The sequence below is a fragment of the Lactuca virosa genome, chromosome 5 (genome assembly GCF_052849685.1).
Source record: "Lactuca virosa cultivar CGN04683 chromosome 5, Lactuca_virosa_CGN04683_v6, whole genome shotgun sequence".
In the NCBI taxonomy this organism is placed as follows: domain Eukaryota; kingdom Viridiplantae; phylum Streptophyta; class Magnoliopsida; order Asterales; family Asteraceae; genus Lactuca; species Lactuca virosa.
Genome location: NC_136430.1, coordinates 426,996,710 through 427,068,798, shown reverse-complemented (window position 1 = coordinate 427,068,798; position 72,089 = coordinate 426,996,710). Strand labels below are relative to the sequence as shown.

The window sequence follows — 72,089 nt, the reverse complement described above, 5'->3', positions numbered from 1 at the left end:
GGCTCAGGTGCTGCTGCTACAACATGTGCTTGCTCGATTACAGGTGGTTGATTTCTTTTTTCGTTAGCGTTTCCAACTCCGCTTCTTGTTCTCGCCATTCTTGATCTATACACCGAATAAGGTGAATTTAGATCCTTAATTACCATAGAAAATCAAATCATCCTTATCACTCCGAAACGTTTACATGCTAGTTCTAATACCGTCGTCATACGCTTAGAATCCTAAACACATAAGGTTTCCAGATCCGATTGGCAACAAACCATAGATCCGAAACTATAATATCATATATGGAAAACATATAACATTTAGCACCTAAAATCATTTTAGGCAACTATCCTAAAATAAACTAGTGCTCGTGTCTAAAGTATAACAGACACTTATCTCACATTCTTCACTTAGCATTCTAAGTTTAAGTCTAGAAATCCTACAAATTCCTAGTTCGCTTAAACTAATGCTCTAATACCAACTGTGACATCCCCAAAATCACGGCCAGAAAAGACCGATTTAATTTATGCTTTTAAATAAAATCAGAGTAATCCTTTGATTAAAAGAGTTGCGGAATTTGTTCCCAAAACAAAATATGATAAGAATTTATCAAAGCATTTCATAAAGAAATGTATTTTCATTATATAACAAAAACCTCGGGATGTCATGTTCCGATACAGACCAAAAGCATAAACGATACAAAATAGACCTTACAACAGTTACATATAACTACTGGTTTATAATCCAAAAATATCTTGACAATGTCATCCAACTTATGCTCTCGTGCCACTACCTGTAATACAAAGAAAAACTGAGTAGGTCAGGCTTAGGAGCCTGATGAGCATATAGGGTTTTCAACCCATAATAAATAATTATATTTAGTTCATCAACCAACAATAACCCGATTACCCATTCCCGTTATCCTCACTTTATGTCCCTAAAACAACTATCACAAGGGACCTAGTCTAAGGATTTTCATCGGGGTGGACATAACCGCGAAGGGGTTTCCTCCACAATAAATGTCCTAAAGGCAACCATGAGGGGGATGGAGTACACCGGTGAACACATCGTTCACAAACACCTACAGGTTATGAGCCTGCTAGCGTTCCACTGGACTGTCTAGAAAGAGTCCGTGGTCGTCATCCATACTCCGCTAGATGACTAGATCAACAACAACATCGAGGCCTCTCATCATTTTATTTCATCACACACCAACTGTCTATCCATGTTCTACCCAACATATTAGTATATAAAATATATACATTTATATACAGCTTAAAACCCGTACAAAACATCCATTCAACGACTAGTTCAAATAAACAAATAATATATAGACACATAGCACGTATTTCATAAAGAATACTTCATATCTATGTGTTAGAAGAAAACGAATATACACTCACTTGATAAGACAATGATCGGACAGCACCTCGTCTCTTAAAACAATTGTTTCCGATAAAACCGGGATGCTTTTCTTGAAAACCGGGCTTCTCGTGGGCAGAGTTTCGGCTCAGAAACTTTACTTCTCGGGATCTTCGGGGCTTCGGGACTTGCTTCGGGTCTCGGGAATAATACCGGGGCTTCGGGGGTATTTCTTGCACGCAAAACGAGGAAATATGGGAGAGAGAGAAGAATTTGAGCACTAAAACTCGGCAGCCCACAACATCTATTTATAGGGGCTGATCCCTGCGATTACGCTGGGCGTAACTTCAGAGTACGCTGGGCGTACTCCCTTTACAAGCAGTACGCTGGGCGTACTCTTCGGATAAGCTTTGGTATGCGTGCCTCAAACTTCAAAAATTCATAACTTTCGCATACGAGCTCCGTTTTCGACGTTCTTTATATCCACGCGTAGGTGAGACTATGTTCTACAACTTTCGTTTAGACTCCGTCGGTTAATTTTGACTTTATTTTTATTATATTATTTTTAGTAAGCCGGGACAGGAAAACTCCGTTATAAAATCATAACTTCTTCATCCGACGTCCGTTTTCGTCTGTCTTTTTACCGTTGGACTACTAATGACGAGATCTTCAATTCTCGTTTCGATTGTTTCGGCCAAATATCACTCGATCTCAATTTCGAGATTTGGGTTGTATACCGCTACGTCGAAACTTAGAAAAATCATAACTTCCTCATACGAAGTCAGATTTGGACGTTCTTTTTATGCACGCTCTCGGTTTAACGTATTCCATGACTTTTGTTTAGATCACTAAGGCTAGATATCGCTCTATCTTAAATTCGTATTTTACGTCATATAGTGTCGTGCCGGTTCTGTCGCGAAACTTCGACAGGTCATAACTTCTTCGTTATAACTCGGATTTCGGCAAACTTTATATATTCGGAAACCTTGCCACGACCACTACAACTTCATGTATCGATATCGGGTTTATCTAACATTTTATTTTTAACGCTTAAATTATCCTTAATTCAATTAAGTCACAACAATTAGGCATAAATCACATAATACTCAAATAATACATTCTTATTATTTCAAAATGAGTTACAAAGGTTAACCTAGACTATTATATCAACATTAATGCCTAGCCTAGAAACACGGGCGTTACAGCTCCTCCCCTTCGAAAGTCGACTCTCAAACCGACACCGTTTTCACCTTCTCTGATACCAAATGTTGGTTCAGGCCCCACAAAATATACACACACTCAAAACTCACGACGTGCACTAAAGGTGCTTTTCTTGGGTATATTTAATTAAACCAAAGATGTGCCTTATATAGGCTTACATACACAAGAATAAACGAAAAGAAAACAAACGACATCATGACTAAATCAAACTTACTGCTATCTAACAATGCTAAAAATAAGGAAAATCCCAAAAGACTAGCTGCCCTATATCCCCACTATTTTACTTTCGATAAATGACAAAAGGAAATAATAACTTAGTCAAGGAGAAGCCACACACGCCTACACTTTCTTATTCAATCTTGTGCATAAAGAAAACACAGGATCCAAATGACCCACTCTAACTACCGACGCGCAAACCCGTTCACCCGTGAAGAAACCGATTAATCCAAGAAAGGAATCACAAATCAAGTAACTTTATCACCCTATTCCTGCAAGATTCCTTAGCCTATCACTAACTAGCATGCAATTATACCAGCTCATAGTATAGATATATCTGCTCTGCACTACTCATATTATAAATTTTGGTATTTTGGGAAACTACCGCCCGAGCGCTGGTTGATTGTACACACTGCTTTTTTGGGTTTTCCTCCAGTAAAAATCTTCATTCCTTGTTTAGTTTTTAAAAATTTTCAGATCTTTAGTTTGAGTTTGGAATCACCCAGAGGTTCATCCAAATCCCTCAAACCAGGGCTTTGATACCGAGTTGTAAAACCTCAAATTTTAGACCAAAATTTTCATTTTTAAATTACTAAAATCAAAGTTTCACAACCAAGTTATCAAATACATAATTATCCCAAAAAAACCAATATCATAATTATCAGAGTTCATAAACATGTCCCAGTAGTAAATCTCCCAACACGTGTGTACAATCAGACCTTCGCCTTCCCGCGGTCCTGTGAAGTACCTGCCACATATAAATCAACAAATGTAAGCATAAATTTTAGTGAGTTCCCCAAGATACCACATACAACATAGCATAACATAAAAGAAACAACTATGTGTTATTCACAACCCTGAGGACTATCAGCAGTCCCAGTGGGCTAACAGCACGCCCTGTGGGATATCAGCAACCCTGGTTGGCTATCAACAGCCTCAGTCACATATAAATAACATAACATAACCATAACAGCTAGACCCAACTGGTCATCATAAATACAACTATCCTACCACACATGTAAGAATAAAGTGAGGAGACTCACCTGATACTGATGCCACGAAAACCTAGCACCCGAACTGTCGGATCTAGACTCCGCCTAGTCAACAAAATAATTAATCTTAATTAATAATTAAGGTCCAAAAACTCACTCGCGAGTCCAAATCTCACGACTAACCCTTCTATGGGCAAAAGGACCATTTTTCCCTTCTCATGGTCCAAAAACCCTAAATCTTGACCGATGGTCAAAGTCAACAAAAGTCAACGCTCAACGAGTACACTGAGCATACCACAACCTACGCGGGGCGTACAACTCGAATCAGTGAAATGATGAGGTTGGGACCGGCTATGCGGGGCGTAGCCAGGAGCATGCCCAACGTAGCCCGTCCGTTCCTATTTCTACCAACTTGTATCTTAAACCCTTAAGGCAATTACTCCCAAACATAGATCTAGCCATTCTAAGACGTCTAAAATCATAAAGTTATTAACTTTAAGCCTTTGCATGGCTAGAAAAGTCCCAAAGCAACATTCATAAACTCCCAACACATTCTAAGCTATTTTGTTCATGCATGAACCAAAAGAAGTGATAAAGCTGCCATTTTTATGAATCCACAAGTCCCATAATACATGAAAGGACAACTACAAACCCCTGGAGTGCCCCAAACTCATAAAGGTCCAATCGTTGGGGACAAACCTCTTAAAACTTCAAACATGGAGATCTAATGAAAGACTTGTCAAGATACAAACTTTATAGCTGAAAATGTTGCACAAGGAGGGGATCTTTCTGGATCTACAAGCTTGCTAACACCCACTTCTTCTTCTCAAGCTTCCTTCTTCAACTAAATGCACCAAAAACACCTAAATGAACTCAAACTCGGGATTAGGGTTTAGGGAAGGTTTGGAGGCTGATAAGGGTGACCAAAAGAGGACTTAATGTTCTTTATGTAGGGAGCAACCCATGAAATTAGGGTTTGGAGTCTGGGCTAGTACGCTCAACGTACCACACGTACACCCAACGTACTAGCTGGCCATCTGCGATCATGCAAACTGCATGAGTACGCTGCGCGCGCGTACTCATATGTATGCCCTGCGTACGACCTAATCCGAGAGCCTTTTTCTTCAAGGGACCAAATGTGTCATTTTTTATAAAAAATTCAAGAGATAATAAATATACCTGATTTTCGGGATGTTACAGTTTATACCTAACTTACGGATGCCACATGAGAGCTTCAAATACGTACTAGTATTGTCGGGGTATCACAACAGTGTGTTGTGTGGGGAATTTTGTATGTCATTTTCAAAAATGTTGACTTATGACCATACAAAGTTCCATGGTTGATTGCTATGTGCCATAGTGTCGACGTTACACACAAATATTATGAAGAATGTGTAACATATAAACATCTTAGGTTTTTGAATTGATGTTTATTTGAATACATGTTTTACGCTGAATGTTTAGTTTTAAAATGATGTTCTATGAAATCTAAAACAAATTAATTAAAACGTAAAGATTACTACATATACGTACGAGGGCATTTCAGTTCGAAATCATACAAAGTGGTCATGTTGAGAATCGCCTTAAAAACTGGTTGAAAGTAAATATGTAGGTATTTAATATGATTATTTTGGTGATTATTTAGAGAAAATAAAATTACGAACATAATTAGTTATACATGTTAAATAGAATCCAAATATTACTTTCTTTAAACATTATAATATGCAACCTAAAACATTAATAGAAACTATGGATAAATAAAATTATCGATAAATTTAAGTTTTTTTTAGTAAAAAATAGAATTAAACAAATTTATTTGTTTTATAAATAGATAAAGAAATGATTTAATATGTTGATTATATAATAAGCTGTAACTAGTAATATTATCTTTGTGTTTTGAATGATAAATTTTGTGTGTATAAAGAAAAAGTTAATTAGAAACTACTAATATTATCCCTTTTTGCTTGAAATTACGATCAAATGTGTCTAAAATTTTGTCAAAATGCTAAATTCTTTTGTTGTATGTTAATTGAAAGAAAAAAGTTATTGAAAATTTGTAAAAAAATAAGGTTTGGAAAAAATTTGAAAAAAAATAATTGGACCAAAATTGTAAAACAAAGAAAATTGCATGATGTATAATATACATTGCGGAAAATATAACATGTGCAACAAACAAGACATAATTGTAATTTACGATATATGGTGGGTTACATTTAGTTATATCATGAAAGTGCATACCTTAAGGTGCACTTTTAGTTTTTATTTTTTATTTTTTATTTATAAAAAAATATGTTAAAAAAAATAAAACTTTTTTAACATATTTTTACAACTACACGTGCATAAAAATGAATATGTAAAAAATAGAAGTTGATTTTTGAAAAAATATATTTGTAAATACAGGGAAAATCTTAAAATACATGCATCAAAGAGAAGATCTAAATCTTTGTAAAAATAACTTAAAAAAAAACTACTTTTATAAAAACGATTTGATAAAAAAATATTAAAAAATATTTTTTGTAAAATACAAGAAACGAATTAAGAAATATAACTTATAATAATAAAGGACTTTTAGAAACGTACATACAACACAAATCATTTTTTTAGTAAAATAACTTATATTATAAAAATGATTTAACAGTTGTAACAAAATAACTAAAAAAGCTAAGTTTTAAGAAATATATATAAAAAGAAAGTTGTAAAAAATATTTGGAAATTTTTCTAAAAGAAGTTTGGACCAAATTAGATAAAAAAAAGGGTTAAAATGTAAAATGAGAGAGTAAGGTACCAATTTTGCAATAAATGATAAATTTACAGTTTAAAATGGTGAAAGTCAAAAGTTAGGGGTTATGTGGCTTAAGATAAATGGAAAAGTTTTGTTTGTTAGTATCGTAATTTAGGAAGGTGTTGCTTTTGGAAAGGTTTTATAAAAAGAACCGTTGGAATTCGGAAGTCGAAAAGGTTGGGTCGGTGTATTGGCGCTTAATATATACCTTCTTCACTCATTCGGCTGTTCTCCAAACACCACCGGAGACATGTTTCTTTGAAGAAGAAGAAGAAGAAGAAGAAGAGGGTTTTATTTGGAGGCACCACGTTCTCCTCTTCTTCTAGCGACACCACCGCTTCCTCTTTCTTTCATTTTCCCGCGTTCAAGAATCCTCTGCGTTTCCCTCTTCGTCTCTTAGGTAACGTTCATGATTCTTTTTTTGTATTATTGATTTGTTTTTGTTTTTGTTACATATTTTCAATAAGCTAAGATTCTTCAGGTCTCTTTTCTTCATTACTGGATTCATCGGTCAGTTTGGTTCAAGGTCATCATCGATCAAGAAAAAGAGCACGGATCTTTTTTCGCTCTGGGTTTCTTTCTCCTTTCGCCTCCATCTATTGTTTTCTTTGTTGGTTTTTTGAATTTTTGTCGTCAATCTGAATCCAAAGCATGAAAGCATCCATCAAACGAAGATGATTGGTCAAGGAAGTGGCGATGTTGGTAAATTAAGTAGTTTTGAAATTCAAAAAAGTATGGTTTAATTGTAGATTGTTTTTCTGTGCAGGTTAGGTGTTTGATGAAATGTCTGAATTAAGTTAAAGAGTTGTTTTACTTTGTTTTGAGGGTAAAAATGTTACTAGATTAAATTATGTAGAGATAAGTAAATAATCACAAGCCAAATTAAAATACTAAATAACTTATTGGGTTATTAGAGATTCACTTAGGGAAAGATAATGTATTTGTTCGTATTTTTAACTCAGAAGTGTACTGTGGTTCTAACTAAAAGTTGTGCATAAAGTTGTATGTTTCTGTTTAATTAAGTTATGTTTCCTTTTCAATTATTTTAACATACACTCGGATGCATTTGCATATTTGAAACAGTTTTTTGATTGTCTTTGCTACAAAAATATTTGGACTTATGTTTGTAATTTTCCTACTGCAGTATTTTAGAGTTTGAAATTTGGTTTTTGGGGTCATAAGGAAGATTAGCTTGAATCTTAATCAAATGATCATTTGATTTATTTGCTATATGAATCGGTGCTTTTTAGGGAAGTAACAATCATCACTGTTTTTGTCCACCAAAACCAGATGATGTTACAATATGTTATACAAGCGGACACCAAAGGTTTCTAGTTGAATTTTTTCTTACTATAAGTGGAACTTATTCCTTTTCTTACATAGTTAGGTGACTATACTTTGCCATGGAAACCTGATTGTAAATGTTTTTTCTAGTGGAAGTCTTGAAATTAAGTATATGCCGATTGTTTCAACATTATTTTGTTGTAGTATTGCCCATGCTTATTTCAGTTATATGTATCTATCTTATCTTCCTTTGGCACACATATAGATCATATTGGCGTACTATGGTGGCTCAACTGGATTTTATTAAAGAGTAAGAAACAAAAATGTTATGTTTTTTTCCGAATTAAGTTCATGATGATGATTTTTTTTATTGTACTTAATCACATCATGGCAAAACTGCTGTTTCTTTATGACTTGATTATTCTGTAGTGTTTCAGGATTATGTAACAGAGTACGCCTAGTAATTCGATACAAAAGTTTCTTTTTATTTTGTTGATTCTTTCATTTTTTATTTTTTAAAAAATGTGCTTTTATTTAGCGAAATAGGACATCAGGGAAATGCCACATGGTGTGGTCTTTTGTGGGTTGAAATATTAAAAACAAGTGGTCAATATAAAAAGGATGTCAGTTTTTACCTTTGTGATTAAAAAGATTATATATATGAGAATATTGTTTAAAAAAATCATTTTTTTGCAGGAACCTCTTCATTCAGCTGTGATATGCTTGAACAAGCATCTTATTGTTACCTTTGTATAACTGATGAGGTAATAGTCATCTTAAAAAAGTTTGGATTTCATCTCGTTTTTTCTGGTGGCACTTTTTGTTACTTGATCATATATTAATATCTTAATAGATAATTTTCATAATTAAATATCAATGATTTTGTAACACTAATTAAATGATTTATCTATCTTTTTTTAAGTATTATTTATATTTTGGTCCCTGAGTGTAGCTGATTATTTTAATTTTGATTCTTTTTTGCGGTTTATAACTTTTTTGAATGACAATAATTTTGGGACCAAATTTGCAAAAAATAGCCAATTTACTTGGAACAGGGACCAGAAATGTTACAAGAACCTCAAATAAAGACCCAAATTCATAAATTAGCTATACAATCAGGGACCAAATGTATATTTTACTCTGCTCTCTAAGTTTTTGTGCTCTATATTCTTCTGACAAGTTGTGCCTTTTTGTATAAGATAAAACATGCCATTCATGCATACAGAAATACTCTTTTCTGTTTTGAAAAGGAACAACACGGAGTCATATTTGGGATCATGTCCATTTTCATATTGGCCAGTAAGTTAGTTCAAAATGAAGTAGTTATTAAAGTTTGATATAATATGCCAAATTGGATGAAATTACTTTTTTACCCTCCTCAGACACAAGTGTTACAGAATATCACTGATTCTGTATCACTATATGAATGATTTATCAATTTTTTTAGAGTAATATTACATTTTTGGTCCATGACTGTAGCAGTTTTTTTTTTTTTTTTTTTTTTTTCAATTTTGGTACTTACAATATGCAAGTTTTTCAATATAAAACCTTCACATAAATCGTCTTTTTCTTTATGCTGCAAATGTATCAAACTGCAGTCAATGCCAATCAGGTCCGGATGATGTGTATCACTCTTCTGTACAAGTCAGATTTTGTGTGCCAAACAGACATTGCATATTGTAAGTTTCACCCATTTGCCACGGTTAATATTTCAAAAGGGTAAATTTTTTATTAGTTGCTAATCAAATGGTTAATATTTCAATGGGAGAGGGGACCACAGACAACCAAGAGAGCACTACAAAGTTAGTGGGACAGCAGGGGCATTTTGGGAATTAAGGCAGATCCTCTGTCATTTTAGGTTATTTATTATGGGAGGGCGTTTGTTAGAAAGGCAGGCAGAATATTTTAGAAAATTGTGAGACCATAGCATCTCGAATCGCTATATATATATATATATATATATATATATATATATATATATATATATATATATATCCTGTTCTTGATTTGTTCTTGATTTGTTATGAACTCACTTAATTGATAACTTCTTTTGTTTTGATAGTGGTATGATGATTAATCCTTTGGTTCATTTCTTATCGGTTGCATTGATAAGATTCTTTTCTTACCTTAAGTGGAACTTATTCCTTTTCCTACATGGTTAGGGGACTGTACCTTCCCATGGAAACCTGACTGCAAATGTTGCTCGTAGAAGTCTTGAAATTAAGTTGTATCCATCGGATGTATAAGTAAATGCCAATTGTTATCACACATATATGAAAGGTCCAACCAGATGATATTGGTGAACACTGGTGGCTTAGTTGGATTTTATCAAGGAGTAAGAAACTCAAAGTTCATGTTGTGTCTGAATTAAGTTCATGATAATGATTTCCTTAATCACATCATGACAAAACTGTTGTTTCTTTTTGACTTAATGGGCAATGTATTCTCATTCATGTAGAACAACTTGAAATTGTTGGATGAGATGATGGTGGAGTTGAGACCTATTATGTTCTGAAGTGCTCCACGATTATGTATGTAACAGAGTATATGATATGATGGGTATGATAAATTTATGTATTTTTCAATTTGTATGGCTTATTGATGCTCAATTAGGTTTGTGGTTGTTGCAGTGTTATGAATGCAGTGATGTCATCTGTGGTTATGGTCATTTCTGTTACGCTTTGCCATGTTTCAAAGGTTTTGTTCAGATTCTTCTATGTTTTGTAAATTTTGGATTTTGATTTTTCAAATTTTTGTCATATTGAAAATATTTGGCTTCCTAGATATGAAAGTTTTATTTGAAGTTCGCTACTACTCACTTCACTTTGAAATAATCACAGACCAAATTAAAATATTGAACAACTTATTGAGCTATTAGAGATTTGATCAGCGAAAGATAAATTAGTGTTTGTGTTTTTAACTCAATCAGAAATAGAAGTGTAGTTTGGTTCTAACTAAAAGTTGCATATAAAGTTGTGTGTTTCTGTTTAATTAAGTTAGGTTTCCTTTCCGAATAATATACACTCGGATGAATTTGGCATGTTGATTGTTAACCAACTACTATATAATTTGGGTATTTGAAACAGTTTTTGATTGTCACTGCTACAAAAACATTTCGACTTATGTTTGTAATTTTCTTGCTGCAGGATTTTAGAGAATGAAATTTAATTTTTGGGGGCATACGGAAGGTAAGCTTGAATCATTATCAAATGAGGATACTTTGGAGAGGTGTTTGCGATTTTTTGTGGGACTGTTTATGTCATCGCCTCTTTTCCTATTTCTGAGATTCCAAGGTTAAAGAACACAAGCTCTTTATTAGGTCAAAATAACGTATGCTGTTTTTTTTGTATATGTGTTATGTTCTCTCTGTTTCTGAATTTTGTTTGTTTTTTTTTTTTTTTTTTAACCCAAATGGGGGCATCACACGAGTGAAACTAAACCCACATGAATGTTTAGAGCTTCTTGACCTAAATGGGGACTTTCTCCCTCACTCCTGCTGTAATTCATTTAAAAAAAGTCTGTCTTTATTGTTTAATTTTTTAATTGAAATCGGTCTTTTGAATAGTAGATTATAAAGAAGAGGTCCATCTAACAGATGCATGGTTTGTAGACAAGAAATTACAGTTCAAATTGTGAATGTTGTATGCATCAGATGTTTGATAACCAAATGCAAAGGTATAAATTTATCTGTTTAGATGCTCACAACATTCATCACATGTTACAATGCTTTCCTATTAAGTAACTTGTTTACTAGCCAAGTTAATGTTAGTAGGTTTTTCTGAGAAATGTTTTTTTTTTTTTTTGAAGTAGGTGACAAAGGAGCTTTTCACCTATAGAAACTATACCCATCTGTAAATTTTCCACCTAGTTATGCACTTATGCTGCATAAAAGTTACACAGTTGTAAGAGTAAAATTTTATTATTTTAACAGTATTTATTTACTTTTCCATGCAGCTTATCAACCTGATTTTGTATCAACATGGTTCCAGTTTTCCAATAAAGAACATGAGCTTGTATGCAGCCAGCATATGTGTATGTGTATCCTTTTCAGACCATGAAGCCTTTGATCATCCTGTTAGTTACATACATGTAAAGTGCATTGTTTCTCATTCTCCCATTTAAATTACATGGCTTTGATTATAATGAACGTGCAGGCCTTTTTGTTGTTTCTTCAACTGACATGGATCTTAGGTGTCAACATGTTTGTGGATCTTTTTTTTTTTGGTCCACAATAACCCAGATGGATCATCAGTGAGGTTTTTTCACTCCTTAATTATCAATTTTTGTTATGATGTAAAAAGTATTGAATATAAATATTTGAATTTCATAATTGCATGCGATACAGAGTAACTTAAAATATTGGGAGAAATGAAAAACACGCTTCATTTATGGATTTCATCTTCAGGTTATTTATCAACAGTATGTAGTGTAAACGTATAATAATCCTTCCTCTCGTCTCTTTTGATTTTGGCATGCATTAGAATTTAGATTGAGACTGATGTCAATGGGACACAAGTTGCAATTTTATGAGAAAGAATATAAAATCCTTTCCATATTTCCTCATGAGTTTTTATATTGTAATTGAATGCTATTTAGATGCTAAGATATAAAGCATTATTATTAAAGCATTATACTTTCATAATAAAACCTTTTAAGACATTGTAATTTTATTATTTTTCCTATCAAGTCACTATACTTGAAAAAACTAAGCATGTTTGTTTTTGGTTGCCCATTATAGCTTTATAAATTTCATATTATTTTTCCTATCAAGTCACTATACTTGAAAAAAAACTAAACATGTTTGTTTTTGGTTGCCCATTATAGCTTTATAAATTTCATATTAACCTGTTAAGACTTTTTACTTTTACTTTTTTCCTATTACGGTATTTCACTTTGAAAATCTAACCTATCAAGACATTTTACCTTTAAAATATTAAACTTGTTTGAACTTGGTTCAAATTTTTTGTCAACTATTTTTCCTTTAAGTTATTGTATTTTCTAAATCCAACATTGTATTGTACTTTCAAATGTTTTTCTAGTTAAGACATTTCATTTTGGTTAACATTTATAGCATTTTATATTCAAAATATATGAACGTTGTACTTTTGACTTTTTTTTTTCTTATTAAGACAATGCACTATGAAAATTTAACATACTTAGACATTGTACTTTGAAACACCAAACAATTATAACAAATTTTTCCTCAAAAGATAATGTGACAATTCATCCAACTCAATATGCCACAAGGAGGATTAGGTTGGTGGTTTAGGTTCAAAAGGGAATCTTTTTGCAATTTTGGTTCTTATTTTATGGTTTCATAACGCTTTTGATACCTGGGTCGTCACCTAGATCTTAATTTTATGAAAATGACCATTTTGTCCTTGTCATCTTCATCTCTTTCATTTCCATTTTCAAGGAGCATGCTGAATTTTCAACAAAGTCTCACTCTTTCCTTAAAAACTATCGTCATTCATATATGTTGAAGGAGAAAAACTAAACACTAAATCCTTAAAAATAGAATCTTTTTGAAAACATGGCACTCATTTCATGTTGTGATAAATATGCTTGGTCTTTGGGTCTCAACCTTAACAGCCCATATGTTAAATATATGAAAATGACCATTTTGCCAATGTCTTCTTAATCTCTTCCATTTTCATGTTCAAGGAGCATAACTTACCCTCAACAAAATTCATCACTTCTCTTAAAAACAATTATGTCATCTATGTTTAAGAAGCATAACTGTACCCTAATCCCTAAAAATATTCTCTAAAAAAAGAATATTTTTGAAGTTTTGGTACTCATTTCATGGTTTCATAACGTTTTTGGTCCATGGGTTTGTCAACTTTAACAACATAGATGTTAAATACTTGAACATATGACCATTTTCCCCCCTTCCATGTTCAAGTAGCATAATTAAAACCCCAACAAAATTCATCTCTTTCCTTAAAAAACTTGTGTCTAATACTACTTCCGTCCCAAAATTATTGTCCACCTTACTATTTTAGTTTGTCCCAAAATTATTGTCCACTACCAAAAGTAGATATACACATTTACCATATTACCCCTAACATTTAATAAAGTAAACTTGAATAATTACAAACGCACATTTCCCATTGGTTTTAGAAAAAGGCAAGAGAGTCATTTTACTCAAAAAGACAAAACTAATGATTGTTTTTCTTAATCTATGTGTTTTTTGTCCGTGGACAATAATTTTGGGACGGAGGGAGTATTTGATATGTTTAAAAATTATTTTTGTTTATGACAAGTCATTTTTTGTATCTGATCATCAGAAGACGCAAATGTATTTCTTGTGAATAACTTTCATTGGAGCTTCCAAGATCTCCTACAAATGGAACACATATTGCTATTATAGGTTGAAGTATAAGTATGCTGCTATTATGGATAATGAACAAAGTATATTTGTTTTTTTAGTAAAGAAATCTAAGTACGTTGCTATTAAGGGGAATACAAGTACATTGCTTCTATTGGTAAATATATGCAAGTACGTTGCTTTTTTTGGTAAAAAAAATAGTACATTGCCTATATTGATAAAAAAAATAAGCAAGTTGCTCTTTTGTACTCTCATATAAAAACTAATTGTAAAATAATGTTATTTAGAGGTCAAGCTTTTTGGATTATGAAGGCCGAGTCATCGATCCAAATGCTTTAAAAAAGAGAATATTTGATGAAGGAGTGGAACACTTGCAAAAAGAGGTTTTTGTTTGGTACAATTTACGCATTTACCCTTTTGGCTAGTTTTGACTAAATATGTTAATGACATGTAATTCCAAGTTTGGGCATTTTCATGGGATCTTATTAGAGCATCTCCAATGGTAAAGCTACACTATCACTTAATATTGTGCCACCTCATTATTCTAATAATTTTGATCTCTAATTAAATGACCCTTCCAATGGTTAAACTTTTTTTTTTTAATGAATTTAACTTATTGATCCTTATCTATCTAAAATGTTCCATAAAACATCCTCATTTAGTTACTTGTTTTTTAAACATATTATACTTTAATATGAAATATTTTAAACTAAGATTATCATTAAAAATTAGTATATAAACATTTCATAAATGAAAAAACTATGATAGTAACAATTAAGTAGTTAAAAAATGGAAATTATTTAAAACTAGAATATAATTAAGGGGGTAAAAATAAAATATGATAAAAGAGGAAGGGGTTAGTTGTTCAAAGCTGTATAGTATATTAACCACTCAATATATATTGAGTGGTCAATAAAAATATACAAAAAGCTAGACACTTCAATGGTATTAAATAAAAATAAGTGATCAATCAATAATAAAAAGCTATAAATAAATACCCATTGGAGATGCTCTTATTCATATGATTCAACATAGACAGAGGAGAGGTAGTATGTTGTCTTAGTTAACATCAGAGTACATGACTATCAAAAACCAGTGACAGGTAAATGTCAATTTTGCCCTCCAACTTTTATCATCCACATATTATATTTATTGCATTATCAAAAACCAGTGACAAGTAAATGTCAGTTATGATCTATTGAAGTTTCACTATTTGACCCGATATGGCAACGCACGTTGTAAAAAGTAAATTTTTGCAAGATTACTTTTTAGGCTTAGTGATCTAAATGAAAGTCATAATAGTCGTCAAACCGAAAGCGTGCATATAGAGAACATCTAAATTTGACTTCATTAGAGGAAGTTATGATTTTTCTAGAATTCAACGTAGTAGTATATAACTCAAAAATCGAACTTTAGATCGGTCGATTATTAGCCGAAACAGTCTAAACGAGAATTGAAGATCCCGTTGATAGGAGCTCAACAATAAAGACAGTCGAAAACGGACGTGGGATGACAAAGTTATGCATTTTACAAAGACTTTAACAGTCTAAGCCTGTGTGAAATAAATAAAGTAAAAACTAGTCGACGGAGTCTAAATGAAAGTTGTAGATCTTGTCGATGGCTACGCTTGGATATAAAGTACTTAAAAAATGGAGTCTGTATGAAGAAGTTATGCATTTTTGAAAATCTAAAAAACAGCTCGCGCGTAGTGCATACCTTCTAGAAGGGGGCGACGTAGCACCACACAGAATTGGACACGTGTCAACCAACGAGTGGATCAAAGTGCGCAACGCGCACCCCTATGCGCGACGTGCATCGGTGAAATTTGCCCTATAAATAGTCCCATGTCCATTTTCCTCACCCCTACAACTCCACTCTCTCGATAATCTTCGGTTTTTAGACCATTTTCCTTAGTTTTGGTATTCCAAAGTAGCCCTGCAACCCCTAGGAGCCCGACATCTAGTAGCTATCTGCCCGGAGTTCCGGCAGTAGAATTTTCAGATTTTTGTCTAGGGAATCTTTGTAAGTTAAATTACACCCTATATTATTTTAGTGTAATTTAGATTTAAAATTCATAGTCGTTGTTATGAATTTATAAATAAGGTTTATCAATGGTTCCAACTTCATATTACTGATCGATCTACTTACGTGGATGACGTCTAGGCTGGATTTAATGAGGTGTTTAAAGTGGTATTTCCAAACATTATACTTTGTATACCAAACAAACCCTACCTCCGATATGATCCTACCTGGTTGTCTCTTATCAACTATAGATTAGTAGACATTGGGATTGTTGAGGAATCTAGACTATTAATTATTCATGAGAGATAATAAACTAAGACTTAGAGATAATTAGACCTACGTCATATCAAAGGAAAAGCCAAGTGCTGAAGCGAAGCGATGTCCAACTTTATAGTCATCCACTTTAAACAAGTGAGTGCATAGTTACTTTCATCTTACACATAAATATAAAGTATTTAAGATAATTACATGCTATATGTGCCTATTACCTGTATCCATGCTAGATGAACGATTTATATATGTTTTACTTGATTTAAATTGTATATGTATTTTATACCTATAAATATATTGGGTAGCGATAGGTAGATGAAAGATGATATAGATGATGAGAGATGATAGATGAAAGATGAAATAGATGATGAAAGGCCTTGACTTTAAAGATGATCCAGGCGTTTAGCGGAGTATAGATGACGACCACAGACTATTCTAGACAGTCCACTGGAACACTACTAGACTCGCAACCTGTATGTGTTTTTGAACTGAGTGTTCACTAGGTGTACTCCATTCCCCCATGGTCGCCTTATTGACATATAGTGCTAAGGAATCCCCATAACATTATTCTCTATCCCGAAGATAATCCTTAGGATAGGTCCCCAAAATTAGATGTTTTAGGGACAGAAAGTAAGGATGACGGGAATAGGTAGCCATTATCTTCAGATCCAACTACATAATCTTCGAAGTGATGCGCCCACACTTCATAATCTTGAGTGTAGAGAATGGGAATCCTTGTAGTTGATCATATGCTGTTGGAGATGTTGATTGGATTGATTTGCGAGTCATCGTGAGACATGATGAACTGTTTCTGTTAGAATCATACTTGTAAAGTTGAACTTAGGGTTTTATCAAACACTAGAGATACCGTCGACAGGAGGAAGACAACGTCTTTATATTGATAAAAGCGGAAACCCTAAAGGATTATTCAAACAGAAGAGATGCGTATGTATTACACAGTCTCCTGCTCTGATACCAATTGTTGGAATATTAAAGTTGTAGATCGATAGATTCCAAACAGAAAAACAATATTTAATCAAGTAAAGAACACGAGAATGGATCAATGGTGTCGAATGATTAATAACTCACACCTCAGAAGAGCTCGATGAAGAACTTCGACAGTAGAGGTGTGCTAGGGTTACAATGCAAGTAATTAATGAGAACGATCAATCTAAAAGCTATACATGCATGCAATATTTATATGCTAACCCTAATGTTTATCCACGGTTGGACAGGCCCAAACCGGGTTAACTAAATGGACTTATGACCGAGCCCAAAGACGCAACACCAGACCCAACAACATTGAATATATTTGTTGAGATTGGTTAGAAGCTGCGAGTGATGTTTAAATATTAGAGCTGAAGTGGTATATAAAAGAACTTTTATCCTGAACACATAACGATTGAGATAGAAAGGTGATCTTCAACCAACTATAATAGGTTCTTATGGGTTCAAAGGACAATCATGTAGGCTTTGATACCAATTATAGGTTTAAATATTTGCATGGACAAGGTTTGAAAACTCAAACCTTGAATTAATCTAACTTCAATGATTGCTTATAATAAAAGATCCACTCAAGTCTGGATAAACCAGTCAAGCCTTGAAATACATAACTCAACAAAGTGCTCAAGATAATTAATATAAGGTATGAACAATGTAAAGTAAATAAGAACAAGAAGAATGTTAGAGAGAAATGATTGACCGGATAGTTTTTTGATTTGATAGAAGTGAAGTTGTTCCTTAAAATTATTTATATTACAAAGGTTGACACTCTTTTTATGGCAAAGGAGTTGCAAAAGACAAATATCTAAAAAGTGTACATGGACTGAAGATCAACAGCCTGACACACCTGTTTCTATTGATCTTGTCGGATGTACGACACTACGTTACAACCATTAAACAACAAACTGGTACTTTCACTTCTGTCAGAATACATTGATCAGATTCCGAGGTAACAACTTCTCAGAAATCCATACACGTCAGAAATACATTCATCTTAAAGTCTAGACTACTTCGGAAATGCTCAAAAGACTGGATTGACTAAGGGGTACTTTTCATGTATTAACAGGATATATGGAGACACATTGCTATTTAGTGGGGTTTACGTCTTCCTGATCAGATTTATGCACGCTCTCTTATCTCTTGGTCTGATGTAGTCACGTTGAGGGCAGGTCAACATAAGCTTTTTGATGCAGTTGTTATGACAACGTTTTGGGGCATTTGGAATTTTAGAAATGCTACCATTTTTGGAACAGTTATCCCTAAAAGGCCTTGCCTTTTGACGATGTAGTTGATAAGACGTTCTTTTAGATTTGAAATAGATGTAACAAATCTAAGTTGGTCTATTTGGCTTCATAATTCTTCTTATATTATCATGTAATTATTTGTTATAGCTTCTTGCTAGTTTAATAAAATTCAGCCGTTCCAAAAAAAAAAAAGAATAAACAAATGATTTAATATGTTGCTTGTATAATAATAAGTTGTAACTAGTATTATTATATGTGTGCATTAATATCAAACATGTCCAAACTTTTCTCAATGCTAAATTATTTTGTCAAAATGTTTATTAATTGAAAGAGAAAAGTTGGGGAAATTTTGTAAAAAAATTTTGGACCAAATTTGAAAAAGAAATTAGTCCAAAATTGTAAAACAAAGGAAAATACATGGGTCGGAATATATGTTGCGGAGAATATAACATGTACAATAAACACGACATAATTTACTCTCTAAGATTTAGGGTTACATTTAGTTATAGCATAAAAGTGCACTCTTTAAGGTGCATTTTTGATTTTTTTTAAAACGAATATGTTAAAAAGAACATAACTTTTACATGTTTTAGGTGTTGCTAAAAAATCCCCACATGATGGAACATGTGTGTGAAGGTCAACACACATACATTACACCCACAGACACCGGAGTACATTTAAGATATACATTTTAAATATACGAAAAATCTTAAAATAAATGCATGAAAAAGAAAATCTAAATCTTTGTAAAAATTATTTTTTAAAAGAAAAACTAATTTTATAAAACGATTTGATAAAAAAACAAAGATAGTAAAAAAAAAGTTGTAAAAAATAGCCTTTATAAATACAGAAAATGAATTAAAAAAATTTAATTTAATAATAAAAGTATTCAAAAAACATAAATACCAAAACATAAATAATTGTTTTAGTAAAATAACTAATTTTATAAATATGATTTCATACTTATAACAAAGCTAATAAAAAAAAACTAAGTTTTAAGAAATATATAGAAAGAAAGTTATAAAAAATATTTGTAAAAGTTTCTAAAAGAAGTTTGGACAAATTAGAAATAAAACTTATAAAAAAAAACTGGGTCGAAATATAAAATGGAAGAGGAAGGTACCAATTTTGCAATAAAAGATAAATTTATAGGTTAAAATGGTAAAAGTGAAAAGTTAGGGGTTATGTGGCTTAAGATAAGTGAAAAGGTTTTCTTTGTTACTCGTTGGACTTTTGGAAAGGTTTTAATTTTGGAAATGTTTTATAAAAGAACCGTTGGAATTAGGAAGTCCAAAGGGTTGGGTCGGTGTATTGGCGCCTAATTTATACCTTCTTCAGTCACTCATTGTCATCCCGCTGCTCTCCAAACACCACCAGAGACATGTTTCAGTGAAGAAGAAAAAGAAGACGAAGAGGGTTTTATTTGGAGGCACCACCTTCTTCTCTTTTTCTTCTAGCGACACCACCGTTTTCTCTTTCATTCATTATTTGGCGTTCAACAATCCTCTGTGTTTCCCTCTTCGTCTGTTAGTTAAAGTTCTTGAATTATTATTATTATTTTTTTTTATTATTTTTTTTTTTGTGTGTGTGTGTATTATTGATTTTGATTTTGTTTTTGTTAGGTATTTTCAATAGGCCAAGAAGATTATTCTGGTCGCTCTTCGTTCATTACTGGATTCATCAGTCAGTTTGGTTTACCATCATCATCGATCAAGAAAAAGAGTATAGATCTTTTTCCTCTGATTTCTAGGTATTGTGTTTACTTGTATCTTTTCAATAATGACGTGATGTGTTTTAGGCTAAGTGTATGGCAACTTTTTATGTCATGAAACTAATTATTTTCTTCTAAGCATGCTTCATCATCGCTAAAAGGATCAAACACTATACAAAAGGTATATTAATGACATAATTTTACTTAATTGCAGCCTTTATTAACACTACGACTTCTGGGTTTTTCCTCTTTCTCCTCTATTTATCTTTTGATTCGATGGTTTTTTGAATCAGGTCGCCAAATTGAAACCAAAGCATCCATCAAACGAAGATGATTGGTCAAACAAGTGGTGATGTCGGTAAAATTTAAATAGTTTTGAAATCCAAAAAAAGTATTTCTTAGTTGTAGATTGTTTATCTGTGCAGTTTAGGTGTTTGATGAAATGTCTTAATTAACCTAAAGCGTTGTTTTGCTTTGTTTTGAGGGTAAAAATGTTGCTGGATTAAATTATGTAGAGAGAAGTAAATAATCACAAACCAAATTAAAATATTAAACAACTTATTGAGTTATTAGAAATTCAATTAAGGAAAGATAATTTATTGTTTGTATTTCTAACTCAATTAGAAATAAAAGTGTACTTTGGTTCTAACTAAAAGTTTCATATAAAGTTGTGTGTTTCTGTTTAATTAAGTTATGTTTCCTTTCCAATTAAGTTAAAATACATGGGATGTTCCACTTCCACAACCAAATCTGTTTGGATGTTCACAACATTCATCACATGTTATAATGCTTTCCTATTAAGTAACTTGTTTAATAGCCAAATGAATGTGCAGGCCTTTTTGTTGTTTCTTCAACTGACATGGATCCTAAGTATCAACAAGTTTGTGGATCTTTTTAACATGAATCATTTACCCCTGCTTCTTAATGATGCTGAATTGCTGATGTTTACTTTTGTATATCTGATGAGGTGATAATCAATTCTCTTTGGTGAATAAAGTCATTATATATGAGAATATTGTTAAAAAACTTCATTTTTTTTTGCAGGAACCTCTTCATTCAGTTGTGATATGCTTGAACAAGCATCTTATGGTTACCTTTTATTTCAGCCGAACCAATTATGTGAAAAAAGTACGGATTTCATCTCTTTCTTTTTGGTGGCAATTTTTGTTACTGGATCATATAATACTTTAATAAATTATCTTGTTTTACTATTAGTACTTAATGGATAGAGTTCATTATCGAATATCAATGATTCTGACACAGGTGTTATGCTTTTCTTGGCAGGTTTTGATGTGGTAATGAAACATATGTTGGAAATTGTGGCTTCTAGTCATCAATCAAAGCCAATGCAATAATTTTGTTGCATTTGTAGGATGGAATTAAGCACAAAATCCAGCTAAAGAATCATTTAACAAATGTAAGTGCTCTTTTTTCATTGTTTAATAGTCTCTTTGAAAAATAAAAAGGTTATGGTATGTGCAGCTCAAGACATTGGAGACAAGCCCTGTTATGTTATTATCAGAAGAGGCTAATAATGCACAGGTAGTGTAATTGCATCTGCATTCCAGTTATTCTCATGATTTATGTCTTTTGCATCCATTTTTGTTGGTCATTTTGTAAAATATTTTTAATCCATTTTCCATCTAGTGTTTCTGTAGCATGCTTTTTAAGAAAACAAACTTCCATGATCATGGTTCGATGTATAATAAGTATGACAATCAGATTTCTCAAGAAAGTTGATTCCAATCATATATTTTTTGGGTTAATGTGAGAAATAGCAACACACTTTTGTTGATTTATTTATTATAGCATCCTTCTTTTGTTTCTTTTTGTTTGGAATATTGTAATTTCAAAAATCTACTCTATCTTGCTATTCATAATAACAGACTTAAGCATCTATCTCCAATAATATCTTTCATGATTTCTGCCATTTGATTGTTGATTTTTTGGCATATGAGTTGGTGCTTTAGTGAAGTAACAACCATCATCCTTTTCTTTTCGTCCACCAAAAACCAGATGATGTTTGTTGCTACAAACATTGTTAGACAAGTGGACACCAAAGGTTTCTATTTCTTATTCACTTGTGCTTTTTTCTTTTCAAGTCTACCAAAGTTGAATATTTTCTTACCCTTTATTCCTTTTCCTACATGGTAAGGGGGCTGTAGTAGTTTCCCGTGGAAACCTGATTGCAAATGTTGCTGGTGGAAGTCTTGAAATTAAGTTCTATCCAGCAGATGTGTAAGTAAATGCCAATTGTTTCACCATTAGTGTCACATATATTTTTTTTGTTTAATGTTTATGAAATTAGAGTATGTATGTTTGATGTGTATATAGTTAGTGTTTAATATCATAAATAAAATCTTCTTCGGTATATAGCAATTCTGTTATTTTATAAAAAAACCACTAAGGGGTGTTTCACTTCAATTCTTTTGATAGATTTGCAAAATAAACACAAAACAACACAAGAATGGAATCGAAATCCTTTCCATTTCCTGTGAATCATACACGTGACAAATACCAATTCCTTTGACAAATTCCGTTCATTACTCTGCAACAAGAAAAGGTTTTAGAAACCAAATAAAGAGCTTATGTTATGGTGGAGAAAAGGAAAAGAAGATCCCCTGAGAATCAAAGTGTCAACATGTATGTTTTTACCCTTAAAACTATAAAACACTTGATGCTTTTTATGTTCTTATTTAGCTTTCCATTGAATCAATCTCAAATAAGCGTGTTGGGTGATTATGCCTTTCTGTTACGAAATTATGAACTTGATTTATCAAATTACTGCCTTCTATCCACTGATTACAAAAGATATGAGTCTATGACCCTGTTTGTGTATTTCCAGAAATACCCCTATGTTCCTAAAACTCATGCTTGTGTATTATCTTCAGGAAATGATGGGATTAACATGCTTCAGGTAGAATCAATCAAAAAAAAAAAAAGATGTTGAATAATTCATGGAAAATGCCTTCAGCACTTAATTAGTATGCCTGGTAATTCTTTACAAAAGATATTCGTTATTTAGTCAAGTCTTTTATTTATTTAAAATGTGTGATTTTATATATTTAGCGAAATGGGACATCAGGGAAGGGAAATGCCACATGATGTGGTCTTTGGTGGGTTGAAATATTTTAAAAACAAGTGGTCAATATCTCTGATGAGGTAATAATCAGTTCTCTTTTGTGAATAAGAATATTTTATATGAGAATTTTGTTAAGAAAGTACGGATTTCATCTCATTCTTTCTGCTGCTCTATATTGCAATTTTTGTTACTGGATCATATATTAATACTTTAATAGGTAATTTTGTTTTACTATCAGTACTTAATAGATAATTTTCACTATCGAGTATCAATGATTCTGTAACAATAATTACATTATCAATCTTTTTAGAGTAATATTTGTGTAGCTGGTTTTTTCAAATTTGGTCCTTATTTGAGGTTTGTAAAAACTCTGATCGAAATTAGTTTAATAGGGGAAGATTGTCAAATAATACATGAGTATTTCACACATGGCGTTAATCGTGAGGATTATGTTTTGAATGACACTCACGAAGGTTAGGATATGATATTAGTTTGTTCAACCATCAAATCGAGAGACAAATGTCTAAATCAATGTATGTTTTTGTTGTTTCATTGTTGTTTGTTTTTTTTTTATCAACTCTAGATTTCATATTCATATACACGTGCTTAATGTAAACCCTCTTTTTTTGCTCTACATTTCATGACCAGTAATATAGGTGGTTGAAGGGCTAGATGAGCTAATGCCATCTCTTTCATCAACAACTGGGGTTAAAGGTTGTAAACTTCTTACTCTTTCAGATGCCTCATCCCTGTCTCCTGATGTCATGGATTTTCTTTAAAGTGTAAGTTATTTTTTGGGGTAAATGCGATAAATAACAACTTAGTTTCATTTATTTGGGTTTTACAGCATCCTAGTTTCATTTTTTTTATATTTCAGCATTGTACTTCCAACTTTTTCTTATTAAGACAATGTACTTTGAAAAATTTACACAGTTATAGCATAATACTTTTAGCAATTTCTTATTAGGACATTATACTTTTTTAGATATCTACCCAATTATAGCATTGTACTTCCATTTTTTTTTCTTATTGTGACATTATACTTTGACTGATCTAACCCATTTATAGCATCTTATTTTCATTTTTTTTTCTTAATTGTACATTATACTCTAAAAATTAAGCTATTTGTATGCCATTGCTAAAACTGGGTAGATTTTGAAAGTAGAATGTTGTAATAAGATGAAATGAAAGTAGGATTCTATGTATAATAAACAATCACTGAAAGTAGGACACTGACAATCATCTCTATAATCCAAACAAATTGTACTCTTATCATTTTTCTCCTCTCTTTTTTTAGTTCTCTAGGGTTTTCTATAATTCAGATGTTGTCATTTCCTCTTTATGTTAGAAAGCATCAAAGCTTAGTAGCCTTTTTTTTTTTTTTTTAATTTCTCTTTCTTGTCATTGGGGTTTCTAGGATCACCTTTTCTTCATCTTTTCGTTCGTGGTTTTTTCTGTAAAATCCGGTATTAGTTACTGCACCCTTTGTATTGCAACTTAAAAACAGAAGGAAACTACATCTTGTTTATGTAGTTGTATTTTTTTATTGTTTTTTTTTTGGTAAAATCAGCTTTAACATGTCTGGTAGGCTTGTTCCAGAATGTATTTCTGTGGTTTTGTTGATCATTTGATAATGTTTTGTATGTTTGGATGGTTTTCTTGGTCGTTTGAGAATGTATTTCAGATTCTGTCAGCCTTTTTATGAATAACCAATTTTATCATATCATGATGTTCTTCTAGTCAAATCTCTTTCTGTGGGTATGTGATCATGAAAGAATCCATCTCCCTTTTCTTTTCGTCCACCAAAACCAGATGATGTTTGTTGCTACAATATGTTATAGTTATACACCAAAGGTTTCTATTTCTTATTCACTTATTCCTTTTCTTTTCTTTTCAATCTACCAAAGTTGATTTTTTTTTCTTATCCTAAGTGGAACTTATTTCTTTTAGCACAGTTAGCTATTTTCTTTTGTAGGACATTATACTTTTAGATGTCTACCCAATTATAGCATTCTACTATCATTTTTTTTCTTATTGCTTTGAAACTTCTACCCCATTATACGTAGCATTGTACTTCCAAGTGTTTTCTTATTGTGAAATGATACTTTTAATAATCCACCCATTTATAACATCGTACTTACAATTTTTTTTGCTCATTATACTCTAAATTTTTTACCTAATGAAGCAGTGAATTCGCTTTGCATTTAATTAATCATAGCATTATATTTTAAGTTATCGTATTATAATTTTAATTATTTTACTAGTTTTCATTTTTAAAATCAAACTTATTAAGACATTGTTTTAATTTCTTTTTCTATTAGTACAATGTAAATCTAGCTTCATTCCTGTTAAGATTTTTTTGAAAATCTAACTACTTATAATATTATACTTTCAAAATCCAACCTATTAAGAAATTGTATATCTTTCTTGTTAATCAGAAGGCTAAACTACATTAGGATTATACCATGTGGCTTCAGTTATTAAGATTGTATTTTCAAATATAACATGATGCTTTTATACCTTATCTTCTTTTGCCACACATACATGTAAGGTCCAACCAGATCATATTGGCGTCCTAAGTCATGTTTATGGTCTTTCCAAATTATGTTCATGATAATGTTTTTTTTTTTATCGTACTTAATCACATCGTGACAAAACTGTTGTTTCTTTTTTTTACTTATTTATTGTTTTTTCATTAATGTAGGACAACTTAAAATTGTTGGATGACATGGCGGAATTGAGTTCAACCTACTGTGTTCTGCAGTTATATAACACAGTATATGATGGGTATGATAAATCTATGTATTTTTCAATCAGTCAGGCTTGTTGATGCTCAATTAGGTGTGTGGTTATTGCAGTGTTATGAATACAAGGTTGTCTGAGAGAAAGATTGTTTAATGTTGCATATAATGTGAAGGGGCAAGCATTACTTAAAGCCAAGAAGTACAATTAGGTTGAAATTTGGGAAAAAGGGTAAAACTTGACAATTTGATAAAATATAGGTTTGACCCAGAGAGTTGATCCAAATGACTATAGAGGACCTAAATATCATGTGTTGTGATGGGAAGGGACCGTAAGTGTAACATTTTAAGTATCTAGCTTGTATGGTGCCAAATTCTAAAGCAATAGAAACATTAGGGACCAAATGTAGAATTTGGAAGTATTAGACATAAGTTAGATTAGTCCCTCATTTGAATAGAAACATGGATTGAGTTTTTAATCTTTAACCTTTGATCCGTTTTTCTTCAGGATTCTTAGGGGATTGTCCTATTCCTCTAAACTACCATTTTAGTTTTTGCAATGTATGTATGTTCTATTAGATTGTTTATTACAGTAGTAACATATACTTTTTTTGGTCATAATAAATGTGGATACCTTATAATGGCCAAAGCTCAAATATGTGGTTGTCTGAGAAAGGTTAGCTTTGTCCTTTAAGTTACATTCTCTGGGTCTCAACTTTAACAGCCCATATGTTAAATATATGAAAATGACCATTTTGCCAATGTCTTCTTCATCTCTTCCATTTCCATGTTCAAGGACCATAACTTACCCTCAACAAAGTTCATTACTTCTCTTGAAAAATTATCTGTCATATACGTTTAAGGAGCATAACTGTACCCTAATCCCTGAAAAGAATATTTTTTTGAAGTTTTGGTACTCATTTCATGGTTTCATAATGTTTTTGTTCCATGGGTTTGTCAACTTTAACAACACAGATGCTAAATATTTGAACATGACCATTTTGCCCCCTTCTTCTTCATCTCTTTCATTTTTCAATTTTGGTCTTTTTTTGAGGTGCATAACTTTTTTGACCAAATTTGCAAAAATCAGCTATACCAGGTGACAAAAAATAGCCAATTTACTTGGAATAGGGACCAGAAATGTTACAAGAACCTCAAATAAAGACCCAAATTCATAAATTAGCTATACAATCAGGGACCAAATGTATATTTTACTCTGCTCTCTAAGTTTTTGTGGTCTATATTCTTCTGACAAGTTGTGCCTATTTGTATAAGATAAAACATGCCATTCATGCATACAGAAACACTCTTTCTGTTTTGAAAAGGAACAACACGGAGTCATATTCGGGATCATGTCCATTTTCATATAGGACAGTAAGTTAGTTCAAAATGAAGTACTTATTAAAGTTTGATATAATACACTCCGAATTGGATGAAATTACGTTATTACCCTCTTCAGACACAAGTGTTACAGAATATCATTGATTCTGTAACACTATGTGAATGATTTATCAATCTTTTTAGAGTAATATTACATATTTGGTCCATGAGTGTAGCTGTTTTTTTTTTGTTTTTTTTTCAGTTTTGGTACTTAATCACTAAAACCAAATATAAAAACTTGACATAAATTGTCTTTCTTTATGCTGCAAATGTCTTAAACTGAAGAAGTTAATGCCAAATCTTGCAGGTCTGGAAGATGTGTATCCATATTTTGTGTGCCACGCAGACATTTTGCATATTGTAAGTTTCACCGATTTTTCAAAAGGTTAAATTTTTTATTAGTTGCTAATCAATCACTTTGACATTTCAGTTGCTGATCTTTTTGTGACTGATAACTATTGTGCATCCACCCTTGCAATTCACCTATCAGAGACAAAAGGCACAAAAAGATTCCAATGGGAGAGGGGACCACAGACAACCACGAGGGCACTACAAAGTTAGTGGGACAGCAGGGGCATTTTGGGAATTAAGGCAGATCCTCTGTCATTTTAGGTTATATATTATGGGAGGGCGTTTGTTAGAAAGGTAGGCAGAATATTTTAGAAATTTGTGAGACCATAGCATCTCGAATCGCTATATCTATCCTGTTCTTCATTTGTTCTTGATTTGTTATGAACTCACTTAATTGATAACTTCTTTTGTTTTGATAGTGGTATGATGGTTAATCATTTGGTTCATTTCTTATCAGTTGCATTGATAAGATTCTTAATTGAAATGAAGCTAAAACCTTCAAGAACTCATATTGACTGGTAATATAGGTGGTTGGAGGGCTAGATGAGCTGATCCCATCTCTTCCATCAACAACTGGGGGTTAAAGGTTGTATCATTCAGGTAACTTCAAATCCTTTTCTTGAATCACATTTTAGTGTGTTTGACTTTCTTGAACTTTTCGCTAGGTCTATCTTGTTATCATAGACTTCAACTTCTATCTCCAATAACATGAGTTTCTTTGATTTGAGTTTTTAATCTTTCATGATTTCTACCGATTGATTACTGATTTATTTGCCATATGAATTGGTGCTTTTTAGGGAAATAACAACCATCACCCTTTTCTTTTCGTTCACCAAAGGTTTTTAAGATGGTGTTGCTACAATATGGTATACAAGTGGACACCAAAGGTTTTTTTTATTTTATTTATTTATTTTTTTTTCTCTTTTCAAGTCTACCAAAGTTTAATCTTTTCTTACCTTAAGTGGAACTGATTCCTTTTCCTACATGGTTAGGGGACTGTACTTTCCCATGGAAACCTGACTACAAATGTTGCTGGTGGCTTAGTTGGATTTTATCAAGGAGTAAGAAACTTAAGTTTCATGTTCTGTCTGAGTTAAGTTCATGATAATGATTTCCTTATTGTACTTAATCACATCATGACAAAACTGTTGCTTCTTTTTGACTTAATGGGCAATGTATTTTCATTCATGTAGAACAACTTGAAATTGTTGGATGAGATGATGGTGGAGTTGAGACCTATTATGTTCTGAAGTGTTCCGCGATTATGTAACAGAGTATATGATATGATGGGTATGATAAATTTATGTATTTTTTCAATTTGTATGGATTATTGATGTTCTATTAGGTTTGTGGTTGTTGCAGTGTTATGAATGCAGTGATGTCATCTGGTGGTCATAGAGAAAGATTGTTTAATGTTGCATTTAATGCGAAGAGGCAAACATTACTTAAAGGTAACTATTTATAAAAAAAAAAAAAATTCAGCACAAGGGAGCCTTTTAGCTTTCCATACTTTAAAGAATACAATTTGTCTGATATTATCTTTCAGGCAAGAGTCCATCTCCTATGCTATGTGGGACAGATTAATATTTAACAAAATAAAAGACAAACTTGCTTTTATGGTTTCAGGTTTGGTTGTTTCTTCAAATTGTACTTAATCACATCATGACAAAACCGTTGTTTCTTTTATGGTTTCAGGTGCATCACACCTGTCTCCTGATGTCATGGAACTTACTTCCATTTATTTGTGTCTTATATCACCCTAGTTTCATTTCTTTTTATTACAGTATTGTAATAGCAACCTTTTCATTTATCTGTGTTTTATGCAAAAAAATGGACAAGTGGCTTTGGTTATGGTCATTTCTGTTACGCTTTTCCCTGTTTCAAAGGTTTTGTTCAGATTCTTCCATGTTTTGTAAATTTTGGATTTTGATTTTTCGATTTTTGGTCATGTTTTGGCTTCCTATATATGAAAGTTTGATCATGGCATTCATGTACCTTTTTTTAACCCAAATGGGGCATCACACTAGTGAAACTAAACCCACATGAATGTTTAGAGCTTCTTGACCTAAATGGGGGCTCTCTCCCCCACTCCTGCTGTAATTCATTTAAAAAAAAACTGTCTTTATTGTTTAATTTTTTAATTGAAATCGGTCTCTTTTGAATATTAGATTATAAAGAAGAGGTCCATCTAACAGATGCATAGTTTGTAGACAAGAAACTGATTATACATGACTTCGCCCCTACAGGCTATAGAAGTTCAAATTGCGAATGTTGTATGCATCAGATGTTCGACAACCAAATGTTGAGGTATACATTTATTTGTTTAGATGCTCACAACATTCATCACATGTTACAATGCTTTCCTATTAAGTGACTTGTTTACTAGCTAATTTAGTCTGCAGTAGTGTTGGTAGTTTTTTCTGAGAAATCTTTTTTTTTTTTTTTTTTTTTTTTTTCATTCAAGTAGGTGACAAAGGAGCAGTTAGAACAATGTTATTACTGATGCATAGAAACTATACCCATCTGTAAGTTTTTCACCTAGTTATACGCTTATATGGCATGAAAGTTACACACAGTTGTAAGAGTTAAAATTTTATCATTTTAACAGTATTTATTTACTTTTCCATGCAGCTTCTCAACCTGATTTTGTATCAACATGGTTCCAGTTTTCCAATAAAGAACATGAACTTGTATGCAGCCAGCATATGTGTATGTGTATCCTTTTCAGACCATGAAGCCTTTGATCATCCTGTTAGTTACATGTAAGTCTTTAAATTACATGGCTTTGATTATAATTAATGCGTGGTTTCTTCAGGTACCGTTTGGTAGATGGACTGGACTGGACTGGACTGGACTGGACTGGACAGGACAGGACAGGACAGGACAGGACAGGACAGGACAGGACAGATAATTTGTATAACGTTTGGTAAGGCTGGAACAGAACAGAACAAGTTGTCTGAAACTGTTTGGTAGCAATAGAACGGGACAGAAATAGATGTAAAAATGACCCTATTATCCTTTTGCAAAAAATATTAATAATAACTCTATTTAACATACATTACTTCAAAATTAACATTTTAATTAAAAAAAATTATTTAAAATTCTCATATTAAAACAAGTTTTAATGCCAAATAATCGAAATAAATAAGGGAGAATTTCGTATATGCCCTTCCTAAACAGCTAAATATCGTATTTTCATATGAGAATTTTAAATAATTTTTTTTTAATTAAAATGTTAATTTTGAAGTAATGTATTTTCATCGGAAATTGAGCATCTAAAACATGAATTGGGCAAAAACAATATAAAATCATCAGGTACCAAACTAGGTAGGAACAATATGCTTAATCAAGCTCCTCCAAAACCAGCAAGCATCTCTATCATAAACAGGGCAGGAACAAAAACTCAAGGGCAATTGCGTCCGAATTGTGCAATCCTATGGCATCTCTTATGCACTCACTATGTAATATTTATTTAAGATGATGATGAGAGAGAGAGAGGACAACATAGTGCATCAGAGGGTTAAACAATTAAGAGGGTGATCTTGATAACAATGTAGTATTGCTTTTTCCAGAATATCACTTGTAAACAACGAATTGAAAATTGGACATAATTTTTCAACCACAAGTTCTCTGTCACGATTATAATGAGAGAAAAACCAAAAAATCAAGGGTCTTTTCTTGTTTATATAAATTAACATTAACTACACAAGCAAATCTTTCCCTCATTTTCCCTCTCTCTCTCTCTCTCTCTCTCTCTCTCTTGTTAAAAGTTTAGAAAAGTGTACGCATGAATTCAATGAACATAAATCACAACGTAATCAATAGTGTACTGAATTTTTTTGCAGGTAAGTGAATAACGAGAAATTAAAAACAAAAATCAGAAGCTAATACATGCAGGTAAGTGAATAACGAGAAAAATTATCAACAAATCGTTTAGCATGTAAGTAAAGATATGAAGAAAAAGCGTACCTTGAGACGATGAGAATCTGATGAAAAATCGTGATAGTGTGCGACGGTAGATAAGAAGAAAAAGCGGGAATGCATTCCAAGTAGGGTTAATTGGGGAAAAGAAAAGAACCTGTTCCACCTATTTAGGTAGGACTATTTTTTGAATGAGTTGTCCCATTTGACTTAGTCAAAGTTCATTTTAGTTCTTGTTCTAGTCATGCCAAACACCATCCAAAAGTTCATTTTAGTTCCTGTTCTGTCCCATTCAGTTCTTCCCAACAAACGCAGCCTCAAAAGACAAGGATCCTATCAACAAGTTTGTTCTTTCACCTATAGAAACTATACCCATCTGTAAGTTTTCCACCTAGTTATGCTGCATAAAAGTTACACATAGTTGTAAGAGTTTAAATTTTATCATTTTAACATTATTTATTTACTTTCCCCTGCAGCTTGTCAACCTGATTTTGTACAAACAAGGTTCCAGTTTTTCAATAAAGAACCTGAACTTGCACACAACATATCTGTATGTGTATCCTTTTCAGACCCTGAAGCCTTTGATCATCCTGTTAGTTACATGTAAAGTGCATTGTTTCTCATTCTCCCATTTAAATTACATGGCTTTGATTATAATGAATGTGTAGGCCTTTTTGTTGTTTCTTCAACTGACATGGATCCTAGGTATCAACATGTTTGTGGATCTTTTTTTTTTTTTTGGTCCATAATAACCAAGATGGATCATCAGAGATGTTTTTTCACTCCATTATAAATTTTATTATGATGTAAAAAATATTGAATATAAATGTTTGAATTTCATAATTGCACGCGATATTGTACATAACCAACTACTTTAGAATGTGGCATATTTTAGAATTAGCGAGACACCTAAAAATTTTATATTGCATATCAATGTGTGAATTGAATGCATCTATGTAGTCTGCTTTCCAAAAACTCGGAACGAAATTAGTTTAATAGGAGAAGATTGTAAAAATAAGACATGAGTAGTTGATATGTTTGACCCATTAAGCCCGTAAACTCTCAAGGCAAAGTCCCAATATGCAGATCTGGTCCCCTAAGGTTGAGAAATCACGTAAAGTTTCCAACTTTACATTCATGCATGCTAAAAGGAACCCTAGGACTCAAATAGGGTTTAATAAAGGACTTAATGCATAAATGGGACCTAAGACCTAGTAAAGTTTGCAACTTTAAGCCAAATGAGGCCATAACATGGCTAGATCTAACATGACAACCACTGGAATACTCAACTTCTTGGGCAACTCAACCATGAGTCCAAAACCAAGATAAAACCCCAAAACAATAACAAAGCAAGGTACAAACTTTATCCAGCAGATGTGTAAGTAAATGCCAATTGTTTCACCATTAGTGTCATATTTTTTTTTGTTTAATGTTTATGAAATCAGAGTATGTATGTTTGATGTGTATATAGTTAGTGTTTAATATCAGAAATAAAATCTTCTTTGGTATATAGCAATTCTGTTATTTTATAAAAAAAAACCACTAAAGGGTGTTTCAGTCATTTAACATATTGCACTTCAATTCTTTTGATAGATTTGCAATATAAACACAAAACAATAAAAGAATAGAATCCAAATCCTTTCCATTTCCTGTCAATCATACACATGACAAATACCAATTCGTTTGACAAATTCCATTCATTTCAAAAATATTTTGTGAACCACTTCCCTACATTACTCTGAGATTGATTGTTATTCTTAATTTCAACTTCTTTGACAAATTCCATTCATTACTCTGCAACAAGAAAAGGTTTTAGAAACCAAATAAAGAGCTTATGTTATGGTGGAGAAAAGGAAAAGAAGATCCCCTGAGAATCAAAGTGTCAACATGTATGTTTTTACCCTTAAAACTATAAAACACTTGATGCTTTTTATGTTCTTATTTAGCTTTCCATTGAATCAATCTCAAATAAGGGTGTTGGGTGATTATGCCTTTCTGTTATGAGATTATGAACTTGCTTTATCAAATTACTGCCGTCTATCCACTGATTACAAAAGATATGAGTCTATGACCCTGTTTATGTATTTCCAGAAATACCCCTATGTGCCTAAAACTCATGCTTGTGTATTATCTCCAGGAAATGATGCTTGTGTATTAATTTGTATGTCATTGCTAAAACTGGGTAGATTTTGAAAGTAGAATGTTGTAATAAGATGAAATGAAAGTAGGATTCTATATATAATAAGCAATCACTGAAAGTAGGATGATCTGAGACGAGTTTTCTATAGTTTGTTCATTATAGCATTGTACTTCCATTTCTTTATGTTACAACATTGTAATTTCAACTTTTTCTTATAAGGGCTGCATTGCATTATGAAAATTCCATGAATTTATAGCGTTGTAATTTTAATTAGGACATCATACTTTCAAAAATCTATCCAATCATAGCAATGGAAATTGCTTTGTATCTTAATTTATGTATTTCAGTTACTAATTTGTGGTTATTTGATAGGATAAATGGAGCAGTCAAGAGAATCTAGAAATCTAAAACAAAAAAAACTAAATGACCATATATGATGCCAAGGTAAGAAAGTACATTGTTATTTCTTAATTTATAATTGAAATCAGTCTTTTGAATATAAGATTACAAAGAAGAGGTCCATCTAATAGATGCATTGCTTGTAGACAAGAACCTAATTATACACTTCAAACCCTACATGCTCCATAAGTTCAAATTGAGATGTTATATGCATGAGATGTTCAACAATTAAATGTTGAGGTATAAATTTATCTGTTACAATGCTTTCCTATTAAGTAACTTGTTTCCTTTTAGCCAAGAAAGTATGGATTTCATCTCTGATCTGTACAAGAAATGCTATCAGGTATTGCAATCTTTGTTACCAGATCATATCTTACTACTTTAATAGGTAATTTTGTTTTACTATTACTACTTAATACATAATTTTCATTATCAAATATCAATGATTCTGTAACAATATATGAATGATTTATCAACCTTTTTAGAGTAATTACATTTTTGGTCCGTGAGTGTAGCTGATTTTTTCATATTTGGTCCTTATTTTGGAGAACAGTCATGAAGGTTAGGATTTTGATATTAGTTTGTTCAAATTTTCAAATTTAGAGACAATTGCCTAAATCAACGTACATTTTTTGTTGTTTCATGGTTGTTTTTTTTATCAACTCTAGATTTCATATTCATATACATATATATTCTTAATGTAAACCCTCTTGTTTTGCTCTACATTCCACACCATAGTTACTGATTTTATTGTTATGGTAGTGGTAGAACAAGTGTACAATGTTGTTCTTGAAGAGAAGTTGAAGGAAGTAACAACCAATCCATCACCCTTTTCTTTTCATCCACAAAAACCAGATGATGTTTGTTGCTACAATATGCTATACAAGTGGACACCAAAGGTTTCTATCTCTTAATTCACTTGTGCTTTTTTTTTTTTTTTTTTTTTTTTTTTTTTTTTTTTTTTCTGTTCAAGTCTACCAAAATAGATTTTTTTTTCTTACCCTAAGTGGAACTTATCTCTTTTAGCACATTTAGCTATTTTCTTTAGTAGGACATTATACATTTAGATGTCTACCCAATTATAGCCTTGTACTTTCATCTTTTTTCTTATTGCTTTGAAAGTTCTACCCCATTATACATAGCATTGTACTTCCAAGTGTTTTCTTATTGTGAAATTATACTTTTAATAATCCACCCATTTATAGCATCGTACTTCCATTTTTTTTTTTTTTTTTGCTTATTATGACATTATACTCTAAATTTTTTACCTAATGAAGCAGTGAAATTGCTTTGCATTTTGAAACTTTAATCAATCATAGCATTATATTTTAAGTTATAGCGTTATAATTTTAATTATTTTACAAGTTTTCATTCTCTCTGCTGATCTGTACAAGAAATGCGATCATGTATTACATTTTTTGTTACCTGATCATATCTTAATACTTTAATAGATGATTTTGTTTTACTTAATAGATAGTTTTCATTATCGAATGTCAATGATTCTGTAACAATGATTAACTAACAATATATATGAATGATTTATCAATCTTTTTAGAGTACTATTAGATTTTTGATCAAGCTGTATTTTTTTTTTCAATTTTGGTACTTATTTGAGGTTTGCAAAAACTCTGAATGAAATTAATTTAATAGGAAAACATTTTCAAATAAGACATGAGTAGTTGATATGTTTCACACATGGTGTTATTTGTTTTGAAGAAACAGATGAAGGTTAGGATTTGATATCAGTATGTTCAATCATCAAATCGAGAGACAATTGCCTAAATCAATGTACATTTTTTCATGTTTGTTTTTTCATCAGCTCTAGATTTCATATTCATATACACATTCTTAATGTAAACGTCTCGTCTTCTTTTGCTCTACATTTCATCACCATAGTTACTGATTAGTGGCATATTTTGTGTGCCACAGACATTGCATATTGTAAGAGTCACTCATTTTCCCAAGTTAATACTTTTAAATGGTTAAATTTCTGATTTGTTGCTAATCACTCTGATGACATTTCAGTTGCTGAGCTTTTTGTCAAAGATTCCTTCTAATAGTGGTATGATGGTTAATCATTTGTTTCATATCTTATCAATTGCAATAATAAGATTCTTTACTGAAATAATGCTACAACCTTCAAACACTCATATTGACTGATAATATATATATATATATATATATATATATATATATATAGGTGGTTGAAGGGCTAGATGAGCTAATGCCACCTCTTCCATCAACAACTGGGGTTAAAGGTTGTGTCATTTTCTAAACTTATTATTGTGTTTGATTTTGCTGAACGTTTAAAGAGCCGAGAATTTTTATAATGTATTGATAGATCATCTATATATAATACTAACAATTACATATTAATACCCTCTAGTCTAATATTATTATAATTATGTCTACTAACGTTTCACTAAGGTGCTGTTTGTTTTTTCTGAGGCAAAATGTCTGCAGTCTGCGGACCACATCTGTAGACCTCTGCAGTAGAAGAGACGGACCAAACGTCTGCAGTCTGAAAAAAGAAGACTGTTTGTTTTTTAACATCTGCGGGCTACTAAAATAAACTGAAATCTAAATAAACTGATTTTTTTAAACTTCAAAGTGATTTTTTAATATTTTTATGACTTTGTTATAAATAATTAACGAATCTAGATCAACTTTTATGTATTATTGTATAAAAAATAAAAATAAAAATGGTATGAATTAACGTATATATTTGATAAAAACCAACAAGTTTGGTTGCAAAGTTATAACTAAACATTACAATTAGTGATCGAAGAATTTGATACATAAATAGATGGAAATAAACTTTGATTTTTTCAATTATATCCATTAAAAACGTACCATAAATATTTTCTTGAGAAATTGACGATACTGTATTAATAATGTTTTACAAAATTTGGCAAAAAAATATAAGAATATATTATGATTTTTTTTCATATTTATATAAACAACTTCAACGACTATTATATTGTAATAAATTTTTATTTATAAATTTGTCAAAAATATCATGTTTGTATCGTCGAACGTTTTTTTTTATGTTTTGTAATTTTTTTTTTCAAATTGTTTATCATTAATAAAGTTGGAAAAAATATAAATTAAAAAAATAAAGATATATATGTTTTTTTAGGCTAGAAGATGTCTGAAGATGTTAGAAGACTCTGGTCCACATCTGCGCCAAGAAGAGGGCGCGCAGACATTTTTAGGTCTGCAGTCTTCAAAAAAACAAACAGTCTGCGAAGGCTAATGTCTGCGCGTGGTCTGCGCGGCGCAGACAGAAGAGGCCACGCAGATCTGCAGACAAAAAACAAACACTACCTAAGTCTGTCTTGTTATCATAATAACAGACTTAAATATCTATCTCCAATAACACGAGTTTCTTTGATTTGAGTTTTTAATCTTTCACCACATTTTGATCCATTTTCCTTTAGGAATCATAGGGATATGCATTACTTTAAAAAAAATAGAATCATGAAAACCAGAAGAATGAGTGAGATAATCAAGCTGCAATGCAATACATCCTTACACAAGTGCTTCATTTTATTGATAATAGATGAAGAAGACATAACTGAATCATGAATATATGCATTTCTAGAAAGCCAAATTCCCAGCAATAACCAGATAAGATAAAAACTACCCTAAAAATCCCATTTTAGTGAAAACAGACATACTATCTTGAACAAAACTAGCATTATTAAGAACACATTTCTGCCATTTGATTGCTGATTAATTTTCCATATGAATTGGTGCTTTTTAGGGGAGTAACAACCATCACCCTTTTCTTTTGTTTCTGTTCATCAGAAGACGTGAGTGTATTTGTTGTGAATAACTTTCAAGATAAAAGCATTGTAACAAATAATAGCAATATGCCAATTCCTTACTCATTATGGAAACATACTTGGATCTCTTTACCAATAATAGCAATATGTAACAAATAAAGTACATTTTGCTCATTTTAGTAGGGAAATGAAAATATAAGAACATTCTTATTATGGGTAATAATAGAAGTATGTTGCTATTACGGATAAAAAGTGTAAGTATGTTGTTATTATGGATAAAGAATAAAGTACATTGCTTCTATTGGTAAAGAAATGCAAGTATGTTGCTATTATGGGGTAAAATAGTACATTGCCTATATTGGTGAAAGAATAAGAAAGTTGCCCTTTTGTATGCTCATAAAATAAAAATTAATAGAAAAATAAATTAAGTAAATGTTATTTCTGTTCTACAGTGTTCAAGCTTTTTGGATTATGAAAGCAGAGTCATGGATCAAATGCTTTAAAATAGGTTTTTATATTTTGGTACATTTTACACATTCACCCTTTTGGCTAATTTTAACTAAATCTGTTAATGACATGTAATTCCAGGTTTGGGCATTTTCTTCGTGGGATATCTAATTCATACGATTCAACATACGAAGAGAGGCAGTATGCTGTCTCAGTTACAACATCAGAGTACATGACTATCAAAAACCAATGGCAGGTAAATGACTATTTTGCCCTCCAACTTCTATCACCCACATATTATATTTATTGCAATTTCATGTTGCAGAGTATTTCCCCTGAACAGGCTAAAAGGTTTAAAACAATTAAGAAAAAAAGGGTTTGATCGAGAAAAAGATGTGGTATGAAAATGACCATACATTTAAACTTATTTAAAATGTGGTTTTTTAATCAAGTATTTTATTTTGTTTTTTAGGGTAAGGACTGACAGGTCATTGTTTTAAGTCGTTCTATGAATTGGTGATTTAAGATGAAGGAGTAAGTCAACAAAATACATCATACAGGGTCCAACGATCTTGATTTTGTTTTAAATTAATGGTTTTGATTGAATTTGGTTTGTTGTTTATGATTTAAGATGAAGGAGATTGAGAAGATGATAAGGGCAAAAAAGTCAAGAAGAAAAACATCTTGAGCATCCATCCTATTAACTCATATCAAAATCGACTCTTTGTTTTCGTTCATGTTTGTTCCTTGCTCTCCCTGAACTCGATGAGGTGATCAATAAGCAAAGAAAGTATAAGATGCTTAAATATTATAATTGTGGGAAAATGTAAATTATTTTGTATTTATTGTAGGAAAGATGGTAGCTAATTATAATCTTAATTGTAGGTAATCCCTAATATCAAGGGATTCCATAGAATAGTTTCCTTTTCTTGATTTGCCTTGTGTATTTATTATGTACACTTCTCAATCAATACGTACAGAAAAACCCTAAATCTGTTATGGTATCAGAGCTACCAAAGCTTGGGAAACCTCTTTAGCCTTCGTTCCTTTTTTTTGGGCCTTCATTGCCTCTTCTCTTTGATCATTTGGCCTTTATCACCAACAATTTATAACCTAGTAACAAAAGAATGACAGAGGCTCAATCTACAACCCATGTTTCTTAACCAAGAGATTTACAGCACATCCATGCATCATACCGAATTGATGGAAAAAAACTATCTCAAATGGTCCCAACTGATTCGAACCATCCTAAAAAGGAAGGAAAAAATCAGCCATTTCATTGCTCATTGGGACAGGACCAAAGTGAGAAGACCCCAAGTTTGAAGCATGGGATGAAGAAGATTCCATGATCATGGCGTGGTTATGGTCCCTGAGATAAGCGATACAATGATGTTCATGGCTAACGCCAAGGATATATGGGATGCAATTCAACAAATTTACTCTAAAGCCAGAGATGCAGCCCACATTTATGAAGTGAAAGTCAAGACTATGGCAGCGAAACAAGGAAGTAAAACAGTAACCGAGTATGCCAATCAACTAAAATCTTTGTGGCAAGAACTTGATCATTATAGGGTAATCAAGACCAATTGCTCAGAAGATGCGTTGTAATACTCAAGGACTTCACTGAACATGACAGAGTATGATTTTCTTGTAGGTTTAAACTCTGATTTTGATCAAGTAAGGATTCAAATCCCTGGAAAGCCTGAAGTTCCTTGCTCGGCCATTGTTAGAAGTGAAGAGCAGGAGAACTTTAATGCTTGAGACCCTTCCAATGAATGGCTCGACAATGGGAGCAGAACATGTCAAGGTAGGAAGGGAAAATAGAACCAACTATGAGTCTGGATCTGGGAAAAATGATCAATTCATAACTCAAAATTGAGATGGGCTATGGTGCACTCATTGCAAAAAGGCACGTCACACAAAGGATAAATGTTGGAAGTTACTTGGCAAACCTTCAAGTCATGAATGGGGCCAGAAAAGTCCAACAATTAGAGACAAAGGACAAGCTCATATTGTAGTTGACCCAACCCCAGGAGAAGTCAAACAAGAGCTCAGATCATTTTTCAACTCTCTCGAAAAACCTTGTAGTGGGTAAACAACCACTTTCATTTGGATTTAATGTCTCAGATTCAAACCTAAAATACTCTTGGGTCATTGATTCGGGAACCACCGACCATATGACTCACTCTTCCAAACACTTCTCCACATACACACCTTGTCCATTACACCACATACTCACCTTGTCCAAGTAACAAGAAAATTGCAACTGTTGATGGAACTCGAACCACTGTAGCCGGTAAAGGAGATTTCCAAATCAGCCCATCCATTCCTTTAAAAAGCGTCCTTCACGTCACAAAATTGTCCACTAATATGATCTCTGTAAAAAAACTAGCATGAGATTTACATTGTTATGTGATATTTTCCGATAAATATTGTGTACTTCAGGAAAAGGATTTAGGGAAGATGATTGGACTTGTTAAGGAAAAGGATGATCTATATCATCTTGAGTTGCCAAAAACACCCAGATCATCTCACTCACTCATAACAGATTCTCGTTCACTCATATCAGAATTTGCTATCTCCAATAAAGAAAAAATCATACTTCATCATTGTCGTTTAGGTCATCCCTCATTTAGGATTATTAAAGTTCTTTTTCCTTCTCTGTTTAAAACAATTAATGTTGAAAGCCTTCATTGTGAGGTATGTGAGCTTGCTAAACACAAGCGTAACCCTTTTTCTATCAGTAATAAAAAAAAAGTAATTCTCCTTTTTATCTTATTCACACTGATATATGTGGTCCATCTAATATTTCCAATGTGTCGGGTGCACGATGGTTTGTGACATTCATTGATGATTGTACACGGGATACTTGGGTGTTTCTGTTAAAACATAGATCAGATGTTAGCACTATTCTCCCTAATTTCATTTCAATGATAAAAAACCAATTTGGAGTCAAAGTTCAAAGGATAAGATCTGATAAGGCTCGAGGAGATTATTTTAATCAAACTCTCGCCTCTTATTTTCAAATGGAGGGAATAATTCAATAATCTTCATGTGTTAAAACGCCTCAACAGAACGGAGTGTCAGAGAGGAAAAATGAGCATTTATTAGATCAAACCAGAGCATTATTATTCCAAAATAACGTTTCAAAATATCTTGGGGGAGAAGCTGTGCTCACAACAACTTACCTTATAAATAGACTTCCTACCCGAGTTCTTGGATTCAAAAGTCCGATGGATGTACTTTCTTCCTTCTACCTGAATGTGTCCACTTCCAAAAATCTTGTTCCACACATCTGTATCTCATTTGTTCACATCCATAGCCAAGACAAGACGGAAACAAACTTGATCCTCGATCTCTAAAGTGTTGTTTTTTTTATATATTCCTCAACCCAGAAAGGGTACAAAAGCTACCACCCCCCATCTAGAAGGTTCTTTGTTTCAAAACATGTAACCTTTAGCGAAAACAATCCCTACTTCACCTAACCTTATCTTCAGGGGGAGAATTGTAAGGAAGATAATGGAAGCTTGGAAGATCTTTTCCATGACTTATCTACATCTTTGCCTGCATCATCCCAATCTTACTCCAATCATATCTTTGAACCTGATATGATCCAGAAACAGAAACAGTTACATCATAGTCTCAATCCACATCTATTCCTACATCATCCCAACCTAACCCCTCAAATACTCCTACCCATGATTCTATCTCTAGTCCAAAAATAGTCTCAACGGTTCCAGTTCGTGAAATTATTCCAGAGCCTGAATCCACACGGTTTAGAAAGAACCTGTTATACTCGAGACAAAAGAAGAACATTCCTAGACCTGAGCAAGTCCAAGTGTTTGATACTAGTCCTTTTGATCCTTTAAATGGGGGTAATAGTCTCTGATTCTATACCCTTACAAAGTGAAACTGAATCTCAAACAAGTGATCAAAATTTGCCCATTGCCTTTAGAAAAGGAGCAAGATAATGCACAAAAAGACCATTGTATCCCTTATCACACTACACCCTTTTCCAAAAGTTCTCTCCTACATACAAAGCATTTCTTGTCAATCTAACCCCATTACCATTCCTACTAGTTTGACTGAGGCATTATCTAATGAAAAATGGAAGCAAGCCATGAATGTGGAAATGCAAGCACTAGAAAAGAATAAAACTTGGGAGTTGGTTAAATTGCCCGAAGGAAAAAAAAACTATAGGATGCAAATGGGTCTATATAGTAAATACAAGGCGGATGGGTCAATTGAAAGGTATAAAGCGAGATTGGTAGCTAAGGGATATAGACAGACTTTTGGCATTGATTATTCTGAGACATTCGCACCAGTTATGAAAATGAATACAATTAAGGTAATTCTATCCTTAGCTACTAATCTTGGTTGGGAGTTGCATCAATTTGATGTAAAAAACGCATTTTTGCATGAAGAACTTGAAGAGGAGATCTACATGCATGTATGTTCCTTCTGGTTATAGAAAAAGGAACAAATCCCAATACGGTGTGTAAATTGAAAAAGGCACTATACGGTTTAAAACAATCTCCCCGAGCATGGTTTGGGAAATTTTCTAGAACTATGTTAGTTTTGGGATATAAACAAAGTCAAGGGGATCACACTTTGTTCGTGAAGTGTCACACCCCCAAACCAGAACGGCAGAAACGTTCGGGGGCGGAGGACGTCATGTAAGTATCACAACACATGCATTATAGTAATCAAAGTACAAACAACCATTGCATTAATAAGTATAAGTTTTACATAAGTGTTTAAACATTACATATTCACACAACAAAGTAGATACGATAGAAGACAAAAGACGCAACACGGTACTAGGCTGTCTTCTCAAAAGCTCCGAAAGTGTACCTGTCTATTGGATTCCTGAGAATACAAGTTATTTTGAAAGAGTAGATCAACATTTAAGCTGGTGAGTTCATAAGTATTTTAGTTATATAAAGTATACTTTAAGTTCTTGAAAAGTTCGTCAGTTCCTCCAGAAAATCCTATATTTTCTGATGTGATAAAATGATAACCACAATAGTTCCCTCTGCAATTGCTTAGTTTATACTAGTTATATATAACCTAATATCGAATGGATAGTTGAATGTGTGAATCTGCCCTAAGCCCACAACCAAACAAGGAACAGTAAGTAAGGTGGAAGTCACACATTCCACTGCCAATCGGATATTACTTATATATAACTCTATTGTATAAACTAAAGAATTATAGAATTTACCATTAAAAGTTCTTTATGTTATACCAGTTTTGAGAAAGTGGCTGATTACGTTCCAGAAAATCCTATATTTTCTGCTTTACAACTGATAAGTAGTTTTAATCCCATAAAACCGTTCTATTTAAGTGTTACTGTACTTATAATAAAGTTTAACATAATTTTAACTATCCATAAAATTATAAGAAGGATGTCTTCCTTCTTGTTGGTGAAAAGTGGTTTTAAATCCCCATAAAACTGTTCTGATAAGTAGTTTTAAATCCCCATAAAACCGTTCTGATAAGTAGTTTTAAATCCCCACAAAACTGTTCCGTTTTGATTATGGAAAATGATTACTACATTAGTATTTCTTAAAAAGAATAAACTACTGGTGAATAACTACCCTAATATTAACCTGGTTAATTAGGGTTTTAAAATGTGATAAAGTTGTAACCATGTTGGACTAGAATGAACACGACGACCTACTGGTGTCGAAACTGAATATGTAACATTTGTCACCCCATGGCTGGTCTGCCGGACTGTAGCTAGCAGTCGGGATGTGGGATTGTCGGTCTCGTATAGATCTATACACACAATGCACGCTCTCCCTCCACGAGACTCTGGTTACAAGAATGTAACATAGCAAGTATTGTTATGTCTTGAATACGTACCATCACATTTTACTTTGAGTAAAGATCGAATTATATCTTTTTCTTGATAAAGTAGTTTAGACCTCGTATACTTATCTAGAAAAATAGATTTCTCATTTGTTTCATAAATTATACCTATTATAATTTATACGTTCTATCTGATTAGCATGATCTCTCCTGAATGTATCCCTTTGCTCAACATGATACAAAGGTAATGATACCGACTGAAGTAACCTTTTATATTCCCATATGTATAATATATATAATTAAGAAGGAAACGACCTTCGGACAAATAACCTCACCTTAAACCACATCCAAACAAGGAAAAGGAGATAAGGCAACTCATTAGTCCTAAGCCCTTTAAGTCTTATTTATATATTTATAAATATATGAACATGATTTTAACAATTATAATATGAAGTAGTTTATACAACCTTTTCCAAAGTGTTTAACAGTATTAAAGAGTTTTAACAGTATTTCAAAAAGAGTTTACATGACTTAAAAAATTTAGCATGACTTTAAGTCATTTTGGAAGTATTTGGTAATCCTTAAAAGCATAAGGAAATCCTTTGTGTGATTGATATCACATACAATTATTAACACAATTTAGATTGTGTTCAACTTGTATTCCCCCCCCCCCCCCCCCCTTAAAAGCATTTAAAAACATTTAAAAGGTAGATTAAAGGGGTATGAACTCACCTGATTGTGAGTGATCTGGGAGGTAAGATAGATATAGGATGCTTGAGTTCACAATTGAAGTTACGAAGCACAGTTGGATCCTATAAGGCATATATTCACATATATGTGTATTCAATTAGTGGTTACAACTCTTAACTAGTATAGGAAACCACCTAAGATTGTAGGAAACACCCTAAATGAAGTGTTAGGCTCACAAATGGAAGCTTGGAAGGGGTTTCACGGCCACCCAAGGATGGGTTTGCGGCCTTATAGAGTTCACGACCTCATGAGGTTCACGGCCTCATGAGGTTCACGGCCTCATGAGGTGTTCACGGCCCAATGAATCTATGAAGGGTTCACGACCCTTATGAAGGGTTCACGGCCGTGATCCCTTCAAGTTCATGAAGGTGGTGATGAATCATTAAGAATCAAGACTAGGATCTAGTAACCTTTCAAGTATAACAAGTTTAAGGTTGAAACACTTACGTTTTTGGAGCTTTGGAGTGTTCACGGTCAAAGCTTTTTGAGAGAGAATGGGGTGTTCACGGTTGAGAGGAGGAGAAGTGAGGAGAAAAAGAGGTCACTCTTATATATATAGGAGGTGGTTCATGGCCGTGAACCTAGATTGCGGCTGTGAACACCTTGTGAGTGGTTTTCTGGTTCGAATTAATCCTCCCGATCTCAAGCTAACTCATCCTAGCATCCATACTTACATTACACTAGGCTCGGAAACTCTCAAACAGACCCTTAACAGTGCTAAAAGATAGCAGAAACTAGTCTGACTTCGATTGAATTGAATGATTTACAAGAAGAAAATAGCGGGGTGTTACATGAAGCACTCAAAAATAGGAAAGATAACAACCCTACCGGTTTATATGTATGATAACATCGTAACAGGAGATGATGAAATAGAGCAACAAGTCTTATGTCATTGTCTAGACAAAGAATTTGAGATCAAGACATTAGGAAGACTGAAGTATTTCCTTGGAATTGAAGTTGCCCATTCAAGAAAGGGAATTTTTACATCCCAACAGAAGTATACTATAGACTTACTCATGGAAACAGGTCAAGGTGCATGCAAACCAACTAGTACTCCTATAGACCCAAATCATAAACTGGGAAATGCATAAAAAGATTTAAGTGTAAACAAAGAAATGTATCAACGAATTATGGGGAAACTTATATATTTGTCTCATACCAGACCTGACATAGCTTATGTTGTAAGCATGGTCAGTCAGTTTATGCATAATCCAAAGGAAACCCATTTGCGAGCAACATATCGGATTTTACATTATTTCAAAGGAGCACTAGGGAAAGGGATCATGTAGCACCCGCTTCCTGGTATGTATTTTATTTTAGTAATTTTGCATTTTTGGCCTGGGACTCGGCGAGTTGAAGGCCCAACTCGCCGAGTAGAAGCGGGATGAGACGCGGGATTTAAGTGATGGACTCGTCGATTCGAGTCCCGGACTCGACGAGTAGACTCTGTCTGGACAAAACCCTAAACTGAGGGTTTGCACCCTATTTAAACAACCTTATACAGCCTCCATCGTCCCTTTATGCTCCCAGAAACCCTCTATAGAAAACCCTAGCCGTTGTTGAAGCAATCTAAGTCATTTTGGTGGATTTTGGTGTTGGTGGTCTTAAGAAGGAAGGAGAAGAGCTTGAGGAAACAAGAGGAGACCAGAGGGGTTCGAGTTTGTGCTTCATTTTCAGTCCTCAGAAGGTATAAAGTTGCTAACTTGCTTGTTCATTTGCTAGATCCCATTTTGTGGAGATTTAGGGTTTTTATAAGCCATTTTCGGTAGCCAACCATGAATGCAAGAATGGTTGGGGACAAGGCTTCGGATCTAGGTCCTTTGAGGGGTCACAAGGCAGAAAGTGGGTGCTTTTCGACCCAAGGAAGACTCCATGCAACCCAAGAGCTTGTTTTAGGACCTTTTGGACTCAAAGTCCCATGCATGCACGTAAAGTTTGTAACTTTACGTGCTAGAATGATTGTAGGAGCCTAGATCTATCTTTTGGTCATGAGTTGTACATCATAAATTAAGGATTTTGAGTGTGGACGTTACCGACTCGGCGAGTCCGTTCTTGGGACTCGACGAGTCCCAGGCTTTGAGTCCCATACCTGTTGAGGGTCAAAAGAACTCAGTTGGGTGTTAGAAGGGTTGTAGCAGTACAAGGAGGGTGACCCAACGCATTGGACTTAGGTTTAGACCTGGAATTCATAGGACTCGGCGAGTGCTAGAACAGACTCGGCGAGTCCAAGGCAATCTCCCAACCCTTGAAGATGAACTCGACGAGTTGTTCATACAACTCGGCGAGTCGAGGACAGGACGTATTCTTAGGATGAAGATGGACTCGACGAGTGTTCATACCGCTCGACGAGTCAGATGAAGGTTCATTTGAGGTTGTAAGGAGAACTCGTCGAGTCGTTGCTAAACTCGACGAGTAGGGACATGGAGGAGGACAGTTGAAGAGATAGGGACTCGACGAGTTGACGACCCAACTCGGCGAGTCGGGTCAAATGGAAGTTGACTTTGACGTTGACTTTGACTTTGACTTTGACTTTGACTTGGACTTGGTCAACAGTCGGAGATTCCCCCCCACAGATTATCAGCAGCTACTCGTTTGAGGTGAGTTTCCTTCCAGTATGAACGGGTCTAAGGCACCAAGGCCGGCCCGTATAGACGATATGTTAGTATCGGAGTGTGGGCGGAGCCCGTATCTCATAGTTGAGTTTGATTATGATATATGCTTGTATGATAGAATTGTTTATACTCGTTGTCTGTGTGATACTTGTATGTTATGGTTTAGTAGCTGAGTGTGGGCGAGGCCCGTATCTCAGAGATAGTGGAGTGTGGGCGAGGCCCGTATCTCCCAGCTAGCGGCGTGTGGGCGATGCCCGTATCTCCATGAGTGTGGGCGAGGCCCGTATCTCCTAGCTGTTCATTATAGGTGGATGGTATGTTGTATTATGGGGGAGCTCACTAAGCTTTGTGCTTACGGTTTTCAGTTTTGTTTCAGGTACCTCTTCATCGAAGGGGAAGGAGCCGGCGCGGTAGCTGCACATCATACACACACCCCAGATTCCGCACTATGAGTTTCCTTGGGATTGTGCTCTGACATTATCACTATTATGATTTGGATTTCAGACATTATACATAGTTTTATGAGATGTTATGATTTGACAATGTTTTTCCTCCGAATGTTTTAATTAAAGTAATCTCTAAAAATGAAATTTTTGGGCGTGAAAATTGAGCTGTTACAGATCATGTTTGAAAGAAAGAATTGTGTGACTCTTGAGGCGTACACCGATTCAAGCTATGCTACGTTATCAGTTGACAGTTGACAGTAGATCAATAACAGGGTATTGCACTCTCCTAGGAGGAAACCTTATGACACGGAGAACCAAGAAGCAAAGCGTGGTGGCACGATCTACTGTTGAAGCAGAATTTCAGGGAGCATGTCAGCTTCTCCGCTTGTCCCACCCTGGATTCTATGATTTCCAGGGCAAGGGAGAGAGAGATTGATCTAGAGCACATTGGTAAGAGGAAAGCTGAAGAGGGATTGGTGACTGGGGCTTCAGGGAAGAAGCCCAAGGGGCTAGATGAGAGGCCGAAAGGCCAGCCGGGACCGGGCCGCTGCAAGAAATGCGTCAGGTCTCATGAGGAAGCGTGCAGGATGGGATTGGCTGGCTGCTACAAATGCGGCAAGACGGGGCATTTCAGCAGGGATTGTACCGCCCCTGCACCCACTATTCCGACATCTGAGTTTTTGTGTTTCCACTGCAACCAGAGGGGCCACAAGAAGGCCAATTGCCCCCAGTTGTCAGCAGCAGCGCCAGTGAAGGCGCCAGCTCCAGCAACCCTGCGGATTACTGATGGCCGGCAGGGCAAGGCAGAGGCTCCAGTGGTGAGGAGTCGGGCTTTCCAGTTGACGACCGAGGAGGCACGCGCCGCACCCGATGTTTATTCGGGTATGATTCTTTCCCTCTGATTTATTTATATGATGTTTATGATATTGATATGCGCTCTGTTTAGGATCGTTCCATGTGAACGGTATCCCAGTTCAGGTATTGTTTGATTCGGGTGCTACCCGATCGTTTGTTTCTCTTGCGCTCAACAAGAGGTTTTCGGAGACGTCGGGCACGTTGGATTGTCCTCTAGAGGTCGAGATTGCGGACGACCGGTCAGTGCGAGCATCAGAGGTCTACCGAGATTGCGTCATGCGACTGTTTGAGGAGCGTTATCTGGTAAATCTGGTTCCCATACCTTTGCGGGGGAACAAGGTTATTATCGGTATGGATTGGCTAAGCCCCAATGGGGGCAGTGATTGACTGTACGCAGCAGTTGGTGCGAATCAGGACCCCAAGTGGGGGAGAGCTGGTGATTCAGGGCGAGAGGCCACAGCAAGGACCAGCTTTATGTTCAACAGCAAGGGCTAGGCGTTACCTTCAGCAGGGTTGCGCAGGATATGTCGCCTATGTCATGGATACCCGGGAGGCGAGTAAGGCGAGGGTGAGTGACGTTCCGGTGGTGCGAGACTACGCAGATATGTTCCCAGAGGAGCTTCCTGGGATACCCCCAGAGCGACAGGTGGAGTTCAGGATCAACCTAGTCCCTGGTGCGGCCCCGATAGCCAAGGCATTGTATCGGTTGGCTCCTCCTGAGATGCAGGAGTTGTCTACACAGCTGCAGGAGCTGTTAGGCAAGGGATTCATTAGACCGAGCAGTTCACCCTGGGGAGCCCCGATTCTGTTTGTAAAGAAGAAGGACGGGTCGCATCGGATGTGTATAGATTATAGGGAGCTGAACAAGGTAACGGTGAAGAACCGTTACCCACTCCCGAGGATTGATGACCTCTTTGACCAGCTACAGGGAGCATCTTGGTTCTCCAAGATTGATCTGCGATCAGGATATCATCAGATGAGGGTCAGAGAGGGGGATGTACAGAAGACTGCGTTCCGGACGCGCTATGACCACTATGAGTTCATGGTGATGCCTTTCGGGCTCACCAATGCTCATGCCGCGTTCATGGACCTCATGAACCGCGTGTGTAGACCGATGCTGGATCGGTCCGTGATAGTTTTCATTGACGACATCTTGGTCTATTCCAAGACGCAGGAGCAGCATGAGGAGCATCTGCGAGAGGTTTTGGATACTCTGAGGAGAGAGAGCTTGTACGCCAAGTTCTCCAAGTGTGAGTTCTGGTTGCGCGAGGTGCAGTTTCTTGGGCACCTTGTCAACCAGAACGGTATTCTGGTTGACCCGGCCAAGGTGGAGGCCGTGATGAGATGGGAGGTTCCGAAGTCTCCATCTGAGATTCAGAGTTTCCTGGGATTAGCCAGCTACTATCGGAGATTCATCCAGGATTTCTCCAAGATAGACGTACCCTTGACGTTGCTGACGAAGAAGGCCGTAGTCTTCCGTTGGGGGCCTGAGCAGCAGGTAGCGTTTGAGACACTGAGGCAGAGGTTGTGCGAGGCGCCGATCTTAGCCTTGCCAGAGGGCGTAGAGGATTTTGTTGTGTACTGCGACGCGTCTATTTCAGGTTTGGGCGCGATATTGATGCAGAGAGGGCATGTCATCACCTACGCTTCGAGGCAGCTGAAGCCTCACGAGGCGAACTACCCGACGCATGATTTGGAGCTGGGGGCTGTGGTATTCGCCCTCAAGATTTGGCGTCATTACCTCTATGGGGTCCGTTGTACCATTTACACGGACCATAAGAGCCTGAGGTATCTCATGGACCAGCCAAATCTAAATATGAGGCAGCGTCGGTGGCTCGATGTGGTAAAGGATTATGATTGTGAGATCCTCTACCACCCGGGGAAGGCCAACGTTGTGGCCGACGCGCTTAGCCGCATGGCAGTGCCGATCAGGGATACCTGCATGAGGATGACCGTGGTTACTCCACTGTTGGAGCAGATTCGAGAGGCCCAACAGGAGGCCATGAAGGAGGAACATCGGAAGAGTGAGCGGACTGTAGTCCAGGTTTCCTCCTTCGACTATGATAGCCGAGGGTTATTGACTCTTCACCGTAGGGTGTGGGTCCCTTATCATGGAGGTGTGCGCCAGACCCTGATGGAGGAGGCGCACAAATCTCGATTCTCCATTCATCCCGGGGCGACGAAGATGTATAGGGATCTTCGTTTGGACTATTGGTGGCCTTGCATGAAGCGGGATGTGGCATGGTACGCGGAGCGGTGCTTGACCTGCAGGAAGGTCAAGGCCGAGCATCAGAGACCACATGGAAAGATGCAGCCGTTGGATATCCCGCTGTGGAAGTGGGAAGACATCACGATGGATTTTATCACAAAGCTTCCCAGGACCGCGCGGGGTAGTGGCTTCGATTTGGGTCATCGTCGATCGATTGACCAAGAGCGCCAATTTTATTCCAATTCAGGAGAGCATCTCGGCCGAGAAATTGGCCGACATCTACATCAGGGAGGTGGTGGCACGGCACGGGGTGCCAGTTTCGGTGATTTCAGACAGGGATGTGCGGTTTACTTCCAGGTTTTGGAAGAAGTTTCATGACGAGTTGGGTACTCGTCTGCATTTCAGCACCGCCTTTCACCCGCAGACGGATGGCCAGAGCGAGCGGACCATCCAGACTCTGGAAGATATGCTGCGGGCGTGTGTGTTAGATTTTGGTGGTAGTTGGGATACTTACCTTCCGTTGGCTGAGTTCTCCTACAACAACAGCTACCACGCGAGTATTGACCGTCCTCCCTTTGAGATGTTATACGGGAGGAAGTGCAGGACCCCGATATGCTGGGGCGAGGTTGGCCAGAGGGTCATGGGGAGCACCGAGGTGGTGCTCAAGACGACAGAAAGAATTCAGCAGGTCAGGAGCAGACTTCAGACTGCACAGAGTCGGCAGAAAAGTTATGTCGATAAGCGTCGTTCAGACCTGGAGTTCCAGGTCGGGGATATGGTTCTCCTGAAGGTGTCGCCATGGAAGGGCGTCATCCGATTCAGGAAACGGGGCAAGTTGGGTCCCAGGTATATTGGACCCTTCAGGGTTATAGCCCGGGTGGGCAAGGTGGCATATAGGTTGGATCTGCCAGCCGAACTCAGTCAGATTCATAACACTTTTCACGTCTCCCAGTTATGGAAATGTTTGGCGGACGACTCGGCAGTGGTACCATTAGAGGATATTCAGGTCGATGACAGCCTGAATTACATTGAGCGGCCTGTAGCGATTCTCGACCGGAAGTCGAAGGATCTGAGGAACAAGAGGGTGGAGCTCGTGAAGGTGCAATGGCAGCACCGGAAGGGCTCGGAATGGACCTGGAAGCCAGTGGATGAGATGATGGAGCATTACCCGGAGCTATTCCAGGATCGAGCAGCAGACTTCGAGGACGAAGTCTAAAATAAGTGGGGGAGATTTGTAGCACCCGCTTCCTGGTATGTATTTTATTTTAGTAATTTTGCATTTTTGGCCTGGGACTCGGCGAGTTGAAGGCCCAACTCGCCGAGTAGAAGCGGGATGAGACGCGGGATTTAAGTGATGGACTCGTCGAGTCGAGTCCCGGACTCGACGAGTAGACTCTGTCTGGACAAAACCCTAAACTGAGGGTTTGCACCCTATTTAAACAACCTTATACAGCCTCCATCGTCCCTTTATGCTCCCAGAAACCCTCTATAGAAAACCCTAGCCGTTGTTGAAGCAATCTAAGTCATTTTGGTGGATTTTGGTGTTGGTGGTCTTAAGAAGGAAGGAGAAGAGCTTGAAGAAACAAGAGGAGACCAGAGGGGTTCGAGTTTGTGCTTCATTTTCAGTCCTCAGAAGGTATAAAGTTGCTAACTTGCTTGTTCATTTGCTAGATCCCATTTTGTGGAGATTTAGGGCTTTTATAAGCCATTTTAGGTAGCCAACCATGAATGTAAGCATGGTTGGGGACAAGGCTTCGGATCTAGGTCCTTTGAGGGGTCACAAGGCAGAAAGTGGGTGCTTTTCCACCCAAGGAAGACTCCATGCAACCCAGGAGCTTGTTTTAGGACCTTTTGGACTCAAAGTCCCATGCATGCACGTAAAGTTTGTAACTTTACGTGCTAGAACGATTGTAGGAGCCTAGATCTATCTTTTGGTCATGAGTTGTACATCAGAAATCGAGGATTTTGAGTGTGGACGTTACCGAGTCGGCGAGTCCGTTCTTGGGACTCGACGAGTCCCGGGCTTTGAGTCCCATACCCGTTGAGGGTCAAAAGAACTCAGTTGGGTGTTAGAAGGGTTGTAGCAGGACAAGGAGGGTGACCCAACGCGTTGGACTTAGTTTTAGACCTGGAATTCATAGGACTCGGCGAGTGCTAGAACAGACTCGGCGAGTCCAAGGCAATCTCCCAACCCTTGAAGATGAACTCGACGAGTTGTTCATACAACTCGGCGAGTCGAGGACAGGACGTATTCTTAGGATGAAGATGGACTCGACGAGTGTTCATACCGCTCGGCTAGTCAGATGAAGGTTCATTTGAGGTTGTAAGGAGAACTCGTCGAGTCGTTGCTAAACTCGACGAGTAGGGACATGGAGGAGGACAGTTGAAGAGAGAGGGACTCGACGAGTTGACGACCCAACTCGACGAGTCGGGTCAAATGGAAGTTGACTTTGACGTTGACTTTGACTTTGACTTTGACTTGGACTTGGTCTGGGGTAAAATAGTCATTTTACCCTAAAGGGTAGATACCAGATTCTGATTAAGTGTTTTGTGAGGAATATAGCCGGAGGATTTCCGGAGCAGCAGCAGTCGGAGATTCCCCCGCACAGATTATCAACAGCTACTCGTTTGAGGTGAGTTTGCTTCCAGTAGGAACAGGTCTAAGGCACCAAGGTCGGCCCGTATAGACGATATGTTAGTATCGGAGTGTGGGCGGAGCCCGTATCTCATAGTTGAGTTTGATTATGATATATGCTTGTATGATAGAATTGTTTATACTCGTTGTCTGTGTGATACTTGTATGTTATGGTTTAGTAGCTGAGTGTGGGCGAGACCCGTATCTCAGAGATAGTGGAGTGTGGGCGAGGCCCGTATCTCCCAGCTAGCGGCGTGTGGGCGAGGCCCGTATCTCCATGAGTGTGGGCGAGACCCGTATCTCCTAGCTATTCATTATAGGTGGATGGTATGTGGTATTATGGGGGAGCTCACTAAGCTTTGTGCTTACGGTTTTCAGTTTTGTTTCAGGTACCTCTTCATCGAAGGGGAAGGAGCCGGCGCGGTAGCTGCACATCATACACACACCCCAGATTCCGCAGTATGAGTTTCCTTGGGATTGTGCTCTGACATTATCACTATTATGATTTGGATTTCAGACATTATACATAGTTTTATGAGATGTTATGATTTGACAATGTTTTTCCTCCGAATGTTTTAATTAAAGTAATCTCTAAAAATGAAATTTTTGGGTGTGAAAATTGGGCTGTTACAGATCATGTTTGAAAGAAACAATTGTGTGACTCTTGAGGCGTACACCGATTCAAGCTATGCTACGTTATCAGTTGACAGTTGACAGTAGATCAATAACAGGGTATTGCACTCTCCTAGGAGGAAACCTTATGACACGGAGAACCAAGAAGTAAAGTGTGGTGGCACGATCTACTGTTGAAGCAGAATTTCAGGGAATGGCACACAGTATATGTGAGCTATTATGGCTGAAAATTATCCTTGAAGATCTAAGGATCAACTGGGAGGGACCAATGAAGTTGTATTGTGACAATAAGTTTGCAATAAACATAGCTCACAATCCAGTTCAGCATGATCGGACAAAGCATGTTAAAGTTGACAGACATTTTGTCAAGGACAAGTTAGACAGTGGCTTAAACTATATCCTATTTGTGCCTACTCATAAACAACTAGTAGATGTCTTCACTAAAGGGCTAAGTACACCAATGTTTGAAAGAATCTTATCCAAGTTGGGAATGGGATCCCACTCACCTGAGGAGGAGTGTGGGAAAATGTAAATTATTTTTGTATTTATTGTAGGAAAGATGGTAGCTAATTATAATCTTAATTGTAGGTAATCCCTAATATCAAGGGATTCCATAGAATATTTTCCTTTTCTCGATTTGCCTTGTGTATTTATTTTGTACACTTCTCAATCAATACATACAGAAAAACCTTAAATCTATTAATAGCACTTTCATGAAATTTGTAATTTATTCCATTTAGAAAAAATTTAAAATTTAGAAGTACCTATTTGACCATCAGTTTTAGCCTACACAACGGTTCCACGAATTCTGCATACTACACTGCTTCTCAAAAGTTGTGAACATCTTGGATTTTGGTAAAGAAAAAAACCATTTAGTTTTGGTTTTTATGATTGATTTGCATGAAAAACTACGCTCATATGGGTTAGTTCTGTTAGTGTACGTAGAGGGAGTGATATTGGTAATGGTGTGTTGGTTTGTGGGAAATTGAAAGTTGAAACTATCTTTATCTTGTCCATCAGTTGAATCTGTTTGCCAAGTGGTTACCTTCTTTTTGTAAGTTTTGTCAAAATAAATTTAAATTGCTTGAGATGTGGCAAGTTAAGGTTGTTCACTTCACTTGTCTGAATTTGATTTTAATTGTGTCTAAATAACTCACCTCCCTGTTTGATTAGTTCCTTCAGTATTGATGCTTCATCCTCATTTTCATGCTCCAAGGTATATATATATATATATATATATATATATATATATATATATATATATATATATATATATATATATATATATATACATTTGTTTTTTGTTCTTCTTTTACATTCAAAACTTTGAGATGAAACAGTTATAATTAATGCATTTCCTTTTTAAGGCTGAAACAGGAGGTTTCAAGACGTATATATAGTTTATACGTTATAGATGATTGTGCCATGTCAGCTTACACATAACAATTTATCTTTAATCATTTGTAATAATCTTTTTGATAGACATCTTCTAACAAAGTATGAACTTTTAAGATTATCCAACAGAAGGTTTCCAATAATTAAAATAAAGAAAAAAAAAACTATGTAAAATGCTTGGGTTAACTCCATTGATAGACAACTTCTGTCCTTTCACTCAAAAGATTGATAAAACTGTACGTGCTTGTTTTAAGTAAAGTTGATGGGGAACATCATTATGTATAAATTCTGCTCCATATTAGAAAGGTCATCAGAAAGCAATATTCTTATCAAAAGCTATCCCATTAATGCAGGGTATCAGGAAAATTTCACCACGATATTCAAAGGGTCCAAACCAACGTTGATTGTTCAAGTTACAAATTATTTAAACAAGTTGATGGTTTAAATCAGAAGGCATAACCAAATTCTGTTTTAAAATGGATGGATTCAATTGCAGAATTCATGGGAAAAGAAACACTACTAAAGCAACAAAATCAAGGCGCATCAACAAAGCTGTAAGAAATCAAATCGAAAGGTTAAGTGAACTGAATTCATGATCCTGATTACAGAATGGCAGATTGTGCCATTCATCAATGGATTGGCCTGTACAAAAGATGCAAACCTTGTCTGTGCAACAATGGTGATGCACAGTAAAAAATCTCAGAAAGTAGAACATAAAATATTTAAAAAAAATAAATAGAATAAAAAGACACGATGGAAGCTAATCTGCTAAATGACATAGACTCTAAATTTGGAAGGAGCATTTTATCAAACACTTGGTGAGCGAAGGAGGAATGAAAGTGAAAGTCAAAAGATGGGAGTTGGGGTTGATGAGGACAGTGTAACCACCGAAGTATCAGCCAAGTCCATGAGAAGATTAAGGGTTCGCACCTTATACAGTCAATGTGCCGGTTGCTGCTCTGATAAGTCAGCCCATACGCCACCCTTTCCCTGTTACAGGTCTGGATGGAAAATAGATATTCCAGTGGCTTGCTCGCTCTTCAAGAGGTCGCCACCAGCGCACGGTGGTTCTTGCACTCGGGCCCCCGTCAGTTATTTATACCGTGGATCCTAACCGACACCATTCAGAGACTGCCAAACGCCGTGCAATAACCATTTCAATTAATGCATCGTCGCCGCGAACCTTTAGAGCCCGACCCGACCTTCCCCTCATGGATTTGGACAGGGAACCTCCATAGTCTGTGTCCCCTTTCAACATCCCTCCGAAACCCACCTTAATGCCCCCACTTGGGTCATAGACTCGCGCAACCGAGTCCGGCGACAATGAAGCTCGAACACTGTTTATAGACCCTAATAAGCTCTTCTCCCTAGGCGATGTGGGATGAGAAGTTTTCCTTTTTTTAATTAGGCAACAAAAAATAGATGGAGTAAGCATATTAAAGTTAATTATATAAAATTATAAAGTATTAATCACAAAAATGGTAAAAAGAAAGAGAAAAAGGCAGACTAATTTTTTTGTTTATTTTTCAAAATTTAAACAAAAAATAGCTAGTAAATTAGTAATGATTCTTACAGATGTTATTGTGAAAATTTTATAAAATGATATGTTTTTTAATATTTTTGTAGAAAACGTTAGTGAAAATCTCAAACATCAACAAAAAAAAATCGGTCCTAAAACTAGATGAAAAAAAAATCAATTTTTGTTTTCACAAACAACGTCTATGAAAATCCATGTATTATCTGTACAAAAAAAAACATTTTTTTAATTTTTTTTTTTGTGTGTTGAAAGTCTTCTAAAATCATTTTTCATAACAAAATAAAGTTTATTATTATAGTGTTACCTACAAAAATAACAACAAACAAATAGATTTTGCAGTGTAAATGATATTTTTGAAGATTTCTAACACAATAAACTTCAAAAATTATGTTTTTTTTTTTTTTTTTTTTTTTTTTTTTTTAATTTTCGCATGTAAAACACAGATAACATACACCAAAACTCAAAAGGATAAAACCTTTTTGCATCGAGTATTCTAACACTTAATTCTGCGGTGATGAACAAGAATTGTGTACATCTTTAAATTGAAATTTTCTAGAATCTACAAATCAAAATCATCGTCACTCTCGATCTTCTTTCCAAATCCTTTCGGTCCAGCTCTTGCTCTTACTCTCTTCTTCTTGCCACCTTTCTTTGCTTTCTCTGCTTCTTCTTTCTCAAACTTATCTTTCTCCCTTTTCTGTAAGAAATCTGTTACAGCTATGTAGATAACCTGAAAAACACACACACGAACGAAAACTTCAAATTACCCAAAAATACAGTTTGGCTTCTAAAGTCAACATGACACTTACTGGAACTCAAAACATAAGTCTGATGGGATTATCTAATTTCCTCAAATATTTGAAGTAATATAATCGAATTTGGTGTAACATATAATTCAAGCTCAAAATGATACTACATTTGTTACAGATTTCATCTACACTTTTCGGTTTGAGATATTTTGTTGAAAATCTAATGAGATTATCAAAATTGCTCAAAACATTTCTAGAATTGATATGAAATTCGATGAGCATACATGTCAAGCCATCAAAGAATGTATGTACACTTTGACTTTTGAAGTCAATCATGTCATCTTTAAAAACTGGAAATCGATACCAAATTTGCAGTAGATTAGACCTAATTTTTTTTAAATTTTGTTATGATTCTTACGAGAGTACTGGGTTTATAAATTTTATGAGTAGCTTCAAAGAACAGATACCGAATTCGATACCAGAAAAATTGTCTGTTTGACCTCAAAGTTCGACCACCCCTTTTCTTGTCTAAAAATTTCAGCATTATGATAATTTGTAAATGAAATCAGCCCTTTTGACCTCAAATCTAAACCAACAGCTAAGAACTTTAAAAAAAATGTGGAATTGCATATGAATATTCATGATCTAACGACGTATACAGTACCTTACCCCAATAGTGAGAACTGATAAGCCAACAAAAGCAATGGAAAGAAGAACTGAAATAACGATGGAGACTCCATCACCGTTATCGGAGGCTGTGGAAACAATCTGATCGGTGTTTTCAGGGGAACTTGCTTCAGATAGCAGAAAAACCCCATCCGTAGTAGCGGAAATTGGGCGGATTACGGCGGCGCGGGGAGGAATTACAAGGCGGGGGATGCAATTGGTTCTTGGTGACGGAAGTATGAATAGCGAAGATTTAATTGGGAATCCGATGGCATGATATTTCAAAATGGGTAATGGTGGAAGAGATGTAGTTGCAGCAGTTACCACCATTGTTTCATCTGCTTTCTGAACCACACGGATAAAGTTTTGAAGGGGTAACGACTAACGACGTACGTCACCCCAGACGGGTTACATTATGGATCGCGTTTGAGTAGACCTGTCAATTGGGCGGGTTTGGAGCGAATCATCCTGATCCAAACCCGTTTAAAAAAATAAAAACATGACCCGCCCCGCTCCAATAACCCTCAGGGTCTTTAATAGTCGAATCCATACCCGTATCCACCGAATCAACGAATACCCGACCCATTAACCCGACCCTTTTATAATATTAAATTTTCATAATATTTATGTGTTCTACAAAGTAATAATATTTCTCAAAAAGATAAAATGTCTACTTAAACAAGATGTACATTAATTAATACTCAAAGTCCAATACAATAAATATCACATTTTACGAAGACATCGAGTTATATATATATATATATATATATATATATATATATATATATATATATATATATATTAAATGGGGCAGGTCATAAGTGGAGCGGATCGACAATGATCCATACCCGACCCATTTACTAACAGGGTAAACGGAAATGGATCGTAAACGGGTAAACGAATCAAAAATTAAAATCCAAACCCGTTAAATTCTTACGGGTTTGGAGCGAATCAGGGTCAAAACCCGCCCCATTGACAGGTCTAGTTTGGAGCCCATGGTATATTCCGTTTTATGTAATCTGTAAGATGAGATAATATGATTTTTTTTTTCTTAAGAAATTTAGAGGTTGATACAAAAATAAGTTAGAAAATTTAAATAGCTTTATTTGGCAAAATAGAAAAAAAAATTATATTGACATTGTAACGAAGTGTATAAAAAATAATAACAAGTCTTGATATACACATTGACTATCATAATAAGAACATTATGAACGGTCCAAACATCTTTGATAGCAATAAAACTCTCATGTCATATGATTTGTTTTTAATAAACATAGACGCATCTCATATACAAAGTATGCATCATAAGCTATCGATGTACCATATGGCATTAGGGGATATCAATTACTGGACGATGGTCGGGAGCGATCCTATCCCCATTGAGAGCATCATATTGATCTTTTGCAGGGCACCAATGTATCACATTAATCCAACATATAGGGATACTATATAGTTTTTGTTTGCTTTTTCCATGGGATGTTGACAATTGACATATTGCGGGTCTATGGCCTTGAGGGTTCCATCTCTGATTAGACTAACAATTTATATAGATAGTTGGGGGAACATGTAACTTTAGACATATTTCGTTATATAATGTATATGTAAGTGGATATTATTATGATTTTTGTCTCTGTTTTTTAACGTGTAGTTATGTAATATATTGTTTTAGTTTAACGCAAAATATGTGAATATTTCATTAATACAAAAAGCTACTTAAAAAGAGATTCAATACATATAACTAACTATTCATTAAAAGGGAATTTAGTTTTCTCGCAATCGATCCATTTTTGTTTGAGGAATATATCACTCTCCATGTGATGTAGAAATGAAGTTAGTTTACTTGAGTTTTTTTATCAAGCAACGATAGTTCTACATCTTTTACTTCCTCATCGACACATGCCTTTTTTCGAGCATCTTCTCATCTATCCACTTATTCTTATCTTCCATTTCCTATAAGATGGGCTCCTTATGTTCATAATATCTCATTGTCATATCGAAAAACCTTTTAATCACTTCTCCACGCCATCGAACATTCAACCTGGTAATATCACACATCTTTTGGTATTTGCATTCACTCCCTTCATCAAATGAGGTTGAATGTCATTTCAGTTTAGCAAGGATTCCAGATAGGCATGAATGTTAGCGGACTATTGTATTTGTAATTTAGTGTAGGCCTTTTGTATTGTGTTTGTATATTCGACCTCCTTCGTATTGGGCCTTCACTGTATTTTGTAGATGTATATATTGGTGATTAATAGAAGATATGTTGCATGGGAAAATACCTAGCTTCATGGTATCAGAGTGTAAGATCCTAACCCTAGTCGTCTCCTAATTATTCTTATGCTTATATCTCAGAGAGAAAAGTCTTCTCTCTGATCTATCTCCAACATGTCTGCACTCACAAAAAAACCTTCCTCTACAATAAACATCAATCATGATGTACCTATTGTTGTTGATCTAGATAAGATGAATTATGATATTTGGCGTGAATTGTTTGAGATTCACTGTATTGGTTATGGAGTTATTGAACATCTTGTTCCTCACGTTCAGCCTCAGACTTCTTCTGCTGAGAAAGATTCTGATAACACCATTCCGATCATGGAAACACAATGACTCTATAGTCAATTCATGGCTTTACGATACTCTATCTCTTCCTCTCCTTCATCTCATCTTCACAAAACGAACTCCGGCTTATGAAGTTTGGGAGACAATTGAAAAGTCTTCTGTGATAACAAGAATAACAAAGTCATCCAGCTTAACAATGAGCTCATAAATATTAATATTAGTGATTCTTCAATGGTTGACTATTGCAATCGTGTTAAAGCTTTAGCAGATCTTCTTGAGAACATGGATGCAAAAGTTCCAGAAATCAACCTAGTCTCCTACATGTTGAATGGGCTATCAGTGAAGTACCATCACATTGCAACCACCATCTGACATCAACAACTGGTCCCATCATTTTGAGACACTCGCTCTATGTTGGTGCTCGAAGATCAACAACTTGTTTAGGATGAGAATCGCACCGCCTCTATCACTCACTCTGATCACACTTCGTCACCCATAGTCATCGCCACTGACTCCACTTATCAAAACAACAACAACAATCGAGGTGGATTTCGTGGAGGACGGGGCAGTCAGAGTCACAGAGGCGGTCGTGGCGGAGGAAGGCACGGTGGTTGACAGAACTATGGATGGCAGCAATAGCAACAAATGTCGCACAAGAACAGCAGACCACCCTATGTATCGTTAGGTTGGGCTTATGGGTGGTACCAGATTGCGTCTCAGTCGGGTATCCTGCCTCCTCCTTCGGCCCCATCTGCTACTGCTCATCAGTCCATTGGGCCACGACTGTCACAAACCCAACAGAGCTCTCATCAGTTTTTTAGGCCAACATCACCTAGCCTATTTATTCAACAAGCATTTAATGCATCCCACCAGCCTCCGATATCGTCTGATCATCCCACTACACTCCCACATATGTTCAACACTATGTCTCTAAATGACCCTGGACATGCAAAATGGTACATGGACACCGGAGCCACCTCCCATCTCCAATCAGATGCAAGTATACTCTCATCTATTTCAGATAAAAGAAAACATTTATCTTCCAGTGTTTTAGTTAGAGACGAATCCTCAATTCATGTAACCAATCAAGATCACTCCACCATTTTGATAAGTGTCCCATTTGGCACCTTAACGTGAAGAATGCATTTCTTCGTGGTCACCTTCAGGAGATTGTATACATGCAACAACCACCTGGTTTTCGGGATCCATCCAAACCGGATCATGTCTGTTTACTTCAGAGATCTCTATATGGTCTCAAACAGGATCGATACACTTGGTTTCAGTGCTTTGCTACTTTTATCTCACGTATTGGTTTTGTTCATAGCAAGTGTGATTCTTCTCTCTTTATCTTCAGGAAGGGTGGTCACATTGCATATTTGGTTATTTACGTGGATTATATTATCGGTGACATTCCCATTTTTACGGTCAGAAAATACCTTTTTATTTATGCTTATTTTAAAACATATATTATTATTATTGCAGAATTTGTCTCATAAAAGTATTTCCGAAGAAATGTTTTATATTGATTTATTAAAAACTTGGGATGTCATAACTGATACAAGAAACATAAGCATAAACGCAATCATTACTGGCCTTACAACATCTAATGGCCTAAATTTCCTCAAATTTCTCATCGGATCCAAACATCATATACCTTTGCACCACTACCTGTGATGCAAAGAAACTGAGTGGGTCATGTTGGGAAACCTGGTGAGTACATAGGGTTTTCAACCCACAATATTATACTTAATTTGTTATATATATTTTGAATCAAACTAATAACCCAATTACCCATTCCCGTTATTCTCACTCCTTGATCCTAAACCGATGATCTCAAAGGATCTATCCTAAAGGATCTCTAAGTGAATAATATTGCTTCGAGGATTCCTTAGCAATATATGCTAATAAGATAATCATGGGGTGAATAGAGTACCCACATGAATAATTATTTCATACCTACAGTTCGTAGTCCTATCTATATGAGGTTCCATAACATCCCCATATGTATGAGGTTCCATAACATCTATAGGTCGAGGACCTGCCCATGTATAGTTCAGTAACACCTACTGGTCATAGACCTGTCCGCATACGGTTCATCAAAGCCTACAGGCCACTGACATTCCCGCATACAATTTATTAACACCTACAGGTTGTAAACATGCTTGTGTACAACTGATTAACACCTACAGATTGTAAACATGCCCGTGTACGATTGATTAATACCTACAAGTTGTAAACCTGCTCGTGTACGATTGATTAACAACTACATGTTGTAAATCTGCACGTGTACGATTGATTAACACATACAGGTTGTAAACCTGCCCATGTACGATTGATTAACAACTACAGGTTGTAAACCTGCATGTGTATGACGTATAAACATCTACAGGTTGCAAGCATGTCTATGTTTGACCTGAATTGTCTAGAATGGTTTGTGGTCATCGTCAATACCCTACTAGGCGACTACATCGCTAGTCTAGTAGTACTATAAAGGTTACGACATTTCATTATTATTTTCATCCCTCTTTACCCTTCACTACCCCATATATTATAAGTATGAAAATACGTATATCATCAAATAAAATCATCTCATATTGTTTCATCTAGATCAACCTCTTGTGTTTTTCTTGGCTACCCAACCAATCACAAAGGATATCGATGTCTAGACCTCCACACAAAGAAAATTGTCATCTCTCGTCACGTTGTCTTTGAAGAAACCATATTTCCCTTCGGATCTATGACTTCCGATAATGCTCCTTCATATTCGTTCTTAGATCATGTGAGTCCTCCTATTTTTTACTCTCCTTCCTCGGCCTCTCCCATCAACGAGGATCCTCCAATCATCGATGTGTCTCTTTTTTCCAAGGATCGGCAACTTCCCACTGTCGTGTCTTCCGCTACCACTCTCAAGGAGGTGCCTCCTCTCCTACGACTACACCAATTGCCGAATCACCCATCACGGCTGACCCGGCCTCCTCCATGCCTACCACTCCTCACAACCAGCACCATATGGTCACTCATCTCAAATGTGGCATTAAAAAATAGCCACACCAGAAACTAAATCTCCATTTTGACTCCACTTCTCCTATTTCGTGAACTTATTTACAGGCATTTAAAGATCCCAACTAGATAAAATCAATGAAATAGGAATATTGTGCTCTTATTAAAAACAAAACATTGACTCTCGTACCACGTCCACAGGGAGCTAATATTATTAATTGCATTTCGTTATTTAAAAAGAAGCTTAATTTGGATGGTACGTTGTCTCGATACAAGGCTCGTCTTGTTGCCAATGGTCGTAGTCAGAGACCTAGAATTAACTGAAACATCCCAAAAATATAGACCAAAAATTTCGTTTCAATTCAGTAGTAAAAACCATCAATATCATCCATCCCATAAAAATCATAACCATGTATCTCAAAAATATCATAATATCTGTCAATGTATCAAAATCATATGTCAAAAATCAGAGTAAATCCTCCCAGGCTAAAAACTGTGGTGTGTGTCATGCAGTCATCCCGAGCTCTTCCCCTTGCTAGCGGAAGTACCTGAAACCTAACTGAAAACTGTAAGCACGAAGCTTAGTGAGTCTCCCCAACTACCACATACCATACACATATCACATAAACATATCTTGGGCCCCGCCCCTGCTACATCGAGTCAAACTCGGCATCGGCTTTCCCGGGCATCGGGCCCCGCCCGGTATGGGGCCCCGCTCGGCATCGAGCGTATCTCAAAATACATGTGAGCATAATCAAATAATACACATAAGCCTAAACACATAACATTAACCTTTAAACATTCCTCGGGCCCTGACCGGCATCGCACCATAATCCGGTAACATACTAACATTCCTCGGGACCGCCCCAACATCGGACCGAAGTCCGGAAACATACAAGTACAAACACATGCAATAATCACAAAGACATCAAGCATACAAGCATTCCTCGGGACCGCCCCGGCATCGGATCGAAATCCAGAAGAGCATATAAACATACATCGGGCTCCGCCCGAGTCCGAAACTACTACTTGCTAAACGGGTCAGCCTTGGTGCCTTAGACCCGTTCCTACTGGAGGAAACTCACCTCGTATGCTAGTTGTGAAATCTCGTGTGAGGAATCTCTGAAGGCTGCTCCAACGACTCCTTAGCTATCAATTTCACAATAACACTTAATCAAAAACTTGGTAATCCTTCTTAGGGTAAAATGACCATTTTACCCCTAGTCAAAGTCAACATCCAAGTCAAAGTCAAAGTCCAGGTCAACTCCCAGCCGACTCAACTCGTCGAGTTACCTCCTAACTCGACGAGTTCCCATACTACTCAGACTCGTGATCAACCGAGTCAACTAGTCGAGTCCCTTCACCGACTCGTCGAGTTCTAGCTGACATAGAATCAGGACAACCCGACTTCAACTCGTCGAGTCCCTTTCTGGACTCGCCGAGTTCCCCTGTCTGTTTGGGCTATCTTAATGGATTAAGCCCCTACACTTCAGATCCAAGCTTCATACTTTACATAAACTCTGAAAAATGTCCTTTTAAGGGTAAAGTTTCTAACTTTACCCATTAATACCTCTTCTTAAAGGGTTTAGCTCGAACTCTAATTCCTTGGGACCTAGAACTTGGTCCTTAAGCCATCCATACACCAAACTAAAGCTTACAACCTCAGATCTAAACCCCTAACATTACTTGGACACGTAAAGTTCCCACCTTTGTCCACATGCATGGCCTTTTGGGGCTAAAAAGGCCAATATAACACTCTATGGCTTGCATGGGGCTCCAATGGCATAAAGTTTACACCTTTATGTCACATCAGCCCCTCTAGGTCCTAGATCTGGAAGAATACCCACTTGGGTCGATCATTCTCCAAAAGCTATCATTCTTGGACCAAAAACCCTCATAAAGATGGACATAAAGAGATCTAATGAACTAATAGCCAAGATAGAAACTTGATTACCAGAAAATGTAGCAAATGGTGTGTAGAAACTTGATTACCAGAAAAGCTATATTCTTCTTCTTCCACAAGCTTCAAAAGTACACAAAGATCACTCAAAATGGATCACACTCTCAAATAAAGCTCTAGGGTTTCGTGGATTAGGGTTTAGGACAGGGAGGTTGGAAATGAGGCCAAGGGGTGGGGTTAAGGAGCTTAAATAGGGTGCAAAAACCCGAAATTAGAGTTTCACTCTGGCCGATCTACTCGCCGAGTCGAGGGCTCTTGACTCGTCGAGTAGATAGCTTAAACCTCGCGTATATTATGCCCTCTACTCGACGAGTTAGGGCCACCGACTCGTCGAGTTACCCTTTCAAAACAAATAAATTAATGAGTTAAATACATACCAGGAACCAGGCGTTACGATTCTCCCCCATTTGTCTTAGACTTCGTCCTCGAAGTCTTCTGCGTCTGAAAACAACTCCGGGTAGTGCTCCCTCATCTCCTCCTCGGGCTCCCACGTTCCTCAAGGTTTTCGTCTTGCGATCCAAAATCGCCACCAGCCTCTCAATGTAATTCAGGCTGTCGTCAACCTGGATATCCTCCAAGGGCACAATCGTTGAATCATACACTAAGCACTTCCGCAACTAGGAAACATGGAAAGTGTTGTGGGTCTGACTGAGCTCTGCTGGTAGATCCAACCGATACGCCACCTTGCCCACCCGAGATATAACCCTGAAAGGACCAATGTACCTGGGGCCCAACTTTCCCCGTTTCTGGAACCGGATAACACCTTTCCAAGGTGACTGTTAGGCGTGTCAAGCCCAACAAATAAAGGGGTACAAAATGACTCCAAAAACACTGCTACTTTGCACTAAAAATGTAATGCAAGGTAAGAAGGGTCGATCCACAGAGACACGGGACAAATGCTTATACCTTTTTGCGCAAGGTACAACAATGGTCACATAAATGGGGGGTTGGTATGCAATAATTTAAACAAGAGGATAAGGCAATAAGTAAATGATCAATTAAATGAAACAAATTCAGGATTTGTGAGAACTCCAACTCTATGCAAGACAATTTAGCAATGTGATTCCAAGGATGAAATGATATCTACTCAATTCCACCTAAGTTGGTACTTGAAAGTGTTAACAAGCTCTAACATTTCCCATTCACCAAGTTGTCAAATTCAAAACAAGATCTTTGAAAATAACCTAACCTTCTAATTTAAGTCTAAACAAGCTCTTAGATAGAAATCAAAAGGTTGCAATAAGATTTATGTGAATGTTACCAACAACATCCAATACTTCTCATAGGCTCGGGAGCGTAAGAATGTGTGAATAAGGTTTACACTAAATTCATTTAATAGAAATCAGTTTAGTGATTGTTACCTAGTCCAATTTACAAAACAATTACGGATTTTGCAATTAGATAACTTGAACGACCTAACCCTAATTTAAATGGCCAATAAGAATCATAATTAGAATCAAACATTCGATTGAAACAAAATCAAATTCACTAGATAGAAATTGAAAGCAAACATCAAGTCACATGATTGAAATCACAACTAAGAAGTCAAGACATGAAGTTGGAGAAACTAGGGTTCTAGCCACTCATAACTAGAACAAGATCACAAATCTAGAAAACGAAATTAAAGTTCTTACAAATTGTCAAATGTTCCCAAGTGTTATTCTACTTCAAAATCCTCAAGAAAATCGCCTTCTCTGCTCCAAAAGTCGACCCCACAAATTAAAAAATCGGTTCCCCCCTTTAAGAGAGAAGAAAAACTGCTTTTTAACCCACAACCACGTTTACACGGCCCGCGTAAATTAACACGGTCGTTTACGCAGCCCGTGTAACCGCAAAAAATAGAATGCTCAAACTGCCTTTGTAGATTCAAATTCGCGACCCGCGTAAACCCATCCCTTACGTTTACACGGCCGTGTAAATCCCTGAATGGCCAAAATCTTCAGTTCTTCAATATCTTCGTCCTCGGTGCTCCGCAAGTCCTGAAATCTTGTCCACATCTTTTAGTCACCTCCTCAAGTGAGATCCCACCTCCAAAAGTGTGCGAGTGAAATAGTATCATGGAAAATCCCGAAAAACATGCAAAATGCATGAGCTTAAGCCTAAATGCAATGAAAATGTGTGGAATAAATGTGCAAATAGGTGCATAAAATACACCTAACAATGACACCTTCAGGAGGACCATATCGTCCACCTGAAACTCCAAGTCTGAATGACGCTTGTCGCGTAGCTCTTCTGCCGACTCTAAGCAGTCTGGAGCCTGCTCCGGACCTGCTGGATCCGCTACGTAGTCTTGATTACTACCTCAGTACTCCCCATGACTCTCTGACCGACCTCGCCCCAACAGATTGGGGTCTTACACTTCCTCCCATAGAGCATCTCGAAGATAGGTCGGTGTATGTTGGCGTGGTAACTGTTGTTATACGAAAATTTCGCTAATAGAAGATATGTATCCCAACTGCCACCGAAATCCAAAACATATGCGCGTAGCATGTCCTCGAGAGTCTGTATCGTCCTCTCGCTCTGTCCGTCTGTCAGAGGGTGGAAAGCGGTGCTGAAGTGGAGACGAGTACCCATCTCCTCGTGAAACCGCTTCCAAAACCTAGAAGTGAAACGGACATCTCGGTCTGACACCACCGAGACCGGCACTCCATGTCGTGTCACTATCTCGCGCACGTATATCTCAGCCAACTTCTCGGCTGAGATACTCTCCTGGATCAGGATAAAATGAGTACTCTTGGTCAACCGATCCACGATGACCCATATCATATCTACTCCATGTGCGGTCCTGGGAAGCTTGGTAATGAAATCCATAGTGATATCTTCCCATTTCCACACGGGAATGTCCAACGGCTGCATCTTGCTGTGGGGGCGCTGATGTTCGGCCTTGACCTTCCTGCAGGTCAAGCACCGCTCCACGTACCAAGCAACGTCCCGCTTCATGCAGGGCCACCAGTAATCAGGGTGAAGATCCTGGTACATCTTCGTCGCCCCGGGATGGATAGAGAACCTCGACTTGTGAGCCTCCTCCATCAGAACGTGTCGTACTCCGCCCCTGTACGGAACGCAGACCCTCCCATGCAGGTTCAGCAACCCTTGGTTGTCATAATCAAACGAGGCCACTCGGCCTACAATCCGCTCGTACTTCTGGCACTCTTCCTTCAGGCCCTCGACCTGCGTCTCTCTAATCTGCTCCAGTAATGGAGTAATCACTGTCATCTTCAGGCATATTTCTCGAATCGAAGTCGTCACCGCCTTGTGGCTCAGGGCATCGGCTACCACATTGGCCTTGCCCGGGTGGTAGAGGATCTCACAGTCATAATCCTTCATCACATCTAACCACCGACGCTGCCTCATATTCAGATTCGGCTGATCCATGACGTACCTCAAACTCTTGTGGTCCGTGTAAATGGTGTTGGGTTTTGAGCATTCTAACACTTCCTAAGTGTACATGCAACCCTAATAAACCTTGGATCTATGTTTGTCTAAGGTACATGCAAAATATTATTTTCCAAGGTTTATAATCTATCTAGCATGGCATGGGGTACTTTTAAACATAAAAGAACTAGATGAGTTACATACCTTTTGTTGATTGTTGATTCCTTGGAGTTTGAGAGCCAAGCACCAATAATGTGAATGCCTCAAATGGAAATCACAAATCACCACAAACTTGGAAAATGTATGAGAGAGTATACTAACTCTTGATTTTGGCCACCACACTTACACACACATTAGTGTCTTTTTCATGCAACATAAGCTTGTTTATATAGTGTGCATGGTTAGGGTGAAACCCTAATAACCCATGTCTTTTCCTCTTCCAAGGATCCATGGGTTAAAAGCTTCATGGATCATCCATGGACTTCCATATAAGCTTAGCCCATTAACAAATGAGCATTAGCCCACACCATATAAATACAATAGCCCATGATTTAATTAGTCTTCCTTTTAATCACTAAATCAATTCATAATTAATTCAAGATTAAAACTAATTAAATAACATGACTTTATATTAATATATTATAACTTATAATATATTAATAAATCGTAAGTATACAATTCTCATAAAATTATCCATAAACAGTTTGGGTGAAGTGCAACCCAAATGGACCATGCCGGGTCGGGTCAAGTATATACCAAATAAGTTATGGACTTAGACACCTTTATCCAACAGTCTCCCACTTGGATAAGTCTAATAACTGTATTTGCGTATGTTACTTTAGGAACCAACCAGCAATCGTAGCTCTCGAAAACTCTGTTGAACTATGAAGCGCCATTTTAGATAAGTGATCATATAATCCACCGTTCTCATGATATCAGCCGAACAAATACATGGAACAACGTCGTACTTATTGTCCAGCAGTTTGTTTCCCGATTTCCGATTTGTTTGACAAAGAACTAAATTGAACACATCAATTAGGTTCTGAACGGGCCCGGTACATAGGTCAAAACAAAATCATCGAGGGGCCCAAATATCGCTTCTAATCCTCCAAGGACTAGAAGGAACAGATAAAATTCAACTCATATACTTGTTTCTACTACTTGTTGAATTATACACAAAGGCACGTTTTATAACATCAAGTTACTGATGCGTTTATGTGCAATCAATGCACAACCAACTCATAGGTAACAACTCATATCTCTAGGTTTGAAGACTTATATGATATTACCGTCTCACGATCACTCGAGATAAATTCCATGAAGTGATGCAAGTGAGCGTGGGTTGAATCCAATACTCATAACTTATGAGCACTCATGAGTGTTGTAGCCATGTCCAACATCTTAGACCTCTACAACCAACTCATGACAGTCTTGATTCATATCTACTTCCAACATATGACCGACTGTGGATGGTTTGAATAACTTAATCATTCGGAAAGAATAACCTAGTTATTATGGAAGTCAAAACATGCAAAGTGAAACACAATAATAATCGAATCCAATATGGTCTCAGAACCCTTTTGAATATAAATAAAACCACCTTTTATTTATCACCATATTGATTACACATTATTCATTGTATAATGTTTCAAATAATCAACTTAATACTTGAACAAAAAACAACAGTCGTCCCATGCTCCTAGCATGTACACTTTGTTTTTCTAAACAATAGTTATGCCATACTCCAAGTATGCACACTATGTTTGTCTATGATCTTTACTTTGTGAAATAGGTCAACTGAACATGATTCCAATGATGCTCATTTCACAATCCCAAATCCTTATTGTAAATGTAAGAATTCCTAATTCCTACCATTTACCAAAAAACTGTTAGATTTTAAACTTATATGCACTGATCCTCTCGTAATGATTATGCACAAGGTCACCAAAACCTTGTCATCAGTCATTACAGAGGATTCCAAAGGAGATCAACTCTATGGAAACAAACTCTCATATTCAAAGTACATTGCTTTGAACATCCTTCTTGCATAAAAGTTTCTAACTTTCTCATAGATTCTTAATATCCAACTCCCAATATGGAAAATTTCCATATTCCTATTTTGATTATCATATCTGAACAAGAGCTACCTCTTTTCAGAATATATCCATATGGTCCTTCCAAAATTTAACACTATACTTCCAACTGTCCCTGAGCAAC

The 72,089-nt window shown here is 35.9% G+C and overlaps 1 protein-coding gene and 3 long non-coding RNA genes across 17 annotated transcripts; 3 read left to right on the top strand and 1 right to left on the bottom strand.

The window, feature by feature from the left end:
* The first annotated feature begins 8,830 nt into the window (after positions 1 to 8,830).
* On the top strand, positions 8,831 to 12,231 carry LOC145117007 (uncharacterized). Its single transcript, XR_013712425.1, has 9 exons — positions 8,831 to 9,141; positions 9,441 to 9,521; positions 10,005 to 10,177; positions 10,301 to 10,401; positions 10,473 to 10,539; positions 10,989 to 11,517; positions 11,653 to 11,693; positions 11,797 to 11,874; positions 11,997 to 12,231. It is a non-coding gene; the product is annotated as an uncharacterized LOC145117007 (long non-coding RNA).
* A 7,723-nt stretch (positions 12,232 to 19,954) lies between these two features.
* On the top strand, positions 19,955 to 39,587 carry LOC145112935 (uncharacterized). 14 transcript variants are annotated; one of them, XR_013710695.1, is made up of 39 exons: positions 19,955 to 20,237; positions 20,334 to 20,461; positions 20,584 to 20,603; positions 20,716 to 20,780; positions 21,256 to 21,389; positions 21,467 to 21,550; positions 21,707 to 21,839; positions 21,905 to 21,964; positions 22,393 to 22,484; positions 22,578 to 22,660; positions 22,859 to 23,065; positions 23,314 to 23,415; positions 23,492 to 23,584; positions 23,897 to 24,037; positions 24,153 to 24,286; positions 26,209 to 26,291; positions 27,933 to 27,985; positions 28,056 to 28,270; positions 28,504 to 28,576; positions 28,774 to 28,863; positions 28,969 to 29,068; positions 29,170 to 29,266; positions 29,339 to 29,427; positions 29,523 to 30,283; positions 30,441 to 30,501; positions 30,608 to 30,685; positions 30,792 to 30,902; positions 31,822 to 31,873; positions 31,983 to 32,071; positions 32,194 to 32,275; positions 32,374 to 33,786; positions 34,410 to 35,335; positions 36,462 to 36,498; positions 36,637 to 36,694; positions 38,677 to 38,732; positions 38,813 to 38,927; positions 38,997 to 39,069; positions 39,144 to 39,205; positions 39,303 to 39,587. It is a non-coding gene; the product is annotated as an uncharacterized LOC145112935 (long non-coding RNA). The 14 variants fall into 14 exon arrangements; XR_013710692.1 differs by lacking the exon at positions 30,792 to 30,902 and having other exon boundaries at positions 29,523 to 29,602; positions 30,223 to 30,283; positions 30,444 to 30,501; positions 30,608 to 30,738; positions 31,822 to 32,071; XR_013710688.1 differs by lacking the exon at positions 30,792 to 30,902 and having other exon boundaries at positions 29,523 to 29,602; positions 30,223 to 30,283; positions 30,608 to 30,738; positions 31,822 to 32,071.
* A 3,302-nt stretch (positions 39,588 to 42,889) lies between these two features.
* Positions 42,890 to 55,310, top strand: LOC145112937 (uncharacterized). Its single transcript, XR_013710696.1, has 3 exons — positions 42,890 to 43,586; positions 48,224 to 49,175; positions 54,382 to 55,310. It is a non-coding gene; the product is annotated as an uncharacterized LOC145112937 (long non-coding RNA).
* A 2,707-nt stretch (positions 55,311 to 58,017) lies between these two features.
* On the bottom strand, positions 58,018 to 59,369 carry LOC145112925 (uncharacterized). Its single transcript, XM_079049038.1, has 2 exons — positions 58,976 to 59,369; positions 58,018 to 58,287 (listed from the first exon to the last, which is right to left on the bottom strand). The coding sequence occupies exons 1-2, from the start codon at positions 59,300 to 59,302 to the stop codon at positions 58,117 to 58,119; spliced, it is 498 nt and encodes a 165-aa protein (XP_078905164.1). The 5' UTR covers positions 59,303 to 59,369; the 3' UTR covers positions 58,018 to 58,116.
* Between the last annotated feature and the right edge of the window lie 12,720 nt (positions 59,370 to 72,089).

Coding starts and splice junctions, on each gene's coding strand:
- LOC145112925 (XM_079049038.1), bottom strand. CDS start 59,302: ATGGTGGTAACTGCTGCAACTACATCTCTTCCACCATTACCCATTTTG. Junction 58,288..58,975: donor TATCAGTTCTCACTATTGGG/GTAAGGTACTGT, acceptor TGTGTTTTTCAG/GTTATCTACATAGCTGTAAC.